The 72,089-nt window shown below is 26.6% G+C and overlaps 3 protein-coding genes across 4 annotated transcripts; 1 reads left to right on the top strand and 2 right to left on the bottom strand.

The window, feature by feature from the left end:
- Nucleotides 1–21,378: 21,378 nt before the first annotated feature.
- LOC129968443 (myosin-2 heavy chain, non muscle-like) lies at nucleotides 21,379–34,696 on the bottom strand. The gene is made up of 11 exons (XM_056082309.1): nucleotides 34,647–34,696; nucleotides 34,337–34,424; nucleotides 32,816–32,926; nucleotides 30,351–30,429; nucleotides 29,888–30,002; nucleotides 28,641–28,825; nucleotides 28,311–28,445; nucleotides 27,880–28,041; nucleotides 26,693–26,851; nucleotides 25,089–25,256; nucleotides 21,379–21,837 (listed from the first exon to the last, which is right to left on the bottom strand). Exons 2-11 carry the CDS (start codon nucleotides 34,420–34,422, stop codon nucleotides 21,661–21,663), a joined length of 1,377 nt encoding a protein of 458 aa, XP_055938284.1. The 5' UTR covers nucleotides 34,423–34,424; nucleotides 34,647–34,696; the 3' UTR covers nucleotides 21,379–21,660.
- A 285-nt stretch (nucleotides 34,697–34,981) lies between these two features.
- LOC129981017 (protein lin-37 homolog) lies at nucleotides 34,982–54,277 on the top strand. 2 transcript variants are annotated; one of them, XM_056091617.1, is made up of 10 exons: nucleotides 34,982–35,274; nucleotides 38,967–39,039; nucleotides 39,131–39,187; nucleotides 40,730–40,824; nucleotides 42,082–42,260; nucleotides 44,780–44,899; nucleotides 46,215–46,288; nucleotides 46,767–46,841; nucleotides 47,619–47,697; nucleotides 54,107–54,277. In XM_056091617.1, exons 1-9 carry the CDS (start codon nucleotides 35,244–35,246, stop codon nucleotides 47,680–47,682), a joined length of 768 nt encoding a protein of 255 aa, XP_055947592.1. In that variant the 5' UTR covers nucleotides 34,982–35,243; the 3' UTR covers nucleotides 47,683–47,697; nucleotides 54,107–54,277. The 2 variants fall into 2 exon arrangements, with proteins under 2 accessions (XP_055947592.1, XP_055947602.1); XM_056091627.1 differs by lacking the exon at nucleotides 47,619–47,697 and having other exon boundaries at nucleotides 34,984–35,274.
- Nucleotides 54,278–56,400: 2,123 nt separating this feature from the next.
- On the bottom strand, nucleotides 56,401–65,512 carry LOC129980629 (proteasomal ubiquitin receptor ADRM1-A-like). The gene is made up of 8 exons (XM_056091012.1): nucleotides 65,181–65,512; nucleotides 64,925–65,041; nucleotides 63,118–63,343; nucleotides 62,126–62,422; nucleotides 60,810–60,848; nucleotides 59,956–60,119; nucleotides 59,431–59,533; nucleotides 56,401–56,647 (listed from the first exon to the last, which is right to left on the bottom strand). Exons 1-8 carry the CDS (start codon nucleotides 65,382–65,384, stop codon nucleotides 56,541–56,543), a joined length of 1,257 nt encoding a protein of 418 aa, XP_055946987.1. The 5' UTR covers nucleotides 65,385–65,512; the 3' UTR covers nucleotides 56,401–56,540.
- Nucleotides 65,513–72,089: the final 6,577 nt, after the last annotated feature.

The raw sequence follows: 72,089 nt of genomic DNA, 5'->3' as shown, positions 1-72,089 counted from the left end.
GGTCATTTTAATTTTACTTCAGAACTGATGAAAAGGAACTTAATAAATCTGAACCAGGATCAGTCAGCAAATAAGTACGCATTATGCTCTCTCTTTTTCTTTTTTTTTTTTTTTTTTAATAAATTAAAGTTTTTCTGCTCGATCGAATCCAAACTTTCTCATTTGTTAATAGTGGCGTGCATGCATCAAAGGACGACTAGGGTAAATATCAAAACTATGCCCTTCCCTTTCTCTCTGATATGCATGTCTATTGAAACGCAACTTTTATTTCATTATTTATTTTTTCAAATGCTTTATATCGAGGAGTGCAAAGTGCAATTAAGCATAAATGATAATACATAAAATATATTGTAATTGATATGATTTAAACATAACAAATAACTTCGCGATTATTACTATATATGAACAGTCCTTGAATATAGCATGCGCCATAAGAATATTTCAAAAAATGTTTGGAAACAAATTTTGTAAAATTAGCTCGAAAGTTTTTTTTATTAATCTTACTCAGATAATTTTAACCGCTCTAATTTTAATAATTTAAAGAAGATCAAATTAGAGAAAAACAAATTAAAAATGATTTTTATTTATATCACACTTTAAATATATATATATAATCTAAACTTTTTTTCTCTTAATTTATTGAATAGAAATACATATAAATAATAATAAAAAAAAAGTTAGTTATATTAATTTTTTTGACAAATATTATATGAAAACTCTAAACATTGAAATAAATCCATTATTAAAATATATAAAACCACGCAAAAGTCATGCTAATTAAATTAATATCTATAATAATATTCTGAATTATTTCAAAATTTACAATTAATAACATTTTTTCATAACAAATCTAGCATTCTGTGACAACGATACAATGTATGATGCAAAGCGACTCCTTTTTAAAATACATATGATAGATACTCTTTTTCTCTTTTTGAAAGATTTTGGAAATTTTACTATCTCTAGTAATGTTGTAGTCGAGTATTTGTTGCTTTCGCTAGAATCGACAATCAGCACTGTTTTTTCACAAATAAATCTGAAGGGTTTAAAATCTCTACGTTTTGCCTTTCATGCAAAAAAAGAAGGAAAAAAAAAAAAAAAAAAGCAGAAGTTATCTAATGTGAGTTTTGTTATAATTTATTCTGTTTAACACGTGAAATAAAAGCAAATTCTAAGTCCTAAGCTAAAAACCGTAAGCTCTTAAGAAGCTCTTATTCCTATTTTTTAATTTTCTCATACTTTGCTGAAACCGTTTTAATTTCTAAAAATTTTGCGCATAAGATCTTATTAGAACAGCAACATCCAGGCCCGTGCTCTGCATCCTCCATTTTAGTTGCGCCACTGTTTGCCAATCTGAACTTCTAATTCTGATCATCAAGACTTCTAAATTAATATTCAGAGAATTCAATTTGTGATATTCAAGTATTTCTAGGCTGATTATTACGGACATGTGACGATATTTCTGTGTTAATAAGGATCAATTTAGCATTCTTAAAAATTAAAAAAGAAATCCTGAGATATTTTTAAAAACTTAATTTCTCTTTTATTTGGACTTCAAAAAACTGCACAATGATTCATGATTACATGGTTTTCATTAGAATACAATTTATCTTTTTATTAAAAAAATTAAGACAGTTCAAACTTTTAGCCCAAAACATTGTGGGAAAATATTGTTTAGGGTTGATTAATTTTTTTCTCATTATTTATAAAATTTATTCTTTATTACGTCAAGGAATACATACAAAAAAGAATTACATACAAAAAATATGTATACAAAAAAGAATGCATACAAAAAATTGCATACAAAAAAGAATGTATTTAATATCATAGCAATACCGTATGTGAGTGTATAAACGGAGTTAAAATGAAAAATATAGTTGCGAACTATATTAAAATATATCTTAAATATTTATTGGAAAAAAATAGAAAAGATTTTTTGGAAATAATATTTATGTAACTGAAAAGCAAATAATTTGAATTTTAAATTAGTTAAAAGTAATTTTTCTGCAACTATATGCTCCATTACTATTTCGAATATTTTAATTAAGAATTTAATTTTAACAAATGCAAACTATTTTTAAATGAGCACCTACTACTCAAAAAAGGAAATTTTTCTTGTCAAATATTTGTCATGTTTAGTAACTCTGATCTTAGAGCACATATTACAATTCATAAATAGCATACGAGTTCAATGTTTGTAGGTTGCTAATTTATAAATGTTACTAATTTTCTTCTGGGAAAAAAAAATTGCCAGATTGAAAAGAGTAAATTTTGTCATATTCAAAATACAATCCTTTGGTCAAAAAAAAAAAAAAAAAAAAAAATCCTCTGTTTTATTTGAAACAAAGGATTTTTTTCTCAGAAAAAGTTATATAGAAATATAAAATTATTGTTATTAATGATTATATGTATAGGTAAATATTGTAATGCATATATACAATTAGATACATGGAAGAAGGATGATACTTTTAGAAAAAACTTCAATTAATTTATTTCACCACGGGAGCCATCATTTGTTCAAGGGGACGATATATATATATATATATATATATATATATATATATATATATATATATATATATATATATATATATATATATATATATATATATATATATATATATATATATATATATATATATATATATATATATATATATATATATATATATATAAGCCTTCATTATAATGCTAGACCTTTATTAAGAATATAAAGTGATGATAATTTGTGGAATAAATTAGTATTGAATTTGTGAAAACAGTCAATGGAAACTATCTCTTTTTTTTTTTTTTTTTTTTTCAAAAGAAATAAAAAGTATGAATTGCAATATAATATATAATGGTGTTAATTTTTAATCATAGCAAGGAATAAATCATTTGTTCAAATATATTTTTTTCGTCTTTTAAGTGTTTTATAGACGACACATTTCATATGCAATGAAAAGTGAAGATAAAGCGTTAAGCATTATAAAAATTTAATTTATCTCTATTTGATTCTTCTATTTTAATTTGCGATTTAAATAGTTTCGGTAATTGAACTAATCTTGGGAAAAAAATAACATAACTTGTAAGAATAGTTCATACATCATATTCAATTCCAAAAATAAGAAATCATTTTTAATGTTTTTACTATTAGCAACATCTAATAGTAAAATATGCTCAAATATAAAGCTTAACTATAGCATCTTAACTACTGTTATAATTTTTATGAAAAAAAATATCCTTTCTAACTAGCGGAACTGTCAGTAATCGACTTTATCATAAAAGATTTGCCTTGTGGCTGATGAAATCTATCATACAATTTGAAAATCAAGTTAAAAATTGATTACTGAACATATCAGACAGCTGATTGCGATATATAAAAGTGTACAGAAAAACGAGATTCCTCCCGGTTCTGGAGATATTGCTATGTAGATAAAAAAATCATCAGAAGCTTTTCTAAAAACGCTACAGTTATAGCTTTCAAAGAGCTGAAGCTGATAAAGGAGCAAAAAAGGAAATATTTGACGAAGTAATCCATGTACCATCGATTCCAGCTATTCATTTGTTTTCCGCAATCATTTCCCTTCTTTCCCTTTGATAAGAGTAAAAAGAATGCATCAATTGAAGAAAACTATTTCCCGGACACGTTTTAAAGTTCCGTGTCCCAATATTTCCTGTTAAATCAAACTATTTTTTAGTAACTTCCTTTAGTCACATGGGTTAGTACATGGAGAATTTTGGTTAGCGTGACAAGTTTTGTGAGCGTGGCTAGTATGCGTGACTTTTCGTGCATGCTAGCCACCTTCGGCGACCACTTTGTTCGCTCAAATTATTGACTTTTTTTGTCTGTTAAATAATTAACATGGGGTGCTTTTCTTTTTAAAAAAATCACTTTATTTTTTGATGCAACTGAAAAATTTCAATTCGATTCAATCACTTTACTGAGAATTATAAAGGTTAAATTTCATGAAATAAAAGCGAGAGTAAAAATTCCATAGAATAATGATTGTTAAACGCTTAACTGTTTCGCCCGAGTGCCTTACGTGCATCGATTTATTGAATTTTGATATAGTAAGCAAAAAATAAACCATTCATAACGATTAAAATTCAATATTAAAATTACTTCGTATATATTATAAGTTAAGTAAGTATTCAATGGATTCACATTTGAATCAAAATAAGAAAATATTCCCAAAATAAAAGGTGTCATCTTATTAGATAATAAAGAAAATAAAACAGTTAAGGGGTTAATCTAATATATAAAAATCGATATTTGCTTGTTCGTATTTTATGCGATGAATGCATTCATTTTCGAAAAGAAAAATAATTTCACTTCTCAAATGATATTTCCAAAATTATTTCTTCTGTGGCAGCAACGCGCGGTCTAGTGAATGATAAAAACAAGAGATTGTAAGTTTTGATGGATGAGTTTTTAATTCCATTGTAGTATTTAAAAATATTGTAACAAATAGTGTACCAAATCGAATTAAAAAGTATTACTAAAATTGAGAAAATATTCATGATTTTAGAACAAATGTGTCCCGCAAATAAATTATAATTTTGTCTAAAATATTGTCAAAATTTCAGTTTAATAAAAGGCGATTATTTCCGTTTGTCACTTAAAAATACTCTTTATAAATTAAATAATCGAGATCTTTAAGTGTTAAAAAATGATGCTGAAAATAAAAACTAGATTTTCTCTACCAGTTTTTTTTCTTCTACCGGAGAAGAGAGGAGACGGAAATGTTTATTTTTGAAAAGAATTATAATGATTGGTTCTAATTAGTCATTGATATATAAATAGGATAATATAAAGGCTATTAAAATGTCAGAACATTCATATTAAGAGAATTTTCTGGTAGAGACTCTCATAAAGATTACAGTAAAAATATATAAATTTTATAACAATTTCAATTTTTAGCAGAAAATTGATGTATAAAATTTTGCATGAAAATGAGAAGCACGATATACATACTGTCGAATCACTTTGGAATAATGATTCTGACTTTTTCTTTATTCCATTTTTAAAAGTTAAAAATAGTTACCAGGCAAAAAGTTCTCAATCTTGCGATGCAATTGTATGTAACCAGAACAATATCTGAGCTGCTATTCCACATTCTAAATTTTTATTTCAGACCAACTTAAGAATATAAGAGCTAACAGATGTTTAAAGAATGCTCCAAGCCAGTGATTTCCAAAGTCAATAGAGTCAATATATGGTCATAGTCTTCCATAAGGTCACATTTCCATTTGTCAATGGTTTAGTAGGATGCAAGATTCTTTCCTTTAGATATTATTAGAAGATTTCTCAAACAAAATCTGTTCATAATTTACATTTCATTCATTTTTAATATAGTCATCAAAAACTTCAGAATTTTAATCAATTTTTCATTTAAAAAAATCCACAACATACATTTTAATATTATTGTTATTATGACTATTTCTATTAGTCTAAATCAAATATATAAATGTAGGACCCATGATAAAAGGGGAGGCAGAAATTTTTCTAAGGAGAAGCAAAGTATATCCAATGGGAGTAAAGCACAATTTATCTAATTTAATTTCAAAATAACACATTAAATTTAATTAAAGGCAATTAAGTACTAATTAGCTCAATAAAATTCTCCACTCTTTTATTCCTAAAAATTTGCTGAGATATTTGTAAGAAATGTTTTTAGTTTTTCTTACTGACCATCAGAAAATTTAAGTATTTGAGTTTATTATTTATGAGATTTAATTGCACAAAAGTTGAATTCTAGGAAGAACATGTACAATTATATATCATTCTAGAATCTATTAATATATGCAGAGTAGTAGCTCAGATTGTAAGTAATAAATCACCTAAATTTCTTGTCCATGGACATTCGTTACATTGATTTCTAACCGACCGATTAAAAATAGGCGGCCAAGTGTAACATGCTATTTATTTGCAACTACATCACTTATTTTGTCAAATCCAATCATTCTGCAGATTTAAACCAATATGAATACTTCATTTGTTTAACTTAAGATGAGTTTTAAAGTGTCATATTCGTTAATACCCAGATGGCCACATCACTGTTCCAAAGCTCTCTCTCCTGCGAAACTCTCGACTTCTAATAGATAGAGAATATATACTTTCCCTCCCTTTCAACTATCGCCGCCACTGACCAAAAATAACAAGAAATTTGATGGCTTCTATTACTCAAAACAACATACGAAAGTTAGGCTGAAATAGTGTTCTGACTTAAATGAGTTTATAGTTTGCATTCCAGGAGGACCTAAAGGGAGACAGGCCCAATATTTGTGTTTCTTATTGATGAAAAACTTCAGAATTGAGCAATTCACTGGCAAAACATATAATCGATAGATCAATTTTTGAATGATATTCATTAAGAACACAGTTAGCATATAATTGCCATGGATAATTTTTAAAACGTTACAACAAGTATTTTACATGATTTTCCACAATAGATGTCATATTGCAATTAAATTCCAATTGCTTTCATTGTGTCATTCAAGATTTAATAATGTGAATTTCTTCTATGACTGAAAGCTAAGAAATAATTATCTGATCAATTTACATGAGAAAACAGAAAGTGAAATTGCATTATTGCAAAAGGCAATATGCAATTTGTAATAGATTACCCAAGCACTTAAGTTTTTGATGGCATGGTAATGGTGATGGGACTTGACTTCATAAGGAAGAATCATGAACGTCAATTTATGCAATAATTTTTTTTTATCCATCTATATATATATATATATATATATATATATATATATGTAATGATATTTTAAACTCTTAATTTCAATTTAATTAATTTCCAAGATTTTATCTTAATTTAGCCCATAGTAAGTTCATTCTCTTATTCCTTGATCCAATTCCACTTTCTCTACTTAATTAATTCAAGAGAAGCTTTAGGAAATTGCTGAATCAATTAAACGCCGATACATTCTCACGCTCCGCATGAAGGGATAGAAAAACGTCCAGTAAGCACATTCTTTTTAAAAGATCCCTGTGTTTCCCTTACTTCTGATTGACATGCGTCAGAAATCCCCATCAGAATCTTAATAATATATTAGCACTGTAAAAAAATATTTTCCCTATCCGTATCTCATGTTATATAAGACGAGGGATAATTTATTTCTCTCTTCTTCCCCACTTCTGCTTTTTTGCCACGCTGCGGCGGACGTGCCTTGTCTCCGCGTCTCTGCTTGTAAATAATTATGCTTTCCCGATGGATTAAAATGAATTTAAAAATGTAAAATGTCTTATCTACACACACACACACACACACACACACACACACACACACACACACACACACACACACACACACACACACACACACACACACACACACACACACACACACACACAACACACACACACACTTCCGTTGCTCTTGTGAAAGGTCAACACGTGTATTCAATCGCCACGTGGCCGAAAATCACATGTTATATAAGACTAGTGATTATTTGTTTCGCCTCTTTTCTTGCTTCTGTTTTTGTTCCGCGCTGTTGTGGACGTGCCTTGTCCGCGCCTGCTTGTAAATAAATTGTTTTCCCGGAATGGATATTAAAATTAATTTAAAAATGTAAATTGTCTTTGCATTTGCAGTGTCTTCGAAGCTGCATTCTGTTTCAGCCAAAATAAGCTTACATATTAATTAGTATATATATATATATATATATATATATATATATATATATATATATATGTAATGATATTTTAACTCTAATTTCAATTTAATTAATTTTCAAGATTTTATCTTAATTTAGCCCATAGTAACTTCATTCTAAAAATATTCTCTTATTTCGTGATCCAATTCCACAGTCTCTACTTAATTAATTCAAGAGAAGTTTTGTTAAATTGTTGAATCAGCTAAAATCTAACTTTCCCACACCGCGCGTGAAGAGATAAAATACCGCTGATCAGGCAAATTCTTTTTTAAAATCTCCCTGTGTTTCCCCTACCTTCTCCGCGCCTGTAATGAAAATCCCTATCGAAATCTCATAATACATTAGCACTGTGAAGAAATATTTTCCCTATCAAAATCATAGGTTATATAAGACCAGGGATAAAATGTCCAAGAGCTCTTCCCTCATTTTCTTTCTGTGTCGTTCTGTGTGCTCGTCGCTTGTACATATGCTTGCTTCTTCAAAATGAAATAAAACGACGTCACGAAGTTAAAAGTATCTTCATTGTCTTCAAACTGCATCGTGCTTCACAACAAATAATATTATATATATAGAGAGAGAGAGAGAAAGAGAGAGAGAGAGAAAGATAGTGTTTCATTTTATTTATCTTAATATATATAAATTACGTGTCACGTTGTTTGTCCGCGATGGACTCCTAAACTACTTAACCGATTTTAATCAAATTTGCACACCGTGTGCAGTTTGATCTAACTTACAAGATAGGATAGACCTTTTTTAAAATTTTTAATTAGAATTTTAATTATTTATTAAAAACTAACTTTCCCGCCAAAAAAATCTTTGGCGGGAAATCAAAACAGCCAAATGAGTACGGCTTCGGTTTCTTTTCCCCAACAGTCATGAGGCTAGTCTTAAGATTTTTCGGCTGATTACTTGAAACGATTCTATTTATTTTCTTAATGTTTGATGCATTTAAAATTAAACATTGTTAATTAATCGATCTTTCAGATTCATTCTTAAGTACTTTTGAATTAAAATAAAACAGAATAAAGGGAATTAAAAATGTCTAATCTGCATAGCGTTAACCCAACTGGCGTAGAAAAACTCATGCATTTGCGTTACCGTAACTAGAGTTGAAAATTCACGCATGCGCATTGTGTTCTGATTGTTGACATGACAACCATTATCAACGGATGATTTAAATTATTTTTAGGTTAGTTGCATGTTTTTGTAATTAAATTGTATTTATGTTAGTTATATATTTTTTGTATACGTTTATAGTTTTAAGTACATCGTTTTTTTAGTTTTTTTTTTAACCTGTTTTCAACCGATTATTTTAAACGATTCGTTTTATTTTCTTAGTGTTTGATGCATTTAAAATTAAACATTGTTAATTAATCGTTCTGGTCATAATGAATCTGAGAAAATTTTGTTTACAAATTCTTGAAATATTTCATAAATTAGGAAAGATATTCTTTAGTGCCCATAAAGTTTAAACGCTCAGTAATTGTTTCCAGTAATCATATTACAAAAAAATACTTTGTTTCAGTAAAAAATATTATTATATTAATTGCAGATTAATCCTTTCCACTTTAATTTATAGTATAAATTCTACGGGAACAAACAGAAAATTAGAGAGATACATATTACGTTATGACTGAAGGCGTTTATAATATTATGAGAGAAATATATGACTATCAAAATCTGAAGTTTTAAAATATTTTGATGAAGAAGCTATTATAGTAGGAATTGCATAAAATATTTAATTATTAAAATTTTAACGAACATTAAGATTGGCGAACCGGCTGGTCGCCAAAGGTGGCTAGTCTATCTATATAGTTTAGTTTCGTGGTTTCTACTTTTCTTAGCAATTCACACGCCGAATATTTTTTATCGCTATGCATTACACACTGTAGACTGAAATAAATATAATAATATTTCCTCACAACGCCCCTATTATGTATAAGAATTTCTTAAATTTTTAAAAATTTCAAGAAGAAAAATTGCCAAAAATTGTTTCCAACTATTTCTATTTACCTATCACTTGTATATATCTTGTAGTACCACTTATTATTTCTATTCTGCAATTTTTTTTTTCTCTCTCAAGAAGCCTTTTGTTTAGAAGAGTTATCTTTCTACCAAAATATACTAACAAAAGCGAAGGATTTAATTCATTTAAATAGACTTCCATTTTATGATTCATAAATAAATTATAACTTTTGTAAGAAAAAGTCATTCAAACAAATTTTAAATTAAATGTAGAACAAGCATTTACACACGTCCAGTGACCAATACTAGAAGCCAAAATAAAGACTAAATAAACTGAAGAACTTACGAAACCTGACCGATTAAAACACTAGCATGGTCTAATTTTATGATGAAACAACTTCTGTTATCAGTAGACAACGCGTGGCGCAAATAACAGACATGAACAGCATGAATCAGACATGATAAGAGATGACAAATACATGAATATCACACAGTAAGAAATAAATAAAGTAAAAAAAGAAATAAAAATCTTTACTAATTTAAATTACTAATAAAGATGAATGTGTATGTTTGTTGGCAAATTTGGCACATGTATTCCTTGAAAGTTGAGAATGTGCATTTCGATCGATTTTTTTTTGAAATTTTAAATAGAAATGTAATTAATTAAAATTTAAACTGAATTTTGGCATTTACCAGCGATAATTTTCGAAAATATTATTGCGTAAAAGTAAAGTAAATTTTACACTGTTTAAAAATTTAAAAAATATATTATCGTTTTTCTGATATTAATTTAATAATCGCTAATTTTTGCTGAATTTTGACAATTTTTAAAAGTATTTTCTTGCTTGAATTTTAACGATTGATAACATTGTTACCCTGAAGTTTAAACCATTTTCATTGTTTCATCAACTATCGATCGTGTGATTTTTTTTTCCATTGTTGAAACTTAAAGAAGAAGGTTTCTAACATTTTCAAGGTTAATGTATGCGTATGCGTAACGCGAAATTTAAAAGATGGATGAGTCGGATATTTGCATTTTTAATCGTGAGACTTATCTACATTAGAAAATCTCTTGTACACAATAAATAGAGTATATTTAAGAAACAATTGAAATAACACGGCTTTGATGTCTGATAAGTTGTTAGAATCATGGACATGAATTTTTATCCACACGACTTAAAGAAAATTAAATGTAACCAATACTTCCTGCGAACTAGCTGGTTGCCAATGGCAAATAGTTTAAATAAAGAGAAGGCGACTCGATTGCGACTAAAACTGAGTGATTTATGAAAATTTTAATATTACTATTTTATAGGAACGCGCGATTTTATTTCACTCCCTTGTCCTTCTGAAAGAAAATGCGCCATCAGCGCACAGAGTTTCCCTAAGGCTGATTAGCCAAAGGTTATGAAAATGCCGATTGTTCTAAAATTGTAATCTTTGAAACTTCATAATTCGGACAAATTTGGTCGCAGAAGATAGAATTGCTTTTTTAAAAATAAAAGGGTGAGCGTCAAGGATATTTATTAGCCGAAACAAAGTAATATATTATTTACCTTTTTAAACTCTTTTTGAAAGTAAAACTAAAAACTGAATTTTATGATGAATTAGCAAAATTATTACTGAATAATTCGAGATATTGCATAAATTATAAAAATAATTTTATAGTGCAAATAAGACTTTAATGCCCAACGATTCTGCTTTCTGTACTCATATTTTTAAAGCAACATGCTTGGCTTCAGCAAAACATATTTGTGCATAAAGTGGACTTTAATTTTTTCCAATCTAATTTAAAGTTTAACAATATTTTGTTGAAAAACCATTAAGAGACTAAGCTAAATAAAATATTCAATTGAAAATATAAGTGCGCGCGCACGCATGCACTCTCTCTCTCTCTCACACACACACCTCTACCAATCTTGAAAGAGATTGTGTGTGTTTTAGTACTTACGCTATTTGCAAGATTGTTTGACCCAGAACTATCAAATTTAGCACTATGTATTTTGAAGAATAAACATGGGTATCTTGGAGTGATATAAAAAGAAATTTTAATTAAGTAAAAATAAGCGAAATTTTGACATTTTTTCGAAAAAGTACCAAAAAGATTCCAGTACAAAAATGATTTTCACATCATTTTAAAGTTCAAAAAAAAATCTTTTCAATGATACTAAGACTTTTGTTGTATAATCTGTCTTTTCAATCAATTTAAAAAATATATATTTAAATATTTAATATATTATTAAGCATATTTTATAACAGCCTATTTCATGCCGGCGTTCTGGCCTAAGGGTAGCGCGTCTTCCCCATGATCTGGGCGTCTCTGGTTCGGACATGGTTGTTCTTTACAATGTATTCTATCTGTGAGGTGTGTAAAAGAGCCCCCATGTAAAAAGGGGTTGTGCAAGTGAGTGTCATCTTCATATGAGCTAGAAGTGAGACTTCTATTCTCGGGTGCTCAGGGGTCTTTACCCTCAGAAGCTATTGTCCAAATTCTGCTTAAAATCGCTGACTTCATGAGCGGGCTTGTCTATAACAAGTGCCATAAGTAACAACAATAACATATATTCCATTATTGAAGTGAAACTGAAATCATTTTCATTGTTGCTGTTAATATTTCATCTTAGTTTTTTTTTTTCCCATTGTTGATGTTCAAGATATCACACACTGCCTACTCCGATCCACTCTGAAGAACTCGGATAAATCTGAATGACAGCGACAGCAATGGTGGGAACTGAGGTTGAGTCCTAAGAGCCATCACCGCCCACGGCACAACCCCACTAGTGGGAGGTATGTCCCGTCATTGGTAGGGGTAGCCGACGCCACATCATTTCTGTATCCACTTGGATGGTGAGAACCCACCACCGTAACGGAAGCTTCTCTTTCTAAAATCTGAGGTATCCCCGGTGGGAGATCAAGATGTGATAATTCGTCTTATTTTTCCATATTGAGTAAGTTTTAGTATAAAAGTATGCTTTTAACAAAATATTTGCTATTATGTAACACTTACAATTTAGGTTTAATTTTAGAATCAAAAACAGGGGGAAAATTTTTAAAGCGCGCAGGTGTTTAAATGCTGCTACTCTTTCCTGTGGTATAATTGGATGCATAAAATATAGAAAGAAAATTAGAGAAATACATAGCAAAATAATTAAAATAATGAATGTCTTTATAAATAGCTATATGTCTATTAAAATTTGTTTAAAAATATTGTACTGAAGAAGCTATTAAGGCGATTTAAGTAAAATATCTGACAAAATTTTAGCAACCTTTAATCTCGGCGAACGAACTGGTTGTCTAAAGCGGCTAGTTTTTGTTATTAAAGATAGAGATATTATGTGAAAGGAGAAAACTCTATTGAGAGTAAGATAACAAAGATAAAAAATAGCAATGTTATAATTTTCTATTTGTTTGACATATATTTTATATATGTAAACAAACAGAAATTTTATATATTATGGAAATTTTATATATTTTATATGTTATGGAAAGTGGCATATATATTTTATTTTCTATATAAACCTTACTTTTTGTAGAAAAAAAAATGAGTGAGGAAATAAACTTTAGAATTCTAATAAATAATTCTTTATGAGTGGAACTCAAATTAAATAACGAAAATATTAGTTGATAAGCGCAGATGTAAAATTAAAATCACTACCAGATGAGAGTATCAAAATAATTTTGCGCTTGAAGTCTCATATTCTCAAAATCCATCCCTGATTTACCATATGTTAAAAAAGTAGTTTTATGTTAATGTATGTTAAAAAATTATTTTTACAATAATTATATCCGGAGAAAATACAGATACAAATTACGAACTTTCGGATTAATAATTTTGCTATGACACATAAAAAAAATGTGATCAAAGTTTATTAAAGTAATCTACAAGTTTCTTTAATTCGATTAGACAATCGAATTAATTATTTAAATGCAAACTACATTTTGTCAAAAAATAATTTCATGAAATGAAGGGCGAAAGTACTTAGTTTGTAAACAGTAAAAACATATGTAATTTGAAAACTTCCAAAATATCATTAATTTATTTCCGGTACGAAGTTTAAATTTGTTATACGAGAACTCACCCAAACAATTTATAGAAATTTAATATTTGCTTTCAATAAAAATGTAAATTTTTTAAAGATTTTTTTTTCTTTTCATTTCTCCTCGACATTTTAAATACTTAAATTAGTTAACAAAAACCATGCATTAATTTCATAAAAAATTATCTGCCCCAAACAAAAAATTACTATTAAGTTTTCTAATTATTTTTCAAAAGACTAACTCGTATATATTAACTATTCTTTGTTTGCTATACCCCTATTTATTGTAACAGAAAAAAAAAAAGAAATGAAAAAGGAAATAAATGCATGTATAATTATCAAATAACTTTGCCAGGATTTTTTTTATTACTATTCTTATCTATCTTTCTTCTCATTGAAAGAAAAAAAAAAATCTGTCACTAAAATTTCACATCTCTGCATTCCACTTTCTTGCATGCTTATCAGGAAAGAGAATGCATATTATCGGGGTATCAGGATAAGTGTGGGAACGCCTTAAAGCATATCAGTATGTTTTCAAGCTATCTAAAATTAAACAGGGATTCAAAGCAATAACTAACTTTTAAGGGAAGACAACAACTTCATTTTTTAAAATATAAATTTCCCTTATTAGAATCTGGAAGATCGTAGTTCCATGCTGTTTAATTGCATAAATTAAATAAATAAATGCTATTTATTGGGATTTAATGGGAGGTTTTGAATCTTTATTTCCTTACTAGTTGCCAATGGCGACTAGCTGGTGATTAGAAAATCACACTAAAGTAAAGATATATTTATGACAGTCAAAGTTAAAATTTTTAACATTTAAATGTTTGAAATTTAGAAGCAATAATTGCGATAACAGATTAAGAAATAAATTTGAAAATGCAAAAGAAAGCATAAATTGCATTTTTATTTTGTTACTGTATTTTGACAGCTGAACAAACGAAAATGCATTGAATGTTTTAGTATATAATGACATTAAATTAGAGCATTGTATTCAATTATTAAAAATTTTTAAACAAAAAATTATTTTTCAAAAATGGAATATATATATATATATATAATAGATCGAAAAATAATTCTGAAAGATTTAAAATGTTTTGATATTTAAAAAGTTAAACGCCTTTCTAAGGATTCTCTTGTTTTAAAAATGTCAGTAAATATATAATTATTCAGGTATTTCAAAAACAGACGTTTAAAGTCCATTTAATCATTTCAGATCAGATATTTTTTTAAAAATTAAATAACTCACTCATATAAATATATTCCTTCAGGCTTGAAAGCGTTAATGCTTCAAGGTCTGCAAACCATTACTCACTGTTGAATCAATATTTTGAAATCGATTTGTAACATTTTTATACTTTGAAGCTTCTAATAATGCCTAAAATGTATCAGGGATCCATACGCGTCGAGAATGTCTACGCACATGCGTACACAAAACATTACACAGGGTTAAGGCAGTCTTGTTTTGGAATGCATGATACTGGTGTAGTAAGTAAAAGTAGTTCCCGGACGTAATATGCTTTCACCTCCTTATATCTGTCGACTTGTTTACGTAAAAGTAAACAGTCTTTTTCTCACTCAAGACTAGAGAAAGAGTATTCCCTCTGCGCTACATCATTGCTACAAAGAGTATAAATATTACCCTAAAAAACTAACTGCACTCGTAACTGAAAATCCAGGATAGATACACATTTTGCTCTAGCTCAATAAATGAAGAGGACTGTATTTATTTTTTTCTACTGTTTATTGCCAAACTCAACATAGATATATCAAATTATGATTTGATAAATACAAACTAAATTAACAAAGGTATAAATTGCACTATTAAACTACCCTCATTTATAATGAAGTAAATATGAACAATAATGTATACGTAAGATATATATATATATATATATATATATATATATATATATATATATATATATATATATATATAAGGTTTCGTCCCCTGTTTAATACAGGATTATCAATCCTGTGGTCCCACTCGCATGAAAACCCAGTCTGAACTGAGGGGTTTTCTCATTTGCAACCCCAGGGAAGATGGCGCTGCAAATGAGTTTAAACAATATTTTTATAGATTTCGGCACATAGTCATTTAAGCTCAATTTTTTAAATTAATAAGAGAATGAGTTCTAACAATTACTTAAATTTCATTTTTATCTATATTATATTAATAATAAAAGCTAGTATGTGTGTGTTGATGCTCTACAGGCCAGACCGTTTGACTAATAACTACCAAATTTGGCACAAATTTATTTTGGAGAGTGGAAATATGCATCTCAACGATTTTCTTTAAAAATTTTAATTGATTAAAAATTGAACGAAAATGGGAGGTTTTCCCGCGTCAACTTCCGAAAATATTATTGGACATCTCACAATCTTAAAAAAAAAAAAAAAAAAAATCTTTTTAATGATATCAATTTAATAGTGCGTAAAATTTTTTTTTTGATTATGGGCAATTATTTTAAAAACTTTTTTTGCCTAATTTTCAACAACATATTATTTTGTTGCTTTAAAATTCAAAACGCTTTCATTGTTTCATCAAATATTTGATGATATGGTTTTCTTCCATATTATTGAAAGATAAAGCAGAATGATTCTGTTTAATATCTGTATAGTTTGCCTGACAGATAAAAAAGTTACAATAATGAGAAAGTTAGAAGATAAATGAATCGCACATTTACATTTTTAATAATGCTGTGATGTCATGGGATTGGTCTCCATTAGGAAAATTCATGCACATTGTGAAAGGAACATATATATGGCTATTAAAATAACATGGCTTTAATGTCTGATAATTTGACGGATATTATTCAGAACTCTAATTGGATGAATTTATGAAGATAGAAAAAAAATAATAGTAAATAATATTATTTTGATATTTCCTAGCTGGGGTGTAGCGAGAAACTTTTCACGGGAAGTGGCTTCTCCCTTCAACTCATATCTAAAAATCAATTTCAAATTTCATTTTTTATTCCCAAAATGAAAAAAATGCTTATGTGAAGTACAGGATTTGAGATATTAATTTCTCTTTTACAAAGTTATAAGCGCTAAAAGTATTTTTTGTAGAAATTAATGTAAAGAAAAAAAAATCACATTTAAATTCTAATTGGATGAATTTACGAAGATAGAAAAAAAAATGAAAACATTATTTTAGGACTAGATCAGGATTACAAATTCTAGAAAAGATATAATTTATAATGTTTATTTCAGATTAAGAATGAATAAATACTAAGGGACAAGATCAAAGTATTAATTTATGACACAGGACAATAAGTTCTACTAGTAAAAACAATATTTATACACAACTCTAATTTGGATAACCAGATTAATTTATATTTACAGAAAAAAGCATCCAAATAAGATATTATAAATATAATTACTATCACTGCGTTAGTGAAAAAATAAATAAGGAAATAAATAAAACTTTAAAAAAAATCTCAATTTTTCATTAATGAAATATATTTATCAGCATTAGAAATGTTTTTAGTACAAAAGATTCAGAAAAAACAGATATTCACTTCAAACTATCATTTGAATCACTGACATAGCAATTATCTTCAATGATATTTAACTCATCTTTCAATGTAAAACGGTAAAAACACATCTCAAACTTTACACACATTCTTACTGAAAATCATGAGATTTTAATAAAATGCATTCTGCCCCACATGCTAGCAAAGTAAATAGCAGGAAAAAAGCACACAGTGCAATTCATTTGTTATCATTCTCATACTATTGCTGTTAATGATTGTTGAAATCTATTTTGAGCAATGCGAAATTTTTCTCATATAAACATGTTGGCACATATAAACATTTTTGATGAAATTAGCGAGAGTGTAAAGGGCCATTTAAAAACTAGATAGTTATTTTTAATGGAGAGGGCTTAACAAATTCATCCCTGAATAGTGTAACAATATGATAGCAATCTCGTGAGACTGGTAGCTCATTTAAAAGAATTGGCTAAAACCATCTGAGACCTACATGTATCAAGGATGACATATATTTAGTAACACAGATCAGCTTTTATTCAGTTACTTTTTTTCACAGATCGAAGCAAAAAATGCGTGAAACGTGTCGTACTATATTATATATAGAAAATACAATGAAATTTATTGGTTTAGATGAAAAATTAGTCGACTTTTTATTGTCAGTGTCACTCGTTCAGTTGTCAGTCGTCAATATCATGACTGCCTATCGTTTGGGAATGACGTTGACTTGGTTTACCACTCTTTTTACATAAAGCTAACATTCAACATATAAAGATGATGGCGATTGCCAATGCATTTGGAATACATAGGCGTGCTATTTTATGTTGCAATCCATGAAAACGGATGGCACGAAATTGCAATCAGAGAACAGCGCGCATAATAAAAGGGTCGTGAAATCCTGTACGCGTTCCATGTTTTTCTCATTAGTATGCGCATTCGATATGATACATGCCTATTTGAGAAATTTTCAAGAAACTTGTTGCTCATGGACAATAACCCCCATCATGACGAGGCAGACATTGTTGGTAATTATCTTCAAGTTGAAAATATACATCGAATGAAACTGGATCACCTATCATAGGATTAAAAGACAATAAAAGATTCCCGGGATCTCGTAAGCAACACATTATCTATTGAATTCACTACTCCTTAGAAATTTCCTTGAATACGATCCCTTACAGTAAGATATGAAGAAAAGCATGTTTCTAGCCGTCCTATTAATATTTTTAATTTCGGTTATTGGCATTATTTCATGTTTCTGTTGTATTTCTTGATATTTCGGTTTGGTATTTCGCATGTCACAAATATATACAATTACACAAGGATTCGTCAATACAAATAGGTTTTTCCCCATGCATTTTCCTTATTCAACTATTTACAATGGTCCGAAAGCCAAAATGACTCACTCCATGTGATGTAAAATACATCAATATTTTTCGAGGTACATATTGTTAATCTTTCAATGTATAACTTTCATTTCTCAGCTGGTAGTTTTTTTTAGTCCAAACTAGTGTTCGGATCATACTATTGTATAAGGAGGCGGTGCTTATCTACTCGCTTTGGCCATTAAAATATTTAATTCGAAATTCATTAATTTATTCATTGTTTATTTGCATTTAAACCAGAATATATAGTTGAATGAAAAGTTCTGAACATTTTCACAAGATGATATTCGCTTATATGTTCAATTTAGTATTGAGTTTGTACAATTTTTAGAACAGAAAAACTTCTTTGAGTAAAGAATTCGTCAATCAAAATGGATTTTTTTCCCTGCATTTTCGTTATTTATCTATTAAAATAATCAAAAACCCCAAATAACTCACTGATATGTAGTGTATAAATGGAGACGGAGAAACGGAGTATCCTGCTTCAGTTCTAAAAAACCAAATATGACAGGTGGCAAGCGAAGAAATGAGTATTCAGCCACTGCACTATTTATTCTTTATTAAGTCACAGCGGATTCTATTAATAATATAAAAATTTAACAGAATCGTGACGGGATTAAAAGAATCGAAAGGAACTCGGATTTTTGTTTACAATAATAATAAGTATATGTGTACTTAAATGCACTCCATTATCTTCCAAATATTTCAATAAGTATAAGAACAATATTGTTAAGTAAGGATAATAGTGTTCGTTACAGAATCAACAAATGATATCATAAATGAATATCTCTTCCTATAAAATCAAAATTACTAAATTATTTAAAACAATAAAATAAAATGAAATTTAAAGCTGCTTACCATTGGATGTCCGGTAGGTGAAGAACAATTTGCCTATAGTTAGCTCCTTACTTGCTGATAATAGTATCTTATCAGTCAGGGAGCGCTATTGTACTTCAGAGTTTATTATCATTTCGACTTTTTATCAGGAAAGAAATCTCATAAACGTATCGTAGAGAGCGTAAAATAAAGAATATTGAAATAAATAATATACTTTGATCACATATTAGTGTTTTTTTAAAGACAATATCACCTTTTAATATCAGTAATAAAGAGGAGTTTCCTCATGGAAAAAGATTAAAAAAAATTTCATAAATTGGGAAAAGTAATTTCTTTTGTTATTATTTAGAATTAGCTAAATACTTTCGGATATTTGTTGGCAACAGAAATATATTTCATTTATCACATATTGTATTAATAGGTTCCATGGTAATGAAATAATCAGAATGTTTGTCATCAAGGAAAAGTTTATAAAAGATATGAGTATCTAATTTTATGGCAATAATAAGTATTCAACTTCCATTCCATAGAAAATTTTTAAAAAAAATATTGTACATTTTTTTTCACATTTTTATAACATATTATTAAGAGTACCGATAACAATTGTAGCAAGAATATCGGTTTAAATAATAAAAATGGTGATAATAACAATATAAAACCCAGTAATAATCAAGAAATCAGAAAAGATAAAAATTTATGCCCAAATTTCTTTTTACATACTTCAGGTGTTTCAAAAAGAAAAACAGCATAAGGCATTAAATAAATAAATAATAAAATAAAAATAAAAATGGTATATAAGAAATGAAATAACAAGGGAAAAAAATCAAAGAAATCAAAATTAAGCTTATAAAGCATAGAGAAATGACACGAAAATCGGGTAAAAAATTCTGTTGATAAAATATTTTAAAATATATTGTTGTAAGAATGTAAATATTTTATGATACTCAAAATATAATTCTAATCTTTTTTTTTTTTTCATTTCAGAAGCTAATGATTTAATGCTAAAATACTGAAGAGATACTAATAAAAGGCCTGAAAACATGATACCGATAAAAGGCGGTGGTATCTAATGTTGAAATACCACTACTTTTTTTTGAACGAAAACAAAAATATATCTTTAGATGGAAAAAAAAATTAGAATATTTAGGAATTCATTTTTTTTTAAATAAAGAAAGACATTAAGTTATATAGAAAAGAAATAGATAATTTTTTATATTTCGTTTAAGACCCATTCATTATAGCTGGGTGTATGTGAAAACCGAATAATTTAAAAACGCAACATGCTATATGGATGAAATTTGGCGCGTAGTGTGTAGATTATATTTGAAAACGGGATCTGGTTTTTGAACCAAACCCTTCAACGAATATTCGTTTCTTATATGATTACGTTATTTTTTTTCTCTACACTACACTTCTTTTTCATTATTGACAAATTATTACTCACATTTAAGGAGAATATTACAAATAGTTTTATTTACCAAATGCAAGAATAACATTTATTTGCTATTCTTTTAAAGGAAAATTTTTGCATAGCAAATTAACATTTAATTATTTTGTTGATACCAACAGGATATTTCATGCAGGTTGCATAATGTTGCTATTGTTGAAATATGTGAAAAGGACAGAAAATCGAGGGCAAAACACTCACGTATTTCCATGTGCTCTATATTTATGAGAAATAAAAACAAAGGATGACAAAAAAAAAACTTTTATTACTTTAGACTATAGTATAGACTATAGTATAGACATTAAAATCCAGGCAACATTTTTCTTTATTATAACTATATATACTCTGTAAAACAGCGGCACATTGTTATTTTCAAAACATTACTACTTATAAAATACAAGATTGAAAGCATTACATTATAAGACAAATATTTATTTTAAGGATTATCAACAGTTTTAAATAAAATTTTAAACTGCTAAACTGACAAAATAATGAAATCAACTTTTGTAAAAAAAATTATTCATTCTTAGATGCTATTAAATATATCAATATTTTAACCAGTTTAAAACATCCAATTATTTCAAATAACATATTATAAAAATTATTTTAACAGCAAGTTTTCAAGAAGACATTTTAATAAACAGTATAACCTAATATTTTAAATTTGTTATCCATCAACAAAGCTATATATAAATTTGTTCAATAATAAAAAGCTCGTTTTACTTAAATGCATAACAATCCATAATGTTTTAAGAACAATGCTAACTCCTGTTTAATTCGAATACAAATATGTAACTATGAAAAACAATTAAGATCTTCCAAGATTCAATAACATTTTGATAAAGTTAATCTTCCATGCAGGTAAGAGCTTGTATACTTTGCGCCAGTTGACCCAGTTGTTTCCATCTTTCGCCTGCAAGACGGGTTGCTGCTTGACTGCTTTGAATAAATTCTTCCACTGAAATTTGCATTTCCTGAACTTTATGCTTTAAATTAAGAACTTCTTGATCTTTAGCTTGCAGCTACAAAATAAGGAAATTTCAGTGAATCAAAAATTTAAAATGGCACCATATTTACAAATTTTTGAAATCAGCGGAATTAAGACAACATTTTAAAATATTGCACAGTTTAAATGAAAAAGAAAAAAGGAATAAGAATACATGTAACGTTTATCTTTACTAGTAATATAGATAAAAGTGTGTGTAGCGCTCTACAGGCCAGATCGTTTGATTTAAAGCTACACAATTTGGCATATATATATATATATATATATTGATGGGTGGGAATGTGTACTTCAGGATGATTAAAAAAATTAATTAATTAAAAATAAGCAAAATTTCTATGATAACTTCCAAAAATGTATTTGCACAAAAATAAAGTTTACGCCATTTCAAAATTAAAGAAACTGTCTTTTTAATGATATCTATTTAATAGTTGTACGAATTTTTCCTGAATTCTGTCTGCTTTCTAAAAGTATTTCTTTCCGTAACTTCCGACAATGTTCCGACACCGTTGTTCAGAAATTTAAACCGTTCTCACTGTTTCGTCACTTATTTAAACACGAGATTTCCTTCCATTGTTGGAAACTAAGGAAGAAGGATACTGTGTAAATGAATGTGCAAAATGAATTTTAAAGAATGGAAGTTACAATGTCATGAAATTTTAAAGATAGATAGATGAACCGGATATTTACATTCTTGATAGCGCTATGATTTTATGGGATTATTTCATTATAAATATTTATGTACATAATAAATAATATTTAAATAAGGCCATTAAAATAACATGGCGTTAATATCAGACAATTTGGCGGAACCATGGGCATGAAATTACACTAAACGATTTATTTGAAATCAAATATTACTAATATTCTCGACGAACCAACTGGTCACCTAAGGCGATTAGTTACTAATGAAGAAGAATGTATATGTATGTATGTTAGCGCTGCACATGACAAGCTATTTGATTTATAGCTGTGGAATTTGGGATAGATATACGTTGAAGGGTGAAAATGTACACTTTGGAGCTTTTTTTCGGCAGGGGGGGATTTTTAAATTTTAATGAATTAACCCTTTCTAGGGCCGTGAGAAGTATACTTCCCACCAAATTTATCAATCTTTGTATGAATTTATGTAGGTTAGCATAAGTTCTGACACATTTTTTTAGAAAGACAGAAACTTAGATGCTTCAGTTCTTTATTTTACACAAAATTATGTGTTTGATACTTAATTATTAATTAATTAATCAAATTAAATTTATCTAATAAGCTAAATGAATCCCTTTTCTTATTCTAATTTCAAGCCTAAAAATATTTTAACATAATATGACGAGAAAAAAATGGCCCTTTAAAGGGTTAAAAAAAAAAAAGCAAGATTTTGGCGTTTTCCTGCAATAATTCCTTAGAACATAATTACATAAAATTGATTTTTACACAATTCATATATATTTTAATATTCATATAAATCTAATATTAAAAAAAATTATGTCTTTATTTAAAAGTCGTATCTGTAATTCATTGTTGATCAAATTGTTTTTATTTTTCCGTCAAATGTCAAATCACGTGGATCCCATTCATTATTGAAATCTAAAGAGAAATGATTCTGCTTAATGTCAATGTAATTTACATGAAGAATAAGAAAGAAAAATTACAATACCATGAAAGTTAGATATTCTGGAAAGTTACGTTTTTAACTGCTGTATGTTATAGAAGTTAACTCTATTAGGATGATTCATATGCAAAATAAATAGAAAAATGATAAGGTTATAAAAGTTACGTGACTTTGATGTCTGTCACAATTTGATAAAAATATTTCTTGGGAGGGGTGATTCCGAACATCAAGCTATACATCTTATAACTTGAAAACAGCCATTCTTGTATATATATATAAATTTATTTCGTGTATCTCGGAAACGGCTGTAGTAATTTGAATCAAATTTTATATTTAGATAAGGTTTTGTCTTTTAAGTTTATCCATGCAGGTTCTTTCCTGCAATATCGTGATTTTACACATACATACACACAAAAAAAAACCCTTTTTTACATCTAATTATTGGAATTAGTATATTCGACTTCCGCTTCGAAATGTGAGCAGTACAATGTAGTGAAAGTTTATAAGCCAGTTAACAGCTACGCTACAAGAGCAATTGCTTTTGTATTGTGGTCATGTTACTGGGCTGCGAACCACAAGGTCCCAGGTTCTATCCTCGCTCATACCAATTCGCTACAGCAGTATAGTAGTCAGAACAACATAAATAACGCGTATGTTGCAAGTCCTTCGTTCGAGTCACGCTTTTTATTTTATCTTTTAAGCATCTTTCCTGAATAAAACGATACATAACGAAACATAAATCCTAATTTTAGACACAAAAAACATTTTTTTATAACTAACTCTTACAGCCTTTTTCTATCTTCTCTCATGCTGACAATAGCATCTTTTCGGACGCCATTTCACCATAGTAAAACTGAGTGTAAGTTCAAAAATATAAGTCATGATAGATAAATTGTAAAACGAATTCTGTAATATAGCAGATTGTTTCGAATAACATGTTAAACTAATTAGTTAACTTAAGTTGCACTTAAGTGTATTTATGATTTTTTTTATTTAAATGAGCAGTTCATATGCAGTTAAATTGAAAAATGCTCATAAGTAATTTGTAAGTGCTTCGTATCTAAATATCTCCCCCCCCCCAAAAAAAAAAAACAATTTTACAAAAAAAAAAAAAAAAAAAATTACTGTCGAGCGAAACTTGGTTTTTTAAATATTAAGGAGATTTAATTGAAAGAAAACACGATCAATTTCCCCATTGAAGCAGCTAGTCGCTGGAACCGGAAATGTATATAAAATGATGTTTGCCATAAATATAAGCATGAATAAGATCAAGTGATTAAAACATGAGTATCTAATGTGAGAATATTGCCACATTCAAAATTCCAATCTCATCAAAATATTTCGAACAGGTTAATTTTTTTATGACCACCCTGGATTTAAATTAATTATAAAATCATAGATATTTATCATTTCTAATAAAAGTTTTACATAATATCAACAATTTTATTTCATTTATTCTTTGCCACACCAAAGGCAAATTTTCCGAAAAACATAAAATACATATTGTTTTGTATCACAAGGAGTTAACTTAAAATAGTTTGAATAATTTTGAATCACAAACATATCACGCCGGATTTGCATTCCTAATATTGATAAAAATAAACAATGTGATGAATTGCTTTTAAAATATTTTTTAAAAATATAAATGATGCTGTGCAGATAACCTGTTGCTTAAAATGAAGAACTTCATCTTTAAGGTAAGTGTTATCTCTTGTAAGAACTATATTTTCAGTCTTCAGCATCTTCATATTTTCTTCTCTCTGATCAAAACGTTGTTGAAGGTGAAAACTCTTTTCTTCTTCTCGACCCTTGAAACGCTTTTCATCCGCAAGCTTAAAAAAAAAAAAAAAAAAAAAAAAAAAAAAAAAAATTAAATAAATAAAAATAAAAAAAACTACAGCTTTTCACAAAATAACTGATTTAAAAATTTGCTGCAATATGCAATTTACACATAATTAAAATTTTCTTGCATAGAGGAAATTCCAAATTTTTTGTCATAATGGTTGGCAATATAAATAAATTAATATCAAAAATATAAAAGCGTTAATATTAAATACGAAACATTTATTTGCTATTAATTATGTACTCATTATGTAAAATAGGGGGGAAATGACAATTTTTCAACAAGCCACAAAAAATAAGATCTTTGGTATGTCATTTCAATTTTGAATAATACAAATAGTATATGAATTTTAAGTTAAGTATGAGATATAATCAACAGTGAATGTAGAAGAATGGGATAAAAATGATTCTTATTATTAAGATTAAAAATAAGCTACATGATAATTGCTGATGAAATGCTAATTTTATATTCGTATGAGTCATATAACAACCAATTCTGTTTATATGAGTCAAATTTTGAAGAATGTATATAAAATAAAATATTAATAGACTCATCTCCAAATAATGTTTGACCGTTTCTGAAATAGTATTATAATCAAATGACTCAATGAAAAGAGGCTATATTTCTTTATATTTGGGTATTTTTGATTGAATGAACAGAAACATGGTGCTAGACCGTAATTTTTTGCCACTCGTGATTTAGTTTATTACTATCTTTATACCGTCTTGCATCTACAACATATACACAAATTTGTCATTTGTTAAATTTTGTTGACACCTATCTACTTTTTAATGGAAATGTAGAGTTAATCTGATTTCCATTATTTGATTAATTCACTTTGAAATGTTGGCTTATTTAATCAAACAGGAAGTACTTTTATTCATTAATTATAAAAAAAAATGTTACATAAATCATGTTTTGATCGACAAACCTGAGTGCCACTTATGCATTGTGATTTTTTTAAGAATAAAGAAACTGAATATCATCAAAAAATGACATTTTTAATTATAAAACAGTAAGTTGAGCACAATAAATGTTGACTAGAAGTTTTCAAACCAAATACAAATATATAATACACATTTAAAACAACTGATATTATTAAAACAAGGTCAAGGTTGCAGATATATATTCCTATGTCATTTTTTAAGGAATCAAATGATAATTAAAATACCATAAAGCAGAAAATTAAAAAAATGTCTATATTTAAAAATTGAAATTTAATATTCAATCATTTAAAATATAATAGCACATATTTATCATTTATTTTCTAAATTACTGAATCACAACAATAGCAGCAAAAAATATATATAAACAGATTTCCAAATCTTGAATTATATTATAAATATATATATTTAATCACTTATTTAAAATTTTAAATATTATTAGATAAATAAAATATATAAGCTTATCAAATTGAATTCAAACCTGATGAGCCAATGAATAAGAATGGTCCTTTTCTTCTTTCAGAAGTTGATTTAAATGTTCTATTTCGTCTTTTAGAGATTGTTCTCGTCCTTTTGTTTCTGATGCTTCAAGGATAGTATTCAAATGAACTTGCTCTAAGGATGCAAGCTTACTTTGTTCCTAATTCATAGAAAAAAAATTATATAACTTTAATAGGATTGAAATAATCTAAGTAAATATTTTTCGAAATTATTAATCTGCGCTTTTAGATTTTTTTTATATGGAATATTACTTAAACTGCACTTCTTAAACATAGAATGAAAGGAGGAAAATAAAGAAGAGATACAAGGAAAAAATATTTATTAATGAGAAAATTCATAAGAAAAATTTTTAATGCTCTTCTAGTAGTATTTATAGTATCTTTTGCTCAAAGAATGATTTTTCTAGATTTTGGATTTTCAAATAAATTAATTTAATTAATTTGCTCAAATAAGAAGCAATTTATTTAGATATTTATATTTCATTTGGATATGCCTAAATATACCAATTTCAGTGGAACTAAGTAACAAATGATCGTTCAATGAACTAACACTTTAACTATTTTTCAAAATTTATCTCATTTTCCAGATAACTTAGATATAAAATTATTTTTCAATTTACAGCATGGAATGATAATGTAAGTGCAAGGTTTTAAATAAATATTAACAGCTCTAACTGTACAAAATTCACAACAATTTCGCTATATCTTTATGGAGTAGTGTGGCATTCAGAATATTGAGCATCATTGTGCGGATATTGGGCAATGTCTTATCTTAATATGCAAATAATTATGTAATTGCCTAATAAATCTCAATAATCAAAAATCAAATCGAAGGGGTGAGGATCATAGTAAAACACTCATAGTTTCCTTATGTCATATAATCTGTATGAAGGAAGAATGTTGCAAATTACTTATTGAATGATTCCAAAAGAACTTTTTGATAATTAGATATTATTGGGAAAATAAAGCAATATTTATATATTCAAAGGCTTTTTTTAAATTTATCTTACCAATATTTGATAGCAATATCAAAAAAATTAAACATTTCTGAAAATAATGCTTCTTTTAGATTTTTTATATGGAATATTGTATTCTTAAACAGTTTGTACCCGATTTTGAACTAAAATAACATGTCGTATAAAGAAAAGCATTCAAAGCGTTTTCTTACTTCTCTTAATTGTGCTTTAGCTTCCGCTAATTCCGATTCAATATCAGAATGTCTCTTTATAAGTTCCAAGTTATCTTGAGACAACCGCTCTCGAAGCAAGTGTTCATGATCACGCGATCGTTTTAATGTTTCAATCTCTTCATATAACTCCTCGATTTTAGTCTGAAAATAAAACCACATGATTAAGCATAATTATCAACTGTGAAGTAACCAACTTTTTAAAGTTATTCAACAATCTAATGGGAAACAATTTAATTATTTTAGCATTGCACTGTTGGAATTGTGAACAGACAGAAACTATATAAATATTTATTTCCCAAAAGAAATCTAGCATGCAAGCACAGATTTTTGAAGTGTTTGTTATGGAAGAAATATCGAAAAAAAAAAAAAGTATTCATCAAAAGTATAATAGAGATATAATAAAATTTCACCTTAAGTTCTTTTAAAGCTCCATTACTTTCTGTGGAAGATTTAGCTTCAATAATCATTTTAGCTTCAAACAAATTTTTTTGGAGTTTTTCTTTAGTTTCCATAAGCTCTTGAAGAATTTCTTTATCATGAAGTTGCTAAAAAATAGAAATATATTATTCATTCAAATATATTTTACATTTTTACCGTTATTGTATGTTAGACTTCTAGCAATGTCTATTTTTAAAAAAAGAAAGCAGAAAAATACTTTTAAATCACTTAATGTAATACAAGGTGTTATTTAGTTCAAATAGTAATTATTTCATTCAGAACACACAGAAAATTATAAATACTTCTCTTTCAGTTTGTTGAATTTTAATTTCAAGGTTATCATAATCTTCTTGTAAAGCCTGGTGTTCTTGATTAACTTCTTGAAGAGATGCTTCAATTTTAATGTTTGATTCATGCAATGAATCTCTTTCTTTTTGCAATGAGACCAAATCTTCAAGAAGTTTGCATTTCTCTTTCCTAAATCTTTCTGCATAAAATAAGAGGAAAAATGAATATTTTATGTCATGATAAGATATTATGAAAGGATTCAAAGATATTGATAAAATTTAATTTTAAATTTGTAGACAAATTTGAAGTTAAGTAAGCAAAATGGGAAGTATCAACCTAGAAACAGATTTGAGTATCAGTGATCTTTTTTGCTTTGAATTTAAAATGTACAATCTTTAATTGCAAAAATTTGTGAAAAAAGTTGAAAGTATTAAATATGAGATAGTATTAGTCTCAGAACTGAAAATCAGGGAACAAGGGAAAATTCTAATGAAATTTTTTAATTCATTAAAATACTGCATTTAAAATTTCATATAATTAGTTTCACATAATGGTAGATTTTATTTATTCATGGATTTTTATGGATTTGTAACTGCTATCTCAAAATCCATAAAAATTTATTTTTTGCTTTTTTTAAGATATTAACAAAATACAAAAAAGATAAAAATAAAATGAGTGGATGTTGTTAATAATATATGAAGTGAATGGCACATTTTTCTGAAATACTATTAAGTACAAAAATAACATTTTTATTTCTACATATCTGTGATATATGCAGCTAAGCAAACTTAAGTAATTAAGTTTGTTTTAACTGAGTCCAAATTATCTGGCAGTGATTCCATGTCTGATATAGGTTGTGATATGTAGGTCATTTTGTGATATAGCTTTTCAATATTGTAACTTATTTTCATACAAAAAATTTTGAGGATATTCCAACTAAAACTGTTGGCAACTTTTTTCTGTAACAACTAAACTGGCTGCCTAAAATAGTAGAAAAAAAAAGGAAGGAATGGCAATGCATAACATCATAATAATAATTTAATTGTCTAAGAGATGGCCCTTTCCTGAGTAATTGAAAGCATTTTTAAATCTAATTTTTGTCAAGATATTTCAAAAATATTTAAAAATATATGAAGTATTCTTCACATGGTAAAAGATCTTTCACATAAATTTATGTAGTGTTTATAAAAGTAAATAAAAACATAAAGCACACTTATTTAAAATGATTAATAAATGTTTCATTAAATAAGCAGTAACATACCTTCTAATTCTTCAAAATTTTTTTGACTTCTATCCTTTTCAGATCTTAATAAATCAATAGTGGTTTGTTTTCGTTTAATTTCTATCTTCATATTCTTAATTTCATTATGAGAATCCTGTTTTAAAAGAAAATTATCTTCATATGACTTACTTTATACTGAATGAATATTAATCAAGGAAAAGTTAATAAATAATTATTGCAATGATAGTGAATGTAATTTACATGATAATTATGATGTAATTCAATAATTAATTAATGTGTAATGTAATTTAAATGATAGGCTACTAGAAAATTAGAACATATTAAACATTTCATTTAAAGCAAAGAATTATATAACATATCCAACCATAATATATACTCATATAATGCTAAAAAGATAAGTACTTTTTTTCTAAAGTTTTATTTTAGATATGAAGCTTAAGGAAACTAGATAAATAATGAAAAATTAAATAGCAATACTTACTGTAAGTTTCTTAACCATTCTTTCACCTTCAGCAACCATGGATGGATGTTGTTTGCTGTTTTCTTGCAAATATGTTCTTTTGATAATAATTAAGGTTAACTACTACTTTCTTAAAATTTTGCACATAAATTTAGCTTTTATATATTAGGATTAATTTTTATAAAAAAAATACCATCTGGAAAAAGTTAGAAAGATCTAAAATTTGCAGTTTAAAGACAAAACCAATTCAACAAGAGAATACACTGAATAGTGAATAAAAATAACATTAAGTACAAAACAAAATAATTTTGCACATAAAATTTTGTGGAAAATCTTTTTCTAGTTGTTTATACTTTTTGACATTTTTTTAAAAAAGGAAATTTTGATTAATGAAAATTAGAAAGGCTGTGAGTAATATTCACATATTAATATTCTAAGATTATATAAATTAAAAATTTTTCAACAATTAAACAAAATGAGTGTAAGAAACTTTTTAAATAATTAAAAAGAACTTTAAAGGTGTAAGTATCTATATGAGTGCTTCATTTTATCTTGTCAAGCAATTTTTTTTAAAAGTTTGTAATGAATATATTTATAAATGAGAATTTAAAAAAAAAAAGGAATTTTAATAAAATAGTGCAATAGTAAAAATGTTTATGAGAAATTTTATAATTTTAAAATAATGCTTATATTAAATTTAATAAAACTGTAACTTTCTCTAATACATAGTTTTTTTAGTATAAATAAGAGAACAACAACAGACAGATGGTTGATTTCTTAGAAATTCTACTATTGAAATCGTATTACTCATATCCACTTAACATATCTACACAAAGATTATGAGGGAAAAGAACACAGACAGTAAAGTATAATTATATAAAAGGTTGATTATTAGAAATCAGATTTTGATTTAACTTAGTATGATTTCACAAAACATTGATTAAAAGTTTATAATACCATATGTCTCCTCCTTTATAAACATACCACAGTATCAAACTTTTTAATAACACAAATTTATGAACATTTAGAATTAGAATAGTTTACTTTATTTTTGATTTATTTAAAAAAAATGCATTTTTTTTGCCAAGAAATATGTATTAAAAGAACATATATTATTAGTATACTGATATAGGTGTCCAAGTCAAAACAAGATGTGCTATGTTCTTTTGTTTCATTATAGCACCTTTACAGTAGAAAAAATGCACATTAATATAAGTGCAACATATATAATGTAATGGTGATATATTAATGTGTAATTCTTTGCTCTAAGATGGCATTTAAAAGTAAAAACTAAAAATACAGTTTTCATTTAACGTTATCACTTTTAGCTGCATATCCATGATATGTGATACATCTACTTTGCATACAGAAGAGTCTGGAATTCAAATTAAATTTATTTTTACTTCTTTATTAGTTTAGATAAACTGAGAAAGTTTTGCTGGTTTGTCTTCAATATAAACTCATTAAGGATTCTCAATCAGTAAAATAGACTCAATACTGTATTTCATCTATGTGTTATTTCTTCTAACTTCACTCCATTTTTGCAGCTATTCAAACATTTTTCTTTTCTTTTCTTTCTTTCTTTTTATTTATTTATTTATTTATTTTTTTTTTTTTGCTCTTTCTTTAACAAGTGTCATAGGTAGAACTTGAAAGGCATTTTAAGAAATATAACATTCAGGGTATAAGAAATTAAGAGAGAATACCAAAAGAAAATAGAATAAGAGATGTATTAGAATTCTGGAATCTAGCCTCTCCCTTCTTTCAAAATGAGAAATTACTATTAATATTTATGCAATATGTTCCAAATATGTATATATGTTGATCAAAAAATAAAATCAAATAACAAAGTTTTATAAGTTAATTAATGAATGCAAAAGAAAAACATTATAAGTTATTGAAAGAGTTGGAAATATTAGCCATTATTATCCAGGCTGGCTTAAAAAGTCAACAAAATTCAAAAGTTGATATAGATATTGATTACTACTAAGGCTGCTTCTGTTTGTTGATTATAGCTGTTTCTCAGCAATAAATATTATACTTGAAATGTCCATGAAGAAAAATACATATAAAAATGATATTTGAAGAACATGGGGGAAAAATTCTGCTTATTTACTCAAATTAAATCAAGGTCAGTCCTCATCTTTTGATTAATTTCATAATAATCAAATTTAATTATTTCATTTGTGTAATATACTGTAATGCATTAAGTTGACAAAATCAGTAAACAAATTTTAGAAAACTAACAAAATTCTACTGCCATATTAATCAATTTATGTAGCTTTAATGTATTTAATTGTTAATATTATATTTCTTCAAAGTATATGAATGCAGACATTTCTCATATATTTCTTTTATGTTGGCTTAAGAAATAAAAATAAAATCCTCACATGAAAAAAACACACAGATAAATATATCCTCACATGAAAAAAACACACAGATAAATATACACATTAAATACATAAATTGAAAAAAAAAAAGGATATAAATAGGCAACTTCATTTTCTAAAACAAATATTTGCTGTTGCAAATTTTCAATATATTCAGCTTGTGATTCCACCACACAGTCTGAATCCAATGCACAGTGAGGCTTATTTCTGAAAGAAAAATATCAATAAATGAAGCATTTTGCATGGGAGGTGTTTTATTCATTAAAATGATATTCCAAGTTTGTTAACATATGGATTTTGATTTATTAATTATCATTGTATTAATACTTAGGGATTAAGTTAAGAACATCACAAATCTGCTTAGCTACAAAAATATAAAAAATATGTTGTTTTTATTAGAGCATGAATTTAAGTAAAACATACCCATGATTTTGATAAAGCAAATTTGTATGTAAAAGTCTTTTTTTTTAAATTTTTTTACAGACATTTAAATTTCTTTCATTTATAGCCAACTAAGATTATTAAGTTCACATCTTAACTTTCAAGTCACAATTTTAATTAAAAATACATAAGAAATTTGTCTATTCAAATGAGTTTTAAATAAATATTTTTAAATAATTGCTTCTTAAAAGTTAGAAGCACTGAAAACTCAAATTTACATAAATCATTTTGCAGACTGTTTCTTATCAGGACATTTTATGCATGATACATTTACAATTTGATGACAAGAAAGTAAATGATAAAACAGTATGACATTTAATAAATTTGAGAATCTTAATATAGTGTAATTTGCAGTCTCACAAGAATAGTAACTAGAAATATGAACATCTGTGAGCCAAGGAAACACAAATAGTATTAGAAAATATCTACATACCATCAAAGAGTAGATCAATAAAGTATTGTTTTATGAAATAGCTATCTGAACAAAACTTGATTACATTTATTATATAATGGTACTTGTGTATCAACCGCAGGTAATTGGTAAACTTTTGGCTGAATCATGTTACTGGTGAACACAACTAATATAATAAATGACTTCTACGGTGAATAATTTTTGAAATACATAATACCTATATACTTAATATAGGTATTGAGTGTGTGGTTAATACACAAGTACTGATATATTTCTGATCCTTTATGCACACACAATAATAGTTTTGTATCCAAACTTCACTATCAATTCTTTGTATGATAATTGGTAATTAAATATTAACCACATGCCATTGGCAAAACAGTCAAATTTTGGTTATGAAAGAATGTATTAATGCAAGATCTTTATTATCATATGATTGATAAATACCAAAATAAATAAATATTTAGAGACAAATAAATAAAAATTATTGTGGTTGAAATCTATTTTCATATATCTTTTGAATTAGTCGCCATTGTTGTAATACAGACAAGAAAGTGAGGTAGTTCTTCAAGCAACCATATGCATAATGTTGATATTATTACCTGTCTTGATTTTTGATTTTGGTTACTTGATATCCTTGATGCAAAGGGGGCACATCAAAGTATATTTCAACTATTATTGTTAGAATATAAAGCAATACATTCCAAAATGAATACAATTAAAACAATACAAGGAAATTAAAAAATAATTGATCAAAAACTTACTTATCATCCCCTTGACTAAGTTTCATATTGAATTGCTTGATTGGTTGTGTTTTCTTATTACCTTTACAAATAGATGCTTTTTTCATTGCTAGGAAATAAATCAATTTTCTTTAATCATTGCACTACCATTATTGTGACATAATTAATTCTTACAGTCGCAGACTTTCATAAAAATATAAAATAGTCACAGAGTTTTAAATCAATAATAAGGTTTATTTGTTGAAACTGTAAAATTAGAGCTAAAGAAATATTTTTTTTGTAAAGATTAGATTAAAACAATTGAAAATGAATAAAAGGTATACAAGCATACTATCGCCTGCTCTCCATCTGTCATTTTTAAAGCTGTTGCCACAACAAAGATATCCGTTGCTAAGGAGAAAAAGTTGTAGTAGATTTTATAAAAACAAATAAAGCCCCATAATTAATAGAATTTTTCTAATAATTTTATAAACTTATTTAACATTTTATGAGTATAAACGAGATTAAGATAATATATTTTAATTTTCTAAATAATTAATATATTTTATATAATACTATTTGAAATTTTGTAAAAATTTAAGTAGAGAAATGCACCTACATTACATGAGATAATTTCTGACGTAATTATCACATGGTTGTCAGTAAGCCAATTAAATTTCAGAATTGCTATTGGTAACAACAGCGCTATTTTAGTTTACGTTTTTGTCAATATAATAGAAAATGAGAAATTTATGTTTAATTATTGATGCTTATTAAGCTATATTGCTTTCTGATATCAATTTAAACTTTGAAGCAAAGTATTTCTTTGTCTGCATGGTTTTTCCTTTATAATAATAGGAAATTCTAAAGGAAATGGTAATATAAGTATAAGCACGAATTTGTCTACTTGTGTATTTCATATTGGACTGCATAGAATATCTATCAAAAGATGGCTTTCAGAATAAAGCAAGAAAAAATAGGTATACAACTTGTTTATAATTTTCTGAAACAGCTGTTTTCAATTGTTTATATGAAAATTTACTAAAAATTTTACACCATCTGCTAATTTCTATTTGACATTGATTTAGTTTAAAATTAGAATTTCTGAATGATCACTTGTTTCCATTTTTAAAAAATAAAAGTAGAATATTTGTGCAACTTTCTTTGTGTGCCAAAATTTGTCTACATTGTAATGTTTTGCATAATGTTTTATTATCCACAAATTAAAGCTCAAATTTATAAATTCATTGTGTTAATTTATATACCACTATGTATCACAGTTGATTTCTTTCTCTGCAAGGTTCAAACATTAATTTTCTTTCAGATTTGAGGGTTATGATATATAAAAATCAATATGCAGCTTGAAGTCTCTCATATTTCCCTGAGTTAATAGACAGGAACTAAATATCCACTTTAAGAAATTTTTTCAAAATATGAGAGAAATTTTTTTATAATGTTGTATTTTTCAAAAATTTTATTTAAAAAAATAAACTATCTGTCTTGTAAGTTAGAATTAGTTCAATTTTGCATGATAAGTTACATACTTTAATACAAGATAGGATAGGAAGTATAAAATCATTATTGGTTCACAATTGGTAAAATCCAATTAATAGTGATTTTCTTTAAAACACTCCTCTTTGCTTTAAAAAAGTATATTAACTTTATTGTATGATTATGATTAAAAAAATTCTTTTTGCAGAAAAATGACCCTTAAAGTTTTTAGCTAAAATGCATAGATTTTTATTGCATTTTCATAAGGTTTTATGACTTTTATGAAAAAAAAAAAAAAAATTAATACAAGCTTGCCCAATTTGAAATCATTGTATAGTATGCTTAAGATTTTTGATTTGATTATATTTTATAAATTTTTAATCTGCATGTCAAGGGATGTATAGTATGCTAGATATATTTTTAATTTCCTTATTTTATTTCTTTATAATACAAATTTCTTAAATTTGCAAATTTGATGAAGTAGAATAATGAAATTTTCTGATTTAAAGTTCATATGTTAAATAGTATCATATACCTTTCTGTCTAAAACAAATCTTTTATAGTCTTGTAGAGGGTTTCAAAATCTTCAGATAGTTAAAAAAAAAGAATACATTAAAAAATACATTAAATGCTATTAATTTCATTTAGTAGGTGCAATATACTATATATATATAATAGTTTTTCCATCAGACTTAATTTGATAAATTATTTTAATAAAATATTTTCTCTTCATTATATTTTCACTTCTCATAATAAGTTTATTATAATTGTTTTCTTTATTTTAATGGAAAATAAAAATAAAATCTTTCTGCATGCTGATATCTCTTGAAAAGAAAATTTGATTTTTTTATGTTGTAATTAAAACACTTAAAAAAAATCTGTGTTATGTATGATTTCTTCAATCGTACTTTTAAAACATTAGGTCCTAGTAATCTATTATATTGCTTAGATATATTTTGCATTCTTCCTAAAAACAACCTGTTTGTTATAATTTTGTGCCCTTTTAACCATCTACAGAGACCTTCAAGGGGCAGGAATGTTTAGTAAATATTTAGTTTTTAGTGTTGGCTAAAAGAAATTATTCTATTTCATATTACCACTCTCATAGATGGATTTTTTAAAGCATTTTTTGTTGTTTTTATTTACATATTTTAAACTCTATTGTGGTAATTTAGTGCAAAAGAGCTTTAAGGTGATTAGCATATATATATTTAAAAAAATTATGTATGAGTCTTGTGATTAGTAACAGTATTTGAAAGTGGAGTTGCTACATGACAGAACTTTTACCCTAATATTATGTTACATTTTAGAATAAATTTTTAATAGTATCTTTATTATGACAAAGATATGCAAAGAAGCTGGGGAATTTTTTTGTAACACTGTAGAAATATGTCCAAGAATAAGTTTATTTTAAGTAGTATTTATTTATAAAAATAAAAATATTGTAGATGAAAAAAAAAAGTAATGTGAGGACCATGCTGTATTTGAATTATACTGTACCTAACGAAGCATCAAATCATTATTATAGCTGTTTTTCTTTCACCTCACTTTGATATTAAAGATACTTGTGTTTCAACCGCATGTCATTGGCAAACATAATTAATAGGTTAACCGGATTTCTTTGTCGATAAATTGCAGTAAATATCTATGGGTATTAATCATTGGAATGCAGTTGATATACAGGTACCATATTAATTTATTATGCTTTTGTGAATATTGTCCTAAACAAAATATTTTTAAAAAACTTTTTTGTTGAATCTTTTTACCAAAAATGATAATTTAATGTTTTATTTTTCTACTGGATTTAATTATTTTCTAGACTCTGTTTCTGGAGATACTTTCTGCCTGTAGTATTATCCTACACACTTCCTGTACTCTCCTACATTTTCTTCCTACTTTGCCCTAATTACAAAGCAACAAGCTTTGCATTATCCCATTGTTCAAAGTTATAACTGATTGTGGATAAATATAGTTGGCTGCATTCTATTTATTTAATATGCAAAAAAAAAAAAAAAAAAAAAACCTTCTTTTCTTGTTTTTTTAAATTCTCAGATTGAATCAAGGCTTTTTTTTTATGTACGTGTATATTTAAATATATTCATATATATTGTAATAATTATAGTGAAACATTTTAAATGTCGTATCTTTCCTTTTCATTCAAATGTTAAATTAAAAAAAAGTGTTAACAAGAATTTAGTAATATATCATTGACTTGAACTTTTTCTTACCTTTTTTTGAGTTAAAATAAAGATTTTTTTCCTCTTATCCATAACAGAAAACTCAAGAGGCAAGAAATTTGTAGGGAGTTGCATTAGATGAAAACTACTGAAAATATTTAAGAGAAAGTACTAATTTCGATAATAATCCAGTAGAAAGATTAAACATTAAGTGGTGGATTTTATTTCCGAAATTGAGAATCTTAAGGAGAGGTGGGATATTTTGCAAAGTTATAGATAGTGGAATGATGAGCTAATCATTTCATTATCTACATCTTTCACATTTAAAACAATGTTTTCAATTATAAGAATTGCATTTTATTATTATGTTCTCTGATAAAAATGTTAGAACCATGTATAATGTTTAGATGATTGTTACAAAAATATTTCCTGTTATTATGACAAGTGAAACTTAATACAAATTTATAATGTTTTTATATATCTAATCGATGAAATATTTAAAAATTTATCCACTTTTGTCTGATATAAACACAATAATATCCAAAATGAGTCTGAAATGTTATTGAAAATAGAGCTCTGTTATTATATTGCATAGCTAAAGTGAGTAATTTATGTTCGGAATTCAGATTTAATTGTATTTTGTTTTAAAGATATGAAGTTTTAATTGTTTTGTAATTATAGTACTTTATAAAAATGCAATGCTGTGATCTGATTATTAGAAATGACTTCCCATTTTAGTTTAAATGAAGGTTTTTTTTTTTTTAATAATTCTATATTGTTTTATTTGATATTATTTTTCAAATATTACTGGCTTTCAATAATTTATATAAAAATGACATTTATTGATTAATTTAAGAATTTTTTTCTCTTATTCTTGATATAAAATAACTTATTTATTTTTAATAAAATGAACATTACATTTCTGCTTCTGAATATGAAATTAAGTATTTTTTAACTGAATGAAATTTCTTAAGTATACTTTATTTTTAATGATTTCACATTAGCTCCTGAACTGGACAATGCCAGGTCCAAATTGGAAGAAGCGTTGCAATATATTATGGAAAAAACTGATGAGAGGTATTTATATATCTTTTACAATCTGCTTTGAAATTTATCTTTCTAATATAGTTTTGACATTGTAATTAAATTAAGGAAAATATCTTTTCAGTCCTTCAACATCTGATGATGAATATCATAAGGGATTAAATGATATTTCTATAAAAAAGTAAGTTGTAAAATTTTTTTGTGGCTATTAATTTTGATGAAATATTTAAATGCATTTTTGAAGATAATTATAAATGATTCCTTATTTTTTTTGCTTTGATATATTTTGTATAATTAAAAATTTAGTTATTTGTCTATCTCTGAAAATCATTTTTCTTTTCTTTTTTTTAACCTTTATTTTGATGAAAGAGCCATTTTTCATGTAAAGTCACATTTTTAATTATTTAACATGTTATTTTCACCTAAAATAATTTTTTGTTTACTTCTATATCACTTTCCTCGATTATTTTCTGTTCATTAAATTAAATAATGATTTTCAAAGTTTTATTCCATGATGAACTTAATAACTGGCTAATTTATTATCATAAAAAATGTATAAAAATTCTTCATAAAATTGTATCATGATTATATTATAAAGTTGTTTTTCCCCTCTTCATTCCCTTTTTTTTTTTCCAATTACAGATTTGTTAAGTTAGCTCATTTTGGAATTTTGTTTGTATAGTTATTGTATTCTTAACCGCCCAAAACAAAATTAACTGTTTTAATTTTATAATTACTAGTCAAATGATTTTTGTCTCTAAAATTTTCAAATTTTGCTCTAGTGCATAAATTTCAAAGCAATTGAGTTAAATAAAATCTGCATAAATAAAATTAATCTTAGTTTTTTTTCTTCAAAGTTTGATAATTGACTGTTTTATTTGTTCTGAAGATAAAATTTGGTTTCATTAAATTCTTTTTTCCCCAATTGTATATTTAATTTGTTGAAAAAGACAGTCAGAATCTATAGTAATAATAAACGTTTGAGACCAAGAAAGAAAGATTGCTATATTATACCACCTTTATTCTGAAAATTAAATATGCTGAAATTTGATTAAAAAGATCAGTTTAAATCAGCTTTCTTAAATAAATCAATTTAGCACACCCTAATTCATTAGATAAGTTGTGGATAAAACTTGCTTTGCAGCATGGTGAGTTGAACTGAAAAATTGTCAAAATGGTGAACAGATGCAAAATGTTCTCTCACTTATCAAACAGAATGTATTAAATCACTTGCAGAATTATCGAGAAAGGTAGTTCTTTATAATTCAAAATACATCGTTGTGTCTGTCTGTACATCAAGAAAAAACTAAAACCATTTACACAAACTCAAAATGTTGTGCAGAGTTTTTAAATATGATTTCTCTGTCATCAAGCAACTAAAAAGAAGTATTTAGATGCTACTTGCAAGCAAAAACTGTAATGTGTATAAGTTTAGCATAAAGGAAAATTTTTTGGCATTTTTAATTTTTCCTAATATTATATACATTGTATGGATTAAAGATTCAAAATTTTTTAAAAAAAGAATTTCTTCCTGTTTTAGCATGCACATAAACAACTTTCAGTATAGAATTTGTTACTCAAAAAAAAAAAAAAAAAATCTTACAGTGCGAATTATTACTACATCTTATGTTTTAAAGTTGCATTTAAAAAAGCTTTTTACTTTCTTTTATTTATTCTTTTAAAATTTATTGTATTTTATTTGAGTGTTCTTCTTTCACTTCAGGGAACCTTCTCCTGTTTCCTCTCCAGCAAAGAAACCTGCCCAGCGGACACAGCGCAAACGGCGGAGAAAGGATGAAACATTGAATAGAAATGCCAGTAATTAATTGACTATTATCCCTTTCTTCTATATATTTACAATTAATTAATTTATTGGTATTGAAGCAATCTAAAATTAATTTTGAAATTGACAGTGATTATTATTTTGTTCTTGGTTTTGTAATCAACCTTGCTTGCCTAGTAATCTTTAGTGTCAGATTCTGTCTAAGTTCTTTCTAAGTTAGGTATAATAACATTATCCAATCAACTTTTGTAAAATTTTTGAATATAAGGATAAATATCTGTGTTTGTAAATTTCTTACTATTCTAGTTATATTTGGACTTAAGGAAGTATTGCTTGTATGAAGCTCAGGCTGAATTTCAAATACTGCCTAAATTAATTAGACTTGTAGTTGCAAGTATGTCCAATACCACTTGCTGGGTCAAATTCTTAGTATCTTTATCAGACAAATTTGGTGTCAATAATGGAGTCTAGCAGGGCGATTCTTTATCCTGTCTTCTTTTTAATGTTGCTTTAGAGAAAGTCATAAGAGATACATTAATTAACATCAGAGGCAATATATTCTCAAAATCAACACAAAGTTTGGCTTATGTGGATGATACTGACATCATTTCAAGAACTGTTTCTGCATTAAAAGATGTTTTTCTTTCTTTCAGCATTCTGCTAATAGCATGGAACTTATCATAAACAGTAAAAAGGCCAAATTTATGCCTGTGCTAAGTAATGGAACCTCCCATGAATCCCATCTAGAAATCAGTTCTCACAAATTTTGGGCTGTCCAAAGTTTTACTTATCTTGGTTCTATAGTTACTGATGGACTAAAACGATTTTTGAAAGAAGAATTCTGCGAGCCATTCTTGGTGGGATAGAAATCAACATGTTTGGGAAGAAGATATAACTTTGAGCTATATAAAATCTATAGAGAGCCAGATATTGTAAAGTTCATAAAATTAAATCAGATTAACTGGGTGGCTCATATATTTAGAATGGATGAGGATTCCATATTAAAAAAAATTATTTTACATAAAGCTCTAACAAGTAGGAAAAGGGGTCGACCCAAAATGAGATGGATGGAGTCAGTGGAGTCAGATCTCTTAGCTATCCAGGAAAGAAACTGGTGCACAAGTGTCAAAAATAGAATGCGGTAGAACAGAATTCAGAAGAATTCACTGGCCCACCCTGGGCTGTCTAGCCAAATATGATGATGATGAAAAAAATATTAGCTGATTATTTTTTTTTAATATTTCTTCCCCTCTTCTTTTTGAGGAAATATAAAAATAATTTTATTTTTACAGATTCATATGTGATGAAGTTATTTGATCGTGCTGTAGATCTGACCCCATTCACTGAACAAACTCCTCTGTATCCCATATGTCGAGCCTGGATTAATAATCAGGCTTTATATAAAAGTTGTCAACAACCTAAAGAAGAACCTGTGACAGATGAACCTCAGACCTCAGAAGATCCTGATAAAGTAAACTATTTTTTTTATTACTTTTTATATAGGATTTTTCTTTTTACTTTTTATATAGGATTTTTCTTTTATTATTTGTATTGAAAAGATTAAAAGGGATTTTAAAAATAATTTTATGGAAAAAGGTGTAATTCTATTAAGCATTCATGTCTTTTACAATTTATTGCTCAATTTCTTTTAAATATTTTGTCTTTCTTTACAATTGTTAACTGATATTTCTGCTGATAATAAAGATGAATGTGTGTGGTGGTGGGCTGGATATACCTTTTGACTTAAAGCTACCAAATTTTTGGTACATATGTTTTATAGTGTGGAAATATACGCCTTAAAGTGTTTTTTTTAGAATTGAATTTTAATTAATTAAAAATTAAGCAAGATTATTTGAGTCTTTCCTTTGTTATAACTCCTGAAAATGTTATTCACACTATTTTAAAGATTAAAAATGTCTTTTGAATAATCTCCATTTAATTGTTGTGCTATTTTTTTCCAGAATTTTGACAATTTTTAAGATAATTTTTTGATTAGTTTTCAGTAATGTGTTACAATTATAGCCTGAAATTAAAACTATTTTCATTGAATTTTCAAATGTTTAATTGTTTTATTTCCTTCCATTGCTGAAAGCTTAGGAAAAAGGACTCTTTTTATTTTTAATAATGATATAATTTACATGAAAAATGTAGTAAAAAATTGAAATTACAGTACAAAAAAAGATGGAAGATAATTGAACAAGACAATTGTTTTTAATAGAACTTTAGTGTCATGGAATTGATTTCCATTTGAAAAGTTTGTATGCAGGAATAGTTGAAAATACAGAATACTATTAAAATAACATGGCTTTAATATAAATGACAATTTGAGATTTAAAAATAGTTTGTTGATGGAATCATGAGCATGAAGTTATGTTTGAGAAATTTAATTACAATCAGTATCTCTGATGAAGCAGCTGATCACCAAAAGTGGCTGGTTCTTTTCTTAATTAAATTAAATTTAACTGTTTGTTGATGAAATGGAATCTCCAAAATTATTTATATAAAAAATTAAAACATGTAAAAAAACACAAGCATATTGTTTTAAAAAAAATTTGCTTTTATATGAGTAAAACTTATTTGAAATGTAATAACAATGCTTGCAATTATTCTTCTCATTTTATTATGAAATTGAAAATAAAATTATTTTGTAGTATAATTTTCACTCTTGTACAAAATATATTTCATATGGTCATGAAAAATAAAATTTTTAAATTTACTTTTCTTTTTATTAATCGAATTAAAAGTTTGTATATGAGTAAATTTATACATTTCAAAAACATAGTCAATAAATTTTATTTACTTTGGCAGTACTTATCCTTATATTTATGCAATTTTCAAAAACTAAAAAAATAAATGGAGCTTTATTTATACATACAATTGTCTTTATGAATAATGAGATTATTTTTATGTTTCTGCATGATTTATTTATTTGTTTATTCTTTTTAAATGAATATGGTAAGAGTTGCTCTTAGGTTTGAAATTAGTTTCTTGTTCATATTAATTTAAATGTATAACAGATTCATATTTTAAAATACAAACATTTATTAATTCCTTTACAGTGGTGAAATAATATTCTTGATTATTAATAATAATACTCTTTTTTACTTTCAATTTCTTAGGATTTCTTATTAATCAAATCTATCTTAGGAATGTTAATTCATATTTCGTTTTTTTTTTTTTTTCTCTTCCAAAGCAATTTTGCCTTCCATCTTCTGTGAAATATATGCTTTATTTTTCCTATGATTATAACATTAATTTTAGGAGCAATAAGGCATTTAAAATTTAAAATATGTACCATCTTAGCAAATTCACTTCTTAAACTGTTAAAAGATCATGTTGAAAGTGTGAACATGAACATTTATTAAAGATTTTATCACTAAGAAGAACCATTAAAATTAATTGAAAGGTATATTATTTAGCTAAGATCTAATTTACTATAAAAACAGTTTGAAAATTTTAAAACAAGTTTAATTTGAATAACTTTTATGTTGATAGGCTTAAAATGCAATTCATTGTTTATATAAATAAATCTGGAGCACATAAATAGTTTGTATGCTATAAAATTCCAAATTACTTTATTGATTGATGTCAGATTTTATATGCAAACATTATATAGTATGAAGAAATTTTTTTGTAAAAGATTTGACATAATCAATTAAATAGTTGATTTTAATAAAAAAAATTTATAAAATTAAGAAAATATTTTTATCTTAAGGAGTGATGAGTAAATTAACTATTTATAAATTAAAAAATTCTTCTGCAGATTTGAAATGTTTGATAGTCTTAAATAAATGAGGTGGGAGGGGGGGAGGAAAAATCATATCCATTTTAAAAAAAAGCAACACCTTGTTCAGTAATTCAATTCTTGTTTTTTCATATAATTATTTGAACTTAAAAAATGCTAGAGCAATTATTAAATAAGATTCATATTAGAGTTATTGATAATTATAAAAAAATTTCCTTGCCTAATTGCATTACTTTCTCATTAAGGAACTTGATGAAAACAGCGAGGATGTCCGTCACCTTCCACCTCCTAGTCCTTTGAAAGGCAAAGATTTAAGAATACCATCACCAATTCCACAACCGGAGGAACAATTTATTATTTGTTCTGTAAGTACCTCATCAAATATAAAACTGTCAAGGTAATTTTTTAAAATAAAATATTATAAAAGTGATTTTTTTAATATTCTAATTTTGCAATTCGTGTATTCATAATACATTGATACAGATATTTATATATTGCATCTAATACAGTTTCTGTGTTATTAAGTTGTTGTTTACTTAAGCGGCTTAGTAATTTATTACATGTTAATGAACAAAAAATTTAAAAGCATTTTGTCCTTATTGACTAGAAAGGAGTAATTATGAAAATTATTTATTAAAAAAGGAACAATGTATAGGGTTGGCAAATTGCATTTAGAGATGTCAAAAACTGAGTATTAACAGAAATTTAACAGACAAACAATGGAGAGATTTTATTAGTTGCTAGCAGCAGAGTGTTATGCATTAAAGGTTTCAGAATTGATTATATTTGCATGATATTAAATGTTTTGATTTCTTTATCAAATGTTTTGAAGAATGGGCTAAATTTTTCTTCTACCTGTTGGACCTCAAATTAATCTCTCATATCTACTAATAACAAAATGTGGTAATAATAAAAATACTTGATTCAGTTTTACATTATTTGCTTATTATAAGGACATGGCTTTTATGAAATGAAAAATTACACAATTCTTTCTAAAGATGAAAACGTGCATGTTGACTCAGTGGAGATTAATATTGCACCCAGTGTCCTTTAGTTTTGTGGGATTGTTTTATCATAACATCATAAAACTTATTTTGAAAAATGTATATGAAATGAGTAAAAATATCAAAATTCCATTAACATTTAAAAACATTTTGTGAACCTCAATTACATATAAGATCATTATAATATTATAAATGGAAAATGGTGTGGAAATTTAATTACGTATTTTCTTTTAATAAATTTTGATGAAATATTTTAAATCAAATTAATACTCTGGATTTGTTTTATTAAAAAAAAATGAAGAAATTCACTGACATGTTCTATCATGTTTCGTATATGTGATCTTTTGGGGATCAGAACCTTTACATTTAAGAAGACATAAAGTAAAGTGTATAACATTAAGAATGTTCAATATATATGTGCTGGCAAGGCTCCTTATAATTAAAATGTTATGCAGTGATTAAAAATAATTCATTCTTTTTAATTTGTACTGAATAATTTCATTTGTATTGAATAATGCTGTTTGAGAAGTTGTGGTGTTAGCTACAACTCCTCAAACAGCATTATTCAATAGATTTAGACTTGTTATCTTTTAAGTTATTATCAAACATATTTGCTAAGAATTCCTAAGTATAGAAACTCTGAAAATAATTTTCTGTTTTCTTTATTGTGATGAAGGATGATCAGAATGCTGTATCTAAAGATGTATTGATGGCAAACCATCTGCAGCGATGGAAGGCTGTACGTCAAAAGTATGTATATGAAATAAAATTATTATGTTACAAACATTATGCTTGTATTTTTGCATTTATTTTGGTCTTGTGGAATTATGCTCTATTTTATTACCACTGTTCTTATGATTTTGCATCGAAAATTCCTTTTATACTTTATGGTTTGTCTTTTGTTTTGGCAGTGCAATTAGATTAAATATCACTTTGTTTTGTTTAGAAATGTCTTTAAAAATTAGATTCTAGGCTATCAGATTAAAATTATCTATTATTGTACTATAATATTTTTGCTATGCTATATTTATTTTAGTAAAATATAAAAAGGAAATTTTTCATGCTTTAAGAAAAATGCTTATTTTATTTAATTTATTGGACAAAATTGTTTATTTATTACTTTTTTCTGTTGTAATACAAGGCCACAGAATAAAAAATATGATTACATTACCTTTTTGTTAGATTTTTTTGATGTAAAAATTACAATTAACTTTCAATTTAAATAAAGGTGGAAACAGGCTGCAAGGGCCAACGAAGATCGTTACAGAGAAAGTGCTGCTATATTGAAGGCCATATTTGAAAGGTAATTTAAATTGTATTCCATTTTAAGTGGCTGAGTGCTATTACATTCCCTGTGTTTACATTTCATTGATATTTCTCTATGAAGGAAGAAAAAAAGAATAAAAAATTTCATTTTAGTAGAATTTTACACTAACATTAAAAACATAATTACAATCCATTAAAGAACTTGGTTGGGGAATGTTAGTATTCAGAATCAAAAACGAATCTCTTTGGCTACCACTTTTTGTTGCAGTAATAGCTATACATATGCTGATAATCAAAAGTGTAATATTAAAAAGAAAGAACCAATTCGTTTTTTATGCATTTTTCATGACGGTTGATTTTAGTTTTGACAAACGTTTTCATCATTTAACAGACATTTTGAAACACAAGTAACTAAAAGTTTGTGCTATAGTGAATTTTGATTGCCTATTTATTTTGGGAGCTCCATTGCTTATTGGCAGGCTGTTTGTGTGTTTGTTCCCCTTTTAAAAATAAACTAGCTTTATAAAACTGAGTAATGATTAAAGATGTGTTTTGTTTTGTCATATTTTTTTATGGTTTTAATTTATCCTTTTCAAAATTATGAATTTTTTTTTGAGTTGCTTAAAATAAATTTTAAAAAAATAGAGGGAAAGAGAGAGATCCAATTTTAATAAAGAGGTTTATGTTTGTGTGAGTAATTAAAACATGACGTTTGTATTAGCTTTGGTAGCAAATAGAACACAGTTAAAATATCTCACCTTTTTAAAAATGCACCTTTGAATCCTTTTGAATTTAACATACAAATTTTTTGAAGGTCACAAAGACAACAAGAAACAACGTCTACTGACCATTGGGATTCTTTAACCCCAGTTACATGAATACTGACTTCTCAGGTAAACACTTCCATGTTCAAAAATTACAGCATTAATTGAAAAAAGTAAATAAAAGATTAGCTAATCCTTGTGGCTGTAATCCAAGTAATGAAGAATTTGAAAAAACATTAAGGCGATTAGTTTTGAAAATTAGTATACATGTACAATGCGGATTTCCATTGAACATACTGAAACTTACCTGTGATTTTCAGTGAACTCACGGTGCCATCTTGAATTATTAGTGTGTTTTAAAAAAATTATAATACATATTTCAAGGATGACTCGGTTTTCAATAAATATCCCATTTTTAATTAAAAAACGTAAAATAATCTAAGAAATGTTCAGTTAACTTTTGTTTTAACTTCAGTCTTTCTCATTTGGCAAAATGCTCACAACTATGCTTATTTAAAAGCAGTTCTTGCCAATTTACAATTTAGTCTGATTTGGCATACATTAAACTTGAGAACATGAAGATAATTAACGACGAAAAACTTAATGTGCAGTACTAAAACAGATTATCTGGCTTTTGTACTAGAAGCTTGAATGAAAAATGGGCCATTGGCATCATTGTGGATTATTTAATATTTTTTATAAAAGACTATATTTTTGCTGAATGATGTAGAAATAATTAGAATAGTCATTTAAAATATATTACACACATTATCTTTATTTTTAGTTATATACCATACTTTATATACAAATGAGAACTGATGAGGTGTGTGTCTTAGTGTCATCTCACTGACGATTGAGAACTATGCCTTCTATGAATGAATGCCCATTCTACTGTATCTGTCTGGATATTTGCATTATTCCACTTAATTTTTATTATCTGTACATCAGTCTCAATATTCTTCTTGAAGAAAATTCAGTAGTTTATTCCATTTAAAGTCATTTTTTAGTTTTACATTATTCTGAAATCACTTTTTTAATAAAAGCTTTTTTTTAACATAAGCATTTTATAATAAAGCTTTTTTGAGTGCCTCTCTCGATTCTTCTTCCACCAACTTTTCACAACTGTGCTTGAAATAAAAAAGGCCCATTAATAATTCTAAATTTGTAATATGAATTTCGACTTGATAATAAAAATATGACATGCATTATCACCTTGTGATTTCATCAAAATGATTATCTCGGTTACAACTAAAATAAATAGAACATCTTTTATAAGTTATTTTATGTTCTCTAATTTACTTTAGCATAACATTTGATGAAAACTAGTGACTTTTTTGCAGATATTTATTACAAACTGAAAAAAAAAAAAGATACCTAAAAGGCAAAGTGACAGGACAAGCTAATTTCTAATACAAAGATTATGCTCAGCAGGAACTTCTTATGTACAGCCTATTATATAGTAAAAAGTTTCTTAACACATTGCAGTGTTTACGATTTAAAAATGCTGTTATATAATGCATTAGGGGTTGTTTTAATATATTTTTATGTCATTATGGTAATCTCTTAGGTATAAACACATATTTTAAAAACTATTCTACACATCAAGAATATTTTGAATATGAGAGTTTTGGTAATTCGAGAAAAAAAAAAAAAAAACCAGTAAATATATGGGGGGGGGAATGTAGGATTTTTCTGACTATATACACATGTAGAAAATAGGCTGTTCTTGTCACACTTTCTTTTACTTTTTGTATTTCAATAGTTAATCAATAATTTTAGTTTTAGTTTTTTTAGCTACTCTTAAAAAATACCGTGTGAACTGAAACATGTTCAGTTAAAATATGTGTTGAAATATTGACTGGAATTCCATTTTTTTTATATATGTAAAAAGTAAGATTTTTTCATATATTATGGTATTTACATTTAATTTGGATATATTTAAATTGAAGTTAGCTGCTAAATTTTTGACATATAAAGCCAAAATAAGGGAGGGCTGAAAATTTTGCATTTTTTAATATTGTTCTTAGCTTTTTTTAAAGTAAGGATAATATAATGTCTTGCATAACTTAAATCGTTAATAGTAAATAAAAATATTTTATCATAATTATTTTTTAGACTCAATGAAAAAGGTTAATCAGCTGACTATTTAAAAAATATTCTTTTATCACAAAAATTTAATTTTCATAAAGTTTTTACCACATTAAAAGCGGAATCAATTGTGCTTTATATTACATTTAATTCTAAAATCAATTTTTTAAGAAAGAATCGCGAATAAAAAAAATGAGCCAATGCACCTTGAAATTTCTATTTCATTTTGAAAAATGATACTGCATTAAATCCTAAGGTCAGTATTTAATCCATTCAGAGATATATAACTTCATATTTTTATAGCAACATTCATTCATATATTGTTGAATTAACTTTTCAAAACATCAAATTTTCTTTATTATTTTATAAATTTAAGATTGTTTAAAACTTCTGCAATCTTAATCAACTCCTATATATTTTGATATGCTTTGTAACGAAATAATTTCAAATGCAATTGAAATTGATTGCTCATCTATACTTTGTTTTTTGCATTACAGTTATTTAGAAAGAAAACTTTTAAATTAATATCTTAATTATCAAACTAAATAGACCAAACAAACCCAAACACTTACTTCCCTTCATTCCATTTTAGCAGTATTTTTGCTCCAATTATTTCACATGCTAAGTTGATACAACTTCTAAAAAGATTGAAAAGGGTTATATTTTTTTCATTGATGTAAATAAGAAAAAATTTGCATAACTGTATTTCAGTTGATGTTTTTTTTTTCCAGTCTATGTCAGAGTTGTATTTTTAATCTAGAATTTTTTTACATGTAAATTTAATAATTAATTAAAAACAAAATATTGTTTTATTTTTTAAAAATTGCATAGTTTGTGAAGTATTATATATCAATTTAATGTAAAATGAGAATTAATGTAATGTTAATTATAGATGCATGAGCAGAAAAGGTAGATGTATTTAATATTTGGAGGCCTGGATTTCAACTGCTTCAATTTTATTTTTGGAAATAATGATTTTTTGAGTTAATAATAATCAGAAGAATTTTAAGATAAGATAATCTCTTGCTTTAAGAAAAAAATTATTTATTCTTTGAGATTATTTTCTAAAACAAAATTAATTTTCAGTTTTAATGTAAATTAGTTTGTCTATTATGAGTACACTTTTATTTTGATAAATTATGCATGTATACCAATTTTCAAAATTGTATACTTTAAAGGGTTAATTTAATCTCCATTTCAGGCCTTTATTGCCTGGATCATTATTAGCAATTCAAACATTGAATATGTGAACTGAATACTAACAATTTTCAAATACATAATTTTAAAAAACATGATTTACTTCATGTTAGTTAATTTCAGTTGAAATTAATTAAAATAATGTACAGTAGAATTTAAACAACCCATTAATTTTACTTTGCTTTTACAATAAGAAATGGCTATTAAAAATAAAACACTCTTTGTCACAAAGTAATATCTTTAAAAATATTTATTTTATTACTTGCAAGCTTTAATTAGATTATGATTATATGAATCATTCTTATGCATTTAAAGCGATAAAGGTGATTTTGAAAGTTCAATCTTAAGCATTATCCAGTGAAAAATGGTGTTCATTTTGCAACCTGTAGTTTTCCTTTTGATTGAATTCTTTCATAATTAACTTAATATACCAGTTTGCAATTTCAAAATATACAATATTAAATTCATATTAAATAAAATTCCTATGTAAGTGATTATTTTCTTAAATTTAAAATCTATTATATTTAAATCATCATTCTAAATAACTTAATATGTATATATATATATATGTAAGCATAATTTTTTTAAAGCAGAGTTGTTTCCAAAGAGAGAAGATACATTCAAATTTTTAAGTTCGCTTTATTACATCCTGGGAGGCATAATTCATTTACAAACAGGATGCGACAAGGTGCGTCCGTTCACATGCAATACAAGAACAGATTAGCGTAAAAGGGAGCGAGAATATTTTCCCCAGTGTTTAAATATTATGACATTCTGGTAGGGATTTCTTTACACATGTCGATTTCGGTATGGGAATATAGGTATCTTTTGGAAGAATTTGTTTAATTTAGCAATTTTTTATCCCTTCACTTGGAATGTGGGAACTGCTGACTAAAGCATTTTTACAGAACTTTCTGTTGCATTAAGAAAAAATGGACTGGGATCAGGAAATAAGAGAATATTTTAGAATGAAGTTAATATGGACTAAATTAAGACAAAACTTAAGAAATTAATTAGAATTGAAATTAGATTTTAAAATATCATTATATATATATATATATAAATTGTTATTCTGCATGATGTTTTTGTATTTGATTTGTGTAACTAGCATTGATATATTTATTATTATTGATATATTCATATTGCTACTGAATGTTTTATGAATAAATGGAAAGAAAATTACTAAAATGTTAAAGAGATTGTGATTGCAGTTAAGATAGTCTTATTGATCTGTATAGATTTTTACCTGTAATGTTTATTCCCGATTAGAAACATTATCTAATTTTAGTTGTTTCTTTTTAAAGTAACTAGTATAATCAGAAACATGTTCTGTCTTACAGATTATTTATAAAATCTCATTTTCTTTCCTTCAATATCTCAAATTTTAAATCTTTGAATGTTTATCAATTATGATTATATACAATTTATTGACATAGTCTTCCTCTGTATGAAAAATAAAATTAGAAAACGGCAATAGATAGTTGTGTTTCCTTTTAGAAAAGTAAATTGACTACTCAGCAGAATATGATATGCATATATATATATTCAGCTAAGCAGAATATGATATTTATACATATAAACATATAAAAATACTAAAATCTACTAGTTCATACCAGCTTTTTCTGCTAATCTTTTGAATGAGAAAAATATATTTGACTTTTAAATATATTGACAATATAGCTGTAATATATTTTACAAACATGACACATATCCACTTTAACACGGATTTTGGCATTTTCAGAATCGAATTTTATCATTCTTGAGATCGATTGGTTTTCTTTTCTGTAATATTTCTATTATATTTTTAATATTTGAAGCACTCTTTGTATATATTTATTAATCTTATTGTTCAATTAATCAAACTTATTGTATTTCTTGGTGTTTTTTTTTTGGTATAATCCATTATTTTAAGAAAGTACAGTTTTTTTAAAAAAAATTCTAAGTATGTGTCATGTTTGGTTTTAAAGTAATTTTTTTAAATTATTAAAATGCCAATTTATATTTTAAAATTGAGGGACAAATTTTCCTCTCTTTTTGAAGATACCTTTTTTATGTAATATAATTTTCATTATCTCTAAAGAATAAGATAAGGAAAGAGGACTAATTAAAAATAAAATTCTAATTGTATGCTAAGTGATTCATAGTAGATCTTCTTGTATCCCAGATTACATCCTCTTATGTCTTAAATCATGCTGTTGTCAGTCCTATTTCGTTTTTCAATATATGTTAAGGAGGAAGATGGTTTTATGTTTGAGGGTTTTAAAAAAAATCATCATAATTGAAAGTTGTTGCTCCTGAAAAATTTATTGTTCTGGCTTTCTATTGGATAAATTTATCATATACATTTTCTTTTTCAGATGTTTTTTCATCATTACATTTGACAGGTAAATTTTATTAATGGCCATTGAAAACTTATTGGCCTGTCTCCAAAATTTCCCCCCATCAGTTCATTGCTTCTTTGTTATTTATTAAACAGAGCTCATTTCTTTATTGAATTTTTTATGTGCTTACGTATTGTAACAAATATCAAATTTAAATTTCTCTTTTCAGGATTTTGTAAAGCCAATTAAATTCCAGATTAATGTTGTAAATGTAATGTTACTTCACATATTCTCTTTTGAAGTTTTCTTTCTTCCTTCAATACATGGCTTCAATTGTTTTTTATTTATAACCATCTCAAAAAATTCTTGGAAGTTTATAAATAAATAAATATTAATTTTTTAATATTCAGAAGTTTTACTTCTTGCATAGCAAAAAAAAAAAAAAAAAAACCCAAACAATTATGTAGTTGCACTTAATAAACAAGAATTGAATGATAAACAGCAATATTTACTACAAATGATAAACAACAGGTACTAGTAAATATTACTAAACAATTCAATTGTTTACTATAAGATGACTGCCCAACTGAAGATAAGAGCTAGTGTTCTAAGGTACATCATTCCCAAAGCATAACTGTTTCCTGCGTTAAAATATTCTTTATTATAAAAAAAAAAGTGTCAAATAATCTATAAAAAGCATTTAGATCAAGCATTTCTGAAATTGCAAGCATAATTGGCAATTCCTGTTCACTTTTGGATAATCTAACATATTTGTTTCATTTATAAAAATGAAAACAGTGTATTTTAAATACATATTCTTCAGTGTAGTATATTTAAAAAAAAGTTTTATATGCTTTTTTTAATGAATTTACCTTTTGTTTTACAAATTCAAATAAATGGCTATAAAGTATTTTTTGTTCTTTTTCTTTTAGGGCATCTTGAAAAAGTAAGGAGAATGAGAATTACAGCATTTTAATTTCTGCAAATTGTAGCCATTTTTAACGAATGTTATTTTATTGTATCTGTGTAAATATAAGTTTTTAGGATTGTGAAATGTTACTTTAATAAATTTTTTAGGACATTAATTAGATTTATTTTGAAAAGTGATTATATCCAGTTATTTCATTGTTGTTAATTCAAGTTTCCATATGAAATTGGAACATATTTAATTTGTTAAAGGACTTCTAGAGTGACCATGTTGTAGATATACCATCTACAACATGGTTCACACCTCTTCTACCATGCATAGATTTATTGTTTCATATTCAGCTAACTTCTAACTTGTAGTTATTAACTATCATCTGTATGTATTGAATGTGTAGTATTAATATTCATATTATTATTGATATTGAAAAAGATATGAGACAATGCAAGTTTGTCAAGTTCTTGCACTCCAGTGAAAAGTATCAATTATTATGAGCTAATTACTTTAAGGAAAACTCAAGTTTGCAGAGAAGGAACATGTAAATCACATGGTTAAACCAAATGGATTTTGAAGAATTAGCATAATGTGCATTAAGTTCATATTCATAACTACTTATGATGACATTTTCCTATTAATGTCTGATGGTATGTTATTACACCAACTTAAATATTTTAGTTCATTGTTGAGAGTTCATAGTAGAGTATAAGTTCATTGTTGAGAAAATAAATCTAGTAAATTGAATGGAAATGACCTTATTACAATATAAAATTATGAATACTATTAAGAACATGTTACTTTATTCTTTTATATAATATTTTATAGTCATAAATTTTAATATTACCATATTTTACCTTTCATAGCTATGTACACTTAAACCTAAATTTTTTAATATTCAATTAGGTATTACCATAATTTTTCAATATTAAGGGAAGATGAAATATAAAATGAAAGTCTAAAGCAAAAAAGATGAGCACAATATCTTTTTTGCAAGGATTAATCAGTTTTTGAAAATATAACCAATGCATACCTGATTCTGATCTTGAAACTAAAAGTAGGTTTAAAATGCACAGATTTAAACCCATCAGCTTTTTGTATAAATAAAAAGAGCAGAGCAACTTCGCTGTTTGAAGAATAATAATAAAAATCACCTGGTTCTCATGCAAGATAGACTGCTGGTGTCAGCTATTATAAAATCATTTAATTTGGTGATATATCCTTTAAAAAAACAAGTCCTTTAATTAGGAAAATAACATTTTAAAAACAATCTCTCTACTTGACTGAATACAAAATGTTCTTACAGAAGCATTCAGAATATTAAATGGATGCATTATACAATTTTTTTAAAAGTATTTCCATGAAAAGTTCAGTTTTGTGCAGGGATCTTGGAATCAAAATAAGACTTTCATCTTAAAGAAAATTTATAGGGAGTCATGGTTGCTGAACAGATTTTCCATAAAGTTTCCAACTAAATACAATCAACATGGAGAAAAAAAAAAAAAAAAAAAAAACAGCAGCACTATGTTTTAATTATAAGCAGATCCTTCCTTTCCTAGTTTTGTATTTACAACTTTGAAGAAACTACCTCTTACTCTTATGTCGATAAGGAAAATCATAAAAGTCCTGATAAAGTTGGCAGTTTTTTTTAACAAATATTTCACATGAAGTTGAACTCCACTTCTGCAATGATCATTGAGAATAGAATAAAAATAAAACAATATTGCAATTTTTATTAGTTCTTCTCTTAACAGGAATATATTTGAAAATTTGAATTTTCTCTCACCATTGAGAAAATCAGGAATTTTGATAACCTAACCATATAATAATAGCATCTTAGATGCATGATTTTTATTACTAAAGAAAGAAAAATGAGATGGTTACCTTTTACAAACACAGATTCATCTGTATAAACAATTATGTAGGCATTTTTAATTTTTTGCTTCTGATATGAAAGTAAAAATGGCTTTTTGATTGAATTGGTCATTATACCAATCCAGTCAAAAAGCTCCATTTTAAAGACTTGCTGAAAGTTTTAAATCATAGGTTTATTTAATAGAAGCAGTAGTGCTTTACTGCTCAGTATTTTAAATACTAACAGATAAATAAATCGTGCCTCCACTCCTCAAACAAGGACAGTATGATTTAAAACTTTTGCGATACTTCTTTATTAAAGGAAAAAATTACACTTTTGTAATTAAATTTCTTATTTTGAGATTGCATTTTCAACAAATTTTTGTATGTTGCACCATATTCTATTAATGAAATAAAAACAAACTACAATTTTTTTTTTATCAGGAAATCAAACGCAATCAAATCCATTTTATTTAGTACTACAGTTATATCTAAAGAATTTTACTCAGATCAGTGAAAACAGGACACTTTTACATAATTCCAAATAATAATGAAAAGTCAAAAGCCAAGCCATTTTTTAAATGTATATATTTTTAATCTAAAGCCATGTCTTCATCTTTGTCTTGATCCTTCTTATCTTTACTACTTTCAGATGGATTCTCTTTAGAACTTTGCAAGGCTCTCACAAAAGCATCCATATCTGTGTAAAAGAATATGATAACACATTAAATCTTAAAAATATAAAACTATAAATTTTTGCAAATTATAACATAATATCAGAGTTCATCCTAACTTCTTAAAAAAAGTGATTGAATTATATATAATTAAAAAATGCTTAATATCTCACCCAAAGAAATTTTCAAAATACTTTAAGGATTTCTCTCTTATTCTGGTGGTTTTTAGAAAATTAATATATGCAACTTATTTTAAGATCTGGATAAAAACCTGTACATATGAATTTTCTGGCCAGAAAATCATAAGTATTGGGTATTCAATCTTCTTTTTGATGTAAAAGACATTTCAAACTTCAAGTATTTTATTTGAGATAATATTTCACGAAACTAAGAAATCTAATATGTTTCACTTTTGAAAACATTTAGTGAATTTTTTTGAAGCTTGAAGCATTCTGCTATTGATGAAACCATGTTTCATAGTAATCATTTTCAATTTCGGCTAATTTCTGTGTTTAGCTTTTCAGTGTAACTGCAAAATTAAAATGTTTATTACATTACAAAAATAGACAATTTTAGCTTTTATTTCTATATCAATAATTAGCTCTTTTAAGGAACATTTATTATAATTCCTGAAAGACTCCTTATTTCCTATCTTGAATATTTTTACAATAAAGATTCAACTTTATCCAAGAATAATTTCCAATCAAGCAAGAAATCTCATATCTTACATATTTCAGGGGAAAAAGTAGTCACAATTCCCACAGATATAAAAGAAAATCATAGAAGGGTACATATCGAAGTTTTAGAGACAAGTGAAACAGTGGTCAAAGCATGACTCAGTATCCTGACTTAATAATTTTAATGAATTAATATCACTTCCCATTTTTCAATAACATTATTCTGAAAGATGCATTGAATATTCTAAATCTAAAATATACTCCAGTAAGATTCATTCTGAGATGAAATATATCTATAGAATATTTTTTTAGACTGCACTCAAAATACAACCTTGAAGAGGAAGGAATAACCTAAAAGAATTGTTTTAGCAGAAAATATTTTTTTGTGGAACAACAGGAGATGCTCATATGATATTGGTACTTCCAGTCAAAATGATGATTAAAATTTTATAATTAAGTTTCATAATCTTCTGCAAATTATACAATATTTCTGTCTAATTTCTTCAAACCTGTTTTTTTCAATTCCTACTATTAGTTCACACTCTCCCTATATATATTGTTCAAATTTTCAATTGTTAATAAATACTTTTTATTCATCCACTCAAGTTCAAATATATTTCTTAAAACTTGTAGTGGGTGACACTTGATGTTAATACAGTTTTTTTTTTCAAATATTAATTAAATTTGTCCAGTAATTTCTATTTGGTGGCCAAGTTCTGAGATTACTGACATGACACCCAATCATAAATAATATAAGAAAATAAGTAGGAACTGACTTAAATTTTTTTTATATATATTACTTGTTACTATGCAAGTTGCTAATTTTAAGAATATGCTTTGGGATCTGGATTATTTACAGATGTAACAAAATAATACAAATACCCATGAAAAAAAGACATGGTCTATTTCAAAAAAAAAAACAAAACTAAATTGGCACTTACACCTGGTACCTAGTAATTATGAATGATAAAATATCAGTCGCATGAAATCAGTCATAAGTGTTACATGCATCTAACATACTCTCTGAAAAACTCAATAACGATTGACTTGTCAGAATTTGAAAAAGACATGATTGTTAGAATGTGGTACACTGGTTACTTGGTAATGGAAACAGACAAATATTTGAAGTGAGCAAGGAGCACTATATCAGCCATTTACAACATATAAGAAATGTGTTAATAGACATCTGCAAAGCATAATGCTGATCTAAAAATAAAGTTTACTAAGTAGGATAAAAAAGTGTTGACTTGCACAGTGTCTTGACAGAGGAAGTAATTTTTATTCCAAAGAGCGTCCAAGATAAAGAGTCATCTCTATAACCTTATTTCAGTAAAAATTGTCCAAAGGGAACTTTATGCTTCGAACATTTATGAAAGAATTGCTATTTTTAAACCACTGGTAACATCACAACATGCTTTTCAGTGACCCAATGAGGTAAAGCACAAAGAAACCAAACTCTGCAACAAGTCAGCTGATTTGATGAATCAACCTTCATCATATTTCAGACAAATGGACACATTTATGTGTGGAGAATGCCAACAGAAACATTTTCTCCTGACTGCCTCTTGTTGACTGTAAAGCATGTAGGTGGTACCCTCATGGTATGCAGAGTGATATCTTGTCATGTTCCATTACTTTACATGGGAAGGTTACAGCTGTTCACTATGTCAATATTCTGAGGATCAGGTACATCCTTTTCTTCTTCAAGGTGCATCCATTATACCTCAAGAATTGCCCACTTTATCAAGAAGATAACAATTCTATTGACGAAATCATCTAAAACTGGTTTGAGAAGCATGAGGAGAAAATAGAGAGAGCATCTTGCATGACACTCTGTAATCGATTCCTTTACCACCTATGCTTTCAGATTTTGAGACTGCTCTTCAAGAAAAGTAGCTTCATATTCCATTAAATATTGTCCATGTCACATACAATCTGTAATTATGTTAAAGGTTGGTCTAAGCCCTATTAATAAAGTTTTTCTCTTATTTCATTGTATTTGTATTGTTTTGCCACCCATCTGTAAATAGCAAAATACCTCTTAAAGTCAATTTTGAATTACTTTATTAATATTAATAAATACTCCTTTCACATTGGACACATAATTTAATTTCATAATAAAATGCACTTACCACCAGAGTTTGCTGCATTTACTACATCACTTGACATACCAAATTGTTGCATCAATGGGCCTAATTGTCCAGATTGCAAAGCAGCACTAAACATTCCAAGAGCCTAAGAAACACAAAATATTTATATTAAAAAGTGTATTTTTTTAAAATACCTATGAACTTAGAGACAGCTTTTTTCATCATTCTGCAAGTTATTTAGAAAATATTAATACACATATGATGTATCATCTATTCAATTTATGTCTGATATGAAATTTGAGCATCTAAGATTTTACATGAATATGCTGTAAAAAGTACGATTTTCTTTTCAAACAGTTCGATTTTCTTAATACCATAAACATTTACAACAAAAATCATTACAAATGCTAATAAGAATAAATATTTATGTAAGAATGTAGCAGCTATTATAGTTTTTGGTTAGAATTTAACATAATTCAAAATAAAAGTATAATACAATGACAAAATTCAATAAATAGAATGTTAATAAATACAATATAAATATTGTGACGATTTTTTTTTTTTAACCTGTTGAAATTGAGGAGATTGCACAGTAGACCGAAGCTGGTCGCTAGGTACTGGAGTGGCACTTTCTGAGGATTGTGGGAGAAGACTTCTTACTCTCTCCATTAATTCTTGATTGTTGAAAAGAGGTTGTAAAGCTTCAGCAGTTATAGCAGATGATAAGTCAACTAAATGAAAAAGACAAAGTTAGCACCAAGAATAATTTATTACTTCATATAATTAAATTAATTGTAAAGATGAAATAAAGTTGATTTTGGCTGTTATACATGTTATATAATGCTACATTACTAAAAAATTTGTTTGAATTATTTCAAAACAATTAAATTTAAGAAAGGAAATTAAACTTATGGGAATCTGAAAAAATTTATCTCGGTGATAATTTTGCCAAGGTGATGACAAAACTTGATAGTGCTTGCTCTCTCACAATAAATAATCTCAATACTTTTAAATTAATTTCTAATTAGAACTCATTATTTTCTAAAAAAAGAATAAATAATGGGTTTACTAATAAAAAAAATTCAATTTAGGAAAATGTTAAAAGATTTTTTTCTTTAAATTTTGTTTCAAGAAATTACTGAGTAAATACAAGAAACTAACATTTCTTAAAAGAAGATTGTTATAAAATTTAACCATTTATAATAAATTTTTAAAAATATATACACAAATTAATAGACATTATATTATATATATTAAATGCTGCCCATGGTTCTTACTTTCAATTACTTTCAAAACAAATTTAATTTCAGAAATTGGCATTTCTCAAAAGTGAAATATTTAAGGAGTATTAGTAACAACTAAAATTTCAACAAATACATTAAATAAAACTTTTAAAAATTTCAAATCAAATTAAAACTTACCTGATGGCTTTTGGGCTTGATTTTCACCTTGTGGAGGTACTAAAAGAAAATTTATAAATAAAATTTGGGTAGGTTAAATTTTAATAAACTAGTATTTATATGTTTTTAGAATGAAAAAATGTTAGATAAGCTTGTTCATAAATATATTAAAAACTGCAAATAGTTTCAATTGAATTATGAAAATTCTAATTAAAGTGCAATAGATTCGGTTTCATGGGTTTTCTTTTAAAAATATCAATCTTTATATTATTAAATTAGAATGAAATTTTTCAGTTTCTTTTCTTTTTGTCAAAGGACTTTCTTAAGATATACTAAACATTTTTAATATGTTTCATTTAAAGTAATGATTTATTTTCATTTAGTGACATTTTGAAACCAAATTCAAGTATTATTTGGTTGATTTAAAAAAATAAAAAGCATTAAAGATAAAGGTATAGATATATGTGAACATAATTTTGCAAATGCATGGCAAAAAAAAAAAAAAAAAACCCTTCTGAAATTGTAACTTTGATTTACTTCATCTGGGACATAATTTGTACAAAGAAAAAGCCATGATAAAAAAACATCCTTTTACATCACAATACAAACGCAGCCACAGAATGTTTTACTGGGAATTTGCTGGAATATTTAGAAAACAGAACTTTAGGTATCTTTGAAAAACTTGGACAGGTATTGGGGATTTTTATAATTTTGCTCACGGTATAGAAAAACAAAGAAATTTTTTTTTTTAGAGCATGTGTTAGCAATAATGAAATAAAAAGTGGGATTTGGATAAGGAAATAAGAAAAAATTTTAGAATAAAAATATATAAGCTCATAAAATTTAGGAAATTATTTGATTTAAATTGAATTAAAAATTTAAAAAAATGTAACATGATTATGTATTATATGAATAGGAAGATGCCAAAAACAATGATAGTATTAAGCAAAACTGTTTTATTTAATTGTTATTACAGATAATACTGTAAAATTTAATTTCAAAACTTTTAAAAATATCTTATACATTTTATAAAATTTCATATCTAATTTTGTTATTTGAAATATATATTAAAAAAAACTGCAAGATTAAAATCTGATAACCATTCATCATGAATTTGTCCTCTTAAGTATTTATAAGCAAAAGAGAAATTTTTTTAAGGAAGAGAAGGATATAAAAAGGTAAGTTCATCTAATTATTATTATAGTATAAAATAGGTATATTCAACACAAATTTAACAAAATACATAAAACAACACAAATTTAAGTTTCTATTTAATAAATTGCTCTTTTATCATCAATTAAAAAAATAACAGTATGCTGAAGAAAATATGATCTTACAAGTAAGTCCAGACAAAATATTTTGCAAGTCACTCAGTTGAATTGAAGAACTTGAAGTAGTTGAAGCAGAAGCAGAAGCCGAAGCAGAAGCAGGAGCAGGAGTAGGAGTAGGAGTAGGAGTTGCAGCAGTTGATTGGCTAGTTGTAGTTGTGCTAGTTGTAGTTCTTGAAGGCTGAGTCGTTTCTACAATACTATGTGTTGACTCTGAGCTTGATGATGCCGACTGACCACTAGAAGGTCTACTGGCACCAAGAAGACTACTCAGGCTTGACATCTGCCCTATTCCTCCAACACCTCCTGATAAAATATGTAAAATATTATTATTTTGCATAATCACTATTTCTTTCTTGAGGTTAGAACATAAACCTGAAAATAACTCATAGGTTTAAATTAAACCAACGTAAAGAACAAAATAATAAGTAGCAGTTCCAAAAAATAATATTACAGATCCTGCATATGACGCTTTAAATTTAAAAACATTATTTTATGAAGTTTCTTTTTGATGCTTTTATATAGATATTAATGTATTTACTTGAAAATAATTCAAAAATTCAATCAGAATTTTCAAGCACTAGGAAGAAGAAATATTTTATTTTTTAATTAAAACAACATAAATTATGAGTCCTTTTGAAATCATTCTCATATATATTTTCATCAGTAACTCTCAATGATAAGCTAAATAGTAAATTTTTTAAAAAATAGAAAATGAGAACTAGTAATGTTATTAAAAAGATTTATTTCAAAAAATATGCATTAGAAGAATCAAAACAGCTAATAGAGCAATATAGGAAAATACCAGTTCCTTATAGAAACCATTATGATATAATCAAAAACATAATTGATTTTGAAAGGCATGATATCTATTTGAAATTCATCATATTACTTTTAAACCTTGTAATGCGATATATTTTTTTTGATATCACAAGATTGCATGAGGATTTTGGTGGTCTTTACCTAAATTAAGATAGCATATGGTGAAAAAGCTTTCTTACCCAATAACTGAATCAATTGTGACTGACTCATATTGTTGAGAAGATTTTGCAGATCTCCATCTCCCAAAGTGCTCAATTCAGATTGCAGCCCTCCACCACTTTGAGAAGGCGTTGAAGAACCACCAAGAGAACCACTAGTTCCACTTCGTGCAGATCCAACTGGAGGATTATTCAGATACTGATTGACTTTACAACAAAATTCATTATCCCGATCAGTTTTAGGTTCCTAAAATAAATGAATACTTCAATTTATTACACATAATATTTATACATGATGATTTAAAACTTTCACAGTAAAAAAGATTAATATAAAAATTTAAACTCTGCATAGCATTCTGAAAAACTTTCAAATATCAATACATTATATAATATACTATGTTCTTAGATGGTATGATTAATAAAAATAGGCTCTAAAATGTAAAGCATATTTTTTTTTAAACAATTCAAAAAGATGATAACAAATTTTATAATGCTGAAAGTTGAAAATCTTTCTTTTATGGTAAAGAAACATTAAATTTATTTTTATAGTTGGAGCAATTTAAATAAAAATAACCTTTAAAATTATATAAATATATTTCAAAATTAACAGTTTTATTTGTGTATAATTTAATTCATTTAAAGAAAAATTTTACAGAAAATAGTCTTGCAATTCCACTGTAAAAATTGAAAATCTGTCAACTTAACTGAATATAAAAAATATATATTATGCAAGAGAGCAATTAATATTAAATCAGGCTTACAATAATATAAACTAAATAATTTATATCATAATATTTTATGAGTAACAAAAGCACAAATTCATGAGAAATATTAAAATTTTAGAAGGAGAAATTAAACTTTATGAGCAATATATATGAGCAATATATCAAAAGAACAACTAAGTTATTTTTCACTTAAACAGAAACAAAAAAATAATTTAAATCTTATACAAAGACTTTGTACAAAAATTTTAAATGTAAAAACATGAATAATTAAATGCAAACATAATGAATTAATTTGGACTATTTATATCAAGAAATCTATATTGCTGAAAAGTTCTTCTCACAGTTATTCTGGTTGCACTCAATTGAATAATAGGCTACACTCAAAGATCACTACAAGCAGTTTGAATAAAATGCAAAATAATTTTTATTTATTTATCTATAGAATTTGTTGCTTGCCTTTACATAATACGATGAAAGATACTAACACCATTTAAAATATAACACACAAAGTTAAATATGATATAACTATTGAAGTAAAATGTAATCTAAAAATTGTAATAAAGAATTCATATATTTGGATATAATTATTTAATATGCATAAAATTTACTTTAATCTGAAAGCCCTTGAACATAAATATAATTAAAGAAAAAATATATAAACAATTTAGTGCATTATGAAGTTTAAAGAGCAAAAATTATAAGTTTCTTAAAGTATTAATTAAATTTTGCTTTTTAAATTAATTTATATCAATCATTTTTAAGAAAATGAATAAAGAGTGTTTAGGATTCTTTTACAATTATAAATGCAGATTAACAAAATTTTATACAAAAAGAAATATTAATTTACAGAAAAGTGAAGTAAGTTCAAACTAGTATTAAATTTTAATTCAGAATATAATAAATGTATGTAAATTAAATTTAAATGGGTAAAATGTAAATAGAAAAAGAATATTTTACAAATTAGTTCTTACTGATAGAACATCACATACTGTATAAACATACAGTTACATACTGATACATTTACAAGATAAATTATTGCATATAATATTTTTTTTATCCGATAACCAATGCACTAATACATACATCAAAAATTAAAATGGTACCTGAAGCCAATAAAAACATCTTCTGGAAGATGATTTGAATTTTAGAACAAAGACTCTTCCAGTTGTGCATTCTGGAACTCTCTTGAAAACAACATCATCCGGAAATATGATTAGATCCTGTTAAAACACATAATTATTCTTTATTAAAACAAGGCAACAGTTACTTCAAACGAACAACTCTCATTACTACGTCCATCATGCACAAATTTACTGTCAAATAAATAATTTAAGAAAAGTTTTAAAAAATTACACTCACATCTTCTACAATACCAGTCGTACGATCTTTCCAGCAAAAATGCATCAAAGAATCATCTGTTTGATAAACAAAAACTAGACCTTTTCTTTTGTCAGCACTTACTATCATATTCTTCATAGTCATTTTACCTGCTCTAAATTCCACCAAGTATTTATTCTGAGATTGAGAAGACGATGCTCCTCCAAAAAGAAATGAGCGGGTCATTTTTTTTGTGTTGTTCAAATGGATTTTTATAAATAATATCAATAATTCAAATACTAAACAAAATTCGAAGTAGAACAAAATGATTACAAGATGACAATGCAGGCTTTTTGAAATACAACAATCAATTCAGAGTCACAACAGTTAGTTTAACCGTGAATCGAGAGCTTACATCGAAGAGTAAGGCCAAGCAGGTAGTAACGCAATTAAGCAAGTATTTGTAGCACTACATTTGGGTAATATATCCCTTGAGGTTGCACATTTTTCATATAAATTGAAGCAAACTAACATGTTATTCATGTCAGATTTTAGATTAATATCTTCAGGAAGTATAGATGCTTATTAAAGTAAAATGTACTATATACCTTTCTTATAAGCACAAGATATTGCACGTTATCTTAATAATGTATTTCGATACTTTGAATACCAGATAATATGATGAAGATTCCCTAGTACCGCATATATATATATATATATATATATATATATATATATATATATATATATATATATATATATATATATATATATATATATATATATATATATATATATACACAATACTATATTGAATAATATTAAACAATATTCGTGTTATTGTTGAATATAATATAAAAGGATATCGCAAGAAAAAAAAATACAACATATAGTGCTACATGGGTCATAGCGAGAGTGTTGTTGGGTATTTTGTATTAATAAGATGCTTAAATTTAGGAATAGTTTCGACTATAATTTATAATCAACGCCAACTAAATGGCGTTACAATGATAAAAACAAATCGATTTTGTCATTTTATTTTTTAAAGAAATGTAGTGATGTCCTTTTTCTCACGCCCAGTAGCTAACTATATTGAATAATATTGTAAAATTTGAAAAATATATATATATTTAATACGCAATACTGAAATAATGTAAAATTTAAGATCGTTAATAGGTTCCGACATTGTGAAATAAACTTTTTTCGATATTCAACAAATTAATCCCCAATATTATAGATTTTTTCAAAATTAGTACTGATTACTTATTAAAATAATATTATATATATATATATATATATATATATATATATATATATATATATATATAATATTTTAATTCTAATTTCAATTTAATTAATTTCCAAGATTTTATCTAAATTTAGCCCATAGTAACTTCATTCTAAAAATATTTTCTTATTTCATGATCTAATTCCACTATTGGTTTCATTAATTTTTCTGTAATAAATAATGCGCCATCAGAACTACGTTTCAAATGAAAGCGATACTTTGGTACCCTTGAAAAGGTGTCAAAGGTCACCACGTGTATTGAATTGGTGCATGGTCAGAAATCCTATATTATATAAGACTAGTGATTATTTGTTCGTATATATATATATATATATATATATATATATATACACACACACATAAAATTTTTAAGCGCAATGTTTTTATCAAATATTGTTAAAATTCTGATTTTCGCTTACCTTCAGATTTGAAGCCGAGACTGTTTGACTTGTTAATGGCGTCTAATCCACTGCACCAATAAGACGTTAAATTCCAGGGTGGTTTATGATAATTGTCGCTTTGGCTCAATAAGAATTCCATTTTTACGTCTAATATTACATTTTATTTTTAATAAAATAGCTTTTTTTTCACAATTTAAAGTTAAGAGTAAAATTATTCAAAGAATATAGAAAATCTTAATTTCACTCGTAATTAAGATTTGCTATTAAAATAAATTATGGAATTTAGTTTAAAAAATTATAGCTTTTAAATATATGTAACATAAAAAATTATTGTTATTTCGAAGCAATTTACCATTTTTTGGTTTTGATTTAATTTATGAAAATTAAAATTTCAATATTGAGAGAAAAATAAAATACTCTGTAAAACAAGAATCACGCATCAAAGTTCTTTATAGTTTGCTGAAATAATTTTGTTAATAATTTTGACTTGTCCTATACATAGTAAAATATGGATGAAGAATTTTTCAAATTCTTCAAAGTTGCTTCAAATTCGGTAAGGAAAGTTAATATATTTATACGTAGTTAATTATTTTTATTTTACTTCTCTTAATTACCTTCTTTTAATTACCTTATCTTTAATCTTCTTTCTTTACTGTCGTCTTTTTGCTTTCCCGCATTAATTTTTCTTTCCTTTAATAAATATAAGGGAAACCTGGAAATTTTTATTAAAAAGTGAAAAAGTTCTATCATATTGTTAAATGCATAATTTGCAGTAGAGTCATCACAAATTTCATCTACGTATTTAAATTCTACTTTGATAAATGTAAAGTTTTAAATATAATTTTCACAATTTTGCTCAAGTTTGTTGAAAGTTGAGGTTTTAATTTTGTTGTCATATCATGAAATTAAAAATTTCATAATGTGACAATAATGTAAGATATTGTACAATGTTTTATAACATTGTACAATATCTGACTTTTAATAAAAAATTCTTCCCGTGAATACTTTGGAATGAAATTACAAATTAAATGAATTATTAAGCTATAAATATTTTTTATTAATTTCAGATTCTTTCAATAATAATTATTTAAAAAATTTCAATACATTTTTACATTGTTTTATACTTAGCGATATTGTTAATTTGGCATTTGGTATTCTTCAGTATTGTAAAATATTGAAATGTTATAAAGAGTGTGGTAAGGTGGAACCATTTAATTAAAATTTGAAATCAGTTCTGGACATTCCTTCAACCTTCAATAGTAAGTTGAAATTCGTGACGCCTGCTCTCTTTATTTAATCAGTAATTTTTAATTACTTGGCTTTATACTATTGCATAGGAGTCAAACTTATTGACGCAATATTTGTGGTGAGAACTAATTTGAAAACTGTAGGGTGCTGATATTTTCTGTGTTACTCCTCTCCCTAAAACTTGAAAAAAAAAGTTGTTAGGCTGGTATGAAGGAAGAAGAGAGAACTGTGAGGCAGCAAATAAAGTTGCCGCGTGATTTTTTTCGTGCATTTATATGTAATTGTGTCCCGTTAACCAAAAGTATCAATAAATAATCTTGAGATAAATTACAAATCTTCATTGTCCCCGATCGTCATTTACAAATATGTTACAAGTAAAATAACCGCATTACAATTGGTGGCAGCGGTGGAATAAGAGACAAAGGATATCTTATTGAAGAAAAAAATATTCCTGAATGTTTGAACGTTTGACGGGTGGTCATCGAAATTCCATTTGCCTATGGCCAACTAATGAAAGGCTCTTGATAACCTGTGAAAGCAACCGGTCCTTATTAGCTGAAGATATTGTGTGATATCTCCAAGATTTTGTTCGACATTTTGAATGCTGACCAACATCGTATAGCAATATTGTTGGGTATTTTATACTACTATTGGAGGTCAGCGAAAATTCATCAGAGACAGCTTGAGGTCAGCATTTTTCCCGTTGGATCCATTTTTTATTGGATACTTGTATCTTCTCATCATTGTTCGTGAATTCTTACTGAAAATAAAATGCGTAGATATATACGTGGGCGCTGATGTAAGTCTGTCATCAAAACAGAAAGTTGCCTAGAATATTACATTTTGAGCATATACTTTGAAGAAAATACCACATAATGCAGTAAGAGAAGAAGGTAGAGGGTGGCATTTGTAAATTCCGTATGCGCTATGGCATATAGGGAAATACCCAATATAACTACAGGTGTATCTTTATTTCAGTTATTGTGCGATAGGCAACCTCAAGGTCCCTTATCTATTTTAAAAACGAGGAAGACAAATAACTTGCAGTTGGACACAGTCTCATGTCTATATACTTAGAAAATTTAAAGTTAAAACTCATAAACCTGCAGAGCAGGCTAAACTAATCACAGAAATGCTGCTAGAGAAAATTGAGTTATACCATAGTTTATTATCGTCCTACAAGAGTTTTCAAGTAGGAAATAAGGTAATAATATTGATACTAGATTCATCTAACGAACTTTTTGCAATATGGCAGGATCCTGTAATAATTGTTAAAAAACGGAATCCTTATTCATTTTTAATAAAAAGTCTGATGGTTCAAAGAAGCATGCCCATCAGAATAAATTATTATATTAATAGTGTTAATTCTATAAATGCTATTTTTGAAGAGGAAAAGGAGTTTGGGAACATTGAAACATTACCAACCGCTATAAAAAGAGTCTACATTTTTCGAAATTCTTGATAATTTCAAACACAATCATTTGGATAATTTTTAATTAAAAACAATTTAACATATAATTGTTCACGAGTCCTGTGCAGCGAGTTCAAGTCGACACCGATAAAATAAAGCTTCTCAGAGTGGTGCAGAAATAACTTCATTGTTACAGAGTACCTACTCTGTACCAGAGTTACAGAGTACAGAAAGGAAATAGAGTGTCAAATTAAGGAATTAATAGGTTTAAAGTTTATAGAGCTATCTGAATCGGAAACTGCCCATCTAATTGCGTAGCTCAGAAATATTCTTGAGTAAGGATGTGTATTGATTTTCGAGTATTGACCCACGTTGCATATCCCACGATTTCCACGGGAAACGTAGAAGTAGCAAAATTTGGGCAACCCGCGATTTCCACTGGGATGTATTTTTTTCGTCTACTTAGTTGTGCAACCCGCTCTTTTTTTATTCCTGGTTTCATTTCGGGTTTTCTGGTTTCAGTCAGATCTGGGATAACAGATAGCGTTAGTTGTCGATAATTCTGCGAAATATACACTCATGTTTTGAAGCATTTTGTGAGTTCTTTTCAAAGCTCAAAGATGTCTGCCAGGAAACATTTCGCAATTTTTGAACCTATTTTGATATAAGAGAGGGTTAAATGCCATTACGAAGTTACCTGCTTTTTCTATGAAGGACATACAGGAATTGATTTTTATTGCAGCGTCTTCTCTTTTGTTAACCAATTTGGAGCTTTTAAAAGGTTATTGGCAGAGCAAAATGAATGAAGAAAATAAACTTTAAGCATTTACTACTCATTATGCAATGTGTTAATGGAAAACTATACCGTTTGGTCTTATAGAGATGTCCGTGTTTTTCAGCATGAAAGGTATCAAATCCCCTTTTGAGTATGTTCAACGATACATGGATGACGTGGTAATTTTTTCTAAAACTTTTGATCCACCTAAAGTTAATTTTGACAGAATTACTGTAATACTTGACAAATGTACAAGAAAATAAAATATTTGGGGCATGTGATAGGTGCAGGAAATATGGATCACATAAAGAAAAGGTGATGGTACGAAGATTAGCCAGACCCACTTCAGAGACGAAGGTTGAATCAGTGCTAGGTTCGATGGGATTTTATAGAAACTACATTCCGAATTAAGCCGAGATTTCAGCCCCACTTTCTGATTTAACTAAGAAAAATAAATCCATTTTTTTTTCTTTAGGAGACAAGTGGACCAAACTTCATTTGACAAATTGAAGGAACTTTCATGTGAGGTAATGATTTAGTCATTCCTAATGCCAATTTATTTTTTCAAGTGAATTGTGGTGCATCAAATTATGGTATAGGAAATTGCCTAACGCAACAAGATTCTAAAGGGATTCCACTCACAGGAATTGGCTAATATTGAAAAAGAAGTTTCGGAAAGGTTATTTGGGTTGAATAAATTTGATAAATAAATCTGTAGTGCCAGACCCAAAATTATCTCAGATCATTATCCCTTGAAATATTTGAATCAAATTACACCAAATAGTCCCAAATTAACCTGTTGGGCTATGGTATTGCAAAGATAAAATCATTATATTACACATAGGTCAAGTGCATCACAGAAGTGCTCATGCCTTATCAAGATTAAATTAAGAGTTGTATTTATTGTTTGTTTTATTTGTTATATTAATGTTTTGTATGAATATTGTAGAAGATTGTTTTTCTTGTGAGTAATTACGTCTTATATCTGAACATTGAAGTATTTTCTGAATAATGTGACATATGCAGTCTTTCAATTTGTTTTGTAATTTAATGAACAGTATTTGAATGCTGAAGTTGTACAAGTAACTAATGTTGTTTATGCTCAGAAGTATAAAAACTAAATGAAAGTAATTACTCAACATATGATGCAGCAATTAAATAATTCTTATTTTTATATGATTTTTGTTCCTTTATTAGATAATTTATACAGTCATTGAAACTTGTTGCTGAACGTTTGTTACTTTCCCATCAACTGCATATGAGGAGATGATTACTTTATGCCCAAATCGTATAAATATGTAAGCTTTAACGGAATATGTTACTTCGTAGGTAATTTTTTTAATTATATCAAACACATATTAAGAAGAAACACACACAAAAATATTTTTAATAAATTGTAATTTTTATATTTCCTGAATTTAGGTTTCAGGATTTCATCTTTTCTGCTGTATATGCGTTCCAGATTAATATTACATGTAAACCGTTAAAAATAAGGGGGGGGGGATAAATTCACATATTTTATTTATTTTTATAAAAATATATTTCGGTATGGCATCTTTTTGGCAAAACATTGCCAAAGAGATGCCAAGGCTTAAACCAATCAGAGCACGTCGGTATCCTTTGCCATAGACTTAGTCTGTACAATTTGCGAACTCGCGTAATCAAATGCTTTAAATTGGGAGAAGAGATAGAAATGTCCTTAATACAGGCAACACGACTACTCAAGCCTTATTGAAGTTTTTAACTAAATGTTGTGTTTCTCTCTACCTGAAGTACCACATTTTGCAAAGAAAAGCTATTGAAATAAAAACGATTTGATTATTTTGTT

Source organism: Argiope bruennichi, chromosome 1 (genome assembly GCF_947563725.1).
Source record: "Argiope bruennichi chromosome 1, qqArgBrue1.1, whole genome shotgun sequence".
NCBI classification, from domain to species: Eukaryota; Metazoa; Arthropoda; class Arachnida; order Araneae; family Araneidae; genus Argiope; species Argiope bruennichi.
Note: the sequence above shows the minus strand (reverse complement) of the source record. Positions and strands in the feature narration are given on the sequence as shown.

Bases quoted from the DNA above. Each gene is read 5' to 3' on its own strand.
- LOC129968443 (XM_056082309.1), bottom strand. From the start codon at position 34,422: ATGAAAAAAGCATCTATTTGTAAAGGTAATAAGAAAACACAACCAATC. The intron at 28,446-28,640 runs GTATTTATAATT...TCTATTTTTTAG, and splicing joins TTCAACAAACTGAAAGAGAA to CAACTTCATGATAAAGAAAT. The intron at 26,852-27,879 runs GTAAGAAAACGC...TCTATGAATTAG, and splicing joins CTAAAGCACAATTAAGAGAA to GAACAAAGTAAGCTTGCATC.
- LOC129980629 (XM_056091012.1), bottom strand. From the start codon at position 65,384: ATGACCCGCTCATTTCTTTTTGGAGGAGCATCGTCTTCTCAATCTCAG. The intron at 65,042-65,180 runs GTGAGTGTAATT...GTGTTTTAACAG, and splicing joins CGACTGGTATTGTAGAAGAT to GATCTAATCATATTTCCGGA. The intron at 59,534-59,955 runs GTTAAAAAAAAA...TGTGTTTCTTAG, and splicing joins AATCTCCTCAATTTCAACAG to GCTCTTGGAATGTTTAGTGC.
- LOC129981017 (XM_056091617.1), top strand. From the start codon at position 35,244: ATGGCTTTCAGAATAAAGCAAGAAAAAATAG. The intron at 42,261-44,779 runs GTAAACTATTTT...TTTCTCATTAAG, and splicing joins CCTCAGAAGATCCTGATAAA to GAACTTGATGAAAACAGCGA. The intron at 46,842-47,618 runs GTAATTTAAATT...AATTTTTTGAAG, and splicing joins TTGAAGGCCATATTTGAAAG to GTCACAAAGACAACAAGAAA.